The following is a 72089-nucleotide window of genomic DNA, read 5'->3' on the forward strand; positions in this document are numbered from 1 at the left end:
CTAGAGCCCTAAGACCAGGGACCCTAAGACCCCGAACCCTACCCARACGCTGAATTAGCGTTACACACATACCTAAAACTTGGTGGGTAATTTTTTCACAGCAACTTGGTTGTGTTGCGGGCTGACGCTGGCCTTTCTCGATGTCGTTCGGATCCGTTCGGCCGACTCGGACGCCGCGGGCGTGGCGGGCAGTTGATGTCGATGGACCGTGCATAACCGGGGATGGACTCAGTCCAACCTCTGGATTTTTCCTCACCCTAACCCAGCCAGTGCCTCCAGCTCTGCACCTCGCCTGCTGCGGACGGGAACGCCGGCGGATCCATCGATGTCGGGGAAATGAGTCTCCAACTCGGAGCATTTAATAAATTGATGTCAAAAAGTACACAACAAGACAATAGAAAATGTAACGCTAAGTTTATGACGCACCACAAAGTGCCGATATTCAGTTTTGGGAAACATCGAGAAAAATCGAAACATCGAGAAAGTGTGAAAACAGAGAGAGAGAGAGTGTTAGGAAGCCACGCCCACTGAGAAGTCTATATAAATGAGCTGATGTGAAGTATTCCAGCCATTCAGTTGCTCAAACTAGCCTGAGGAAGGAAAAGAAACTCCGAAACGTCGCGATCAGGTTTGAGCAGTACATTTAGGGCCTCCATTTCAAAACGCAAATGGGAGAGAGCCACATTATTTGATCTCATGGGAAAGTAAAATAAATGTATTAAGTCCACAAAGACAAAACTTTATTAATTTACAAAAATCGACCGCACTCTTCAACACATCTCTAAACCCAACCCGGGTGACCTTTCACACCTAAAACTTAACCCAAGTGCCTAGAGCCCTAAGACCAGGGACCCTAAGACCCCGAACCCTACCCARACGCTGAATTAGCGTTACACACATACCTAAAACTTGGTGGGTAATTTTTTCACAGCAACTTGGTTGTGTTGCGGGCTGACGCTGGCCTTTCTCGATGTCGTTCGGATCCGTTCGGCCGACTCGGACGCCGCGGGCGTGGCGGGCAGTTGATGTCGATGGACCGTGCATAACCGGGGATGGACTCAGTCCAACCTCTGGATTTTTCCTCACCCTAACCCAGCCAGTGCCTCCAGCTCTGCACCTCGCCTGCTGCGGACGGGAACGCCGGCGGATCCATCGATGTCGGGGAAATGAGTCTCCAACTCGGAGCATTTAATAAATTGATGTCAAAAAGTACACAACAAGACAATAGAAAATGTAACGCTAAGTTTATGACGCACCACAAAGTGCCGATATTCAGTTTTGGGAAACATCGAGAAAAATCGAAACATCGAGAAAGTGTGAAAACAGAGAGAGAGAGAGTGTTAGGAAGCCACGCCCACTGAGAAGTCTATATAAATGAGCTGATGTGAAGTATTCCAGCCATTCAGTTGCTCAAACTAGCCTGAGGAAGGAAAAGAAACTCCGAAACGTCGCGATCAGGTTTGAGCAGTACATTTAGGGCCTCCATTTCAAAACGCAAATGGGAGAGAGCCACATTATTTGATCTCATGGGAAAGTAAAATAAATGTATTAAGTCCACAAAGACAAAACTTTATTAATTTACAAAAATCGACCGCACTCTTCAACACATCTCTAAACCCAACCCGGGTGACCTTTCACACCTAAAACTTAACCCAAGTGCCTAGAGCCCTAAGACCAGGGACCCTAAGACCCCGAACCCTACCCAAACGCTGAATTAGCGTTACACACATACCTAAAACTTGGTGGGTAATTTTTTCACAGCAACTTGGTTGTGTTGCGGGCTGACGCTGGCCTTTCTCGATGTCGTTCGGATCCGTTCGGCCGACTCGGACGCCGCGGGCGTGGCGGGCAGTTGATGTCGATGGACCGTGCATAACCGGGGATGGACTCAGTCCAACCTCTGGATTTTTCCTCACCCTAACCCAGCCAGTGCCTCCAGCTCTGCACCTCGCCTGCTGCGGACGGGAACGCCGGCGGATCCATCGATGTCGGGGAAATGAGTCTCCAACTCGGAGCATTTAATAAATTGATGTCAAAAAGTACACAACAAGACAATAGAAAATGTAACGCTAAGTTTATGACGCACCACAAAGTGCCGATATTCAGTTTTGGGAAACATCGAGAAAAATCGAAACATCGAGAAAGTGTGAAAACAGAGAGAGAGAGAGTGTTAGGAAGCCACGCCCACTGAGAAGTCTATATAAATGAGCTGATGTGAAGTATTCCAGCCATTCAGTTGCTCAAACTAGCCTGAGGAAGGAAAAGAAACTCCGAAACGTCGCGATCAGGTTTGAGCAGTACATTTAGGGCCTCCATTTCAAAACGCAAATGGGAGAGAGCCACATTATTTGATCTCATGGGAAAGTAAAATAAATGTATTAAGTCCACAAAGACAAAACTTTATTAATTTACAAAAATCGACCGCACTCTTCAACACATCTCTAAACCCAACCCGGGTGACCTTTCACACCTAAAACTTAACCCAAGTGCCTAGAGCCCTAAGACCAGGGACCCTAAGACCCCGAACCCTACCCAAACGCTGAATTAGCGTTACACACATACCTAAAACTTGGTGGGTAATTTTTTCACAGCAACTTGGTTGTGTTGCGGGCTGACGCTGGCCTTTCTCGATGTCGTTCGGATCCGTTCGGCCGACTCGGACGCCGCGGGCGTGGCGGGCAGTTGATGTCGATGGACCGTGCATAACCGGGGATGGACTCAGTCCAACCTCTGGATTTTTCCTCACCCTAACCCAGCCAGTGCCTCCAGCTCTGCACCTCGCCTGCTGCGGACGGGAACGCCGGCGGATCCATCGATGTCGGGGAAATGAGTCTCCAACTCGGAGCATTTAATAAATTGATGTCAAAAAGTACACAACAAGACAATAGAAAATGTAACGCTAAGTTTATGACGCACCACAAAGTGCCGATATTCAGTTTTGGGAAACATCGAGAAAAATCGAAACATCGAGAAAGTGTGAAAACAGAGAGAGAGAGAGTGTTAGGAAGCCACGCCCACTGAGAAGTCTATATAAATGAGCTGATGTGAAGTATTCCAGCCATTCAGTTGCTCAAACTAGCCTGAGGAAGGAAAAGAAACTCCGAAACGTCGCGATCAGGTTTGAGCAGTACATTTAGGGCCTCCATTTCAAAACGCAAATGGGAGAGAGCCACATTATTTGATCTCATGGGAAAGTAAAATAAATGTATTAAGTCCACAAAGACAAAACTTTATTAATTTACAAAAATCGACCGCACTCTTCAACACATCTCTAAACCCAACCCGGGTGACCTTTCACACCTAAAACTTAACCCAAGTGCCTAGAGCCCTAAGACCAGGGACCCTAAGACCCCGAACCCTACCCAAACGCTGAATTAGCGTTACACACATACCTAAAACTTGGTGGGTAATTTTTTCACAGCAACTTGGTTGTGTTGCGGGCTGACGCTGGCCTTTCTCGATGTCGTTCGGATCCGTTCGGCCGACTCGGACGCCGCGGGCGTGGCGGGCAGTTGATGTCGATGGACCGTGCATAACCGGGGATGGACTCAGTCCAACCTCTGGATTTTTCCTCACCCTAACCCAGCCAGTGCCTCCAGCTCTGCACCTCGCCTGCTGCGGACGGGAACGCCGGCGGATCCATCGATGTCGGGGAAATGAGTCTCCAACTCGGAGCATTTAATAAATTGATGTCAAAAAGTACACAACAAGACAATAGAAAATGTAACGCTAAGTTTATGACGCACCACAAAGTGCCGATATTCAGTTTTGGGAAACATCGAGAAAAATCGAAACATCGAGAAAGTGTGAAAACAGAGAGAGAGAGAGTGTTAGGAAGCCACGCCCACTGAGAAGTCTATATAAATGAGCTGATGTGAAGTATTCCAGCCATTCAGTTGCTCAAACTAGCCTGAGGAAGGAAAAGAAACTCCGAAACGTCGCGATCAGGTTTGAGCAGTACATTTAGGGCCTCCATTTCAAAACGCAAATGGGAGAGAGCCACATTATTTGATCTCATGGGAAAGTAAAATAAATGTATTAAGTCCACAAAGACAAAACTTTATTAATTTACAAAAATCGACCGCACTCTTCAACACATCTCTAAACCCAACCCGGGTGACCTTTCACACCTAAAACTTAACCCAAGTGCCTAGAGCCCTAAGACCAGGGACCCTAAGACCCCGAACCCTACCCAAACGCTGAATTAGCGTTACACACATACCTAAAACTTGGTGGGTAATTTTTTCACAGCAACTTGGTTGTGTTGCGGGCTGACGCTGGCCTTTCTCGATGTCGTTCGGATCCGTTCGGCCGACTCGGACGCCGCGGGCGTGGCGGGCAGTTGATGTCGATGGACCGTGCATAACCGGGGATGGACTCAGTCCAACCTCTGGATTTTTCCTCACCCTAACCCAGCCAGTGCCTCCAGCTCTGCACCTCGCCTGCTGCGGACGGGAACGCCGGCGGATCCATCGATGTCGGGGAAATGAGTCTCCAACTCGGAGCATTTAATAAATTGATGTCAAAAAGTACACAACAAGACAATAGAAAATGTAACGCTAAGTTTATGACGCACCACAAAGTGCCGATATTCAGTTTTGGGAAACATCGAGAAAAATCGAAACATCGAGAAAGTGTGAAAACAGAGAGAGAGAGAGTGTTAGGAAGCCACGCCCACTGAGAAGTCTATATAAATGAGCTGATGTGAAGTATTCCAGCCATTCAGTTGCTCAAACTAGCCTGAGGAAGGAAAAGAAACTCCGAAACGTCGCGATCAGGTTTGAGCAGTACATTTAGGGCCTCCATTTCAAAACGCAAATGGGAGAGAGCCACATTATTTGATCTCATGGGAAAGTAAAATAAATGTATTAAGTCCACAAAGACAAAACTTTATTAATTTACAAAAATCGACCGCACTCTTCAACACATCTCTAAACCCAACCCGGGTGACCTTTCACACCTAAAACTTAACCCAAGTGCCTAGAGCCCTAAGACCAGGGACCCTAAGACCCCGAACCCTACCCAAACGCTGAATTAGCGTTACACACATACCTAAAACTTGGTGGGTAATTTTTTCACAGCAACTTGGTTGTGTTGCGGGCTGACGCTGGCCTTTCTCGATGTCGTTCGGATCCGTTCGGCCGACTCGGACGCCGCGGGCGTGGCGGGCAGTTGATGTCGATGGACCGTGCATAACCGGGGATGGACTCAGTCCAACCTCTGGATTTTTCCTCACCCTAACCCAGCCAGTGCCTCCAGCTCTGCACCTCGCCTGCTGCGGACGGGAACGCCGGCGGATCCATCGATGTCGGGGAAATGAGTCTCCAACTCGGAGCATTTAATAAATTGATGTCAAAAAGTACACAACAAGACAATAGAAAATGTAACGCTAAGTTTATGACGCACCACAAAGTGCCGATATTCAGTTTTGGGAAACATCGAGAAAAATCGAAACATCGAGAAAGTGTGAAAACAGAGAGAGAGAGAGTGTTAGGAAGCCACGCCCACTGAGAAGTCTATATAAATGAGCTGATGTGAAGTATTCCAGCCATTCAGTTGCTCAAACTAGCCTGAGGAAGGAAAAGAAACTCCGAAACGTCGCGATCAGGTTTGAGCAGTACATTTAGGGCCTCCATTTCAAAACGCAAATGGGAGAGAGCCACATTATTTGATCTCATGGGAAAGTAAAATAAATGTATTAAGTCCACAAAGACAAAACTTTATTAATTTACAAAAATCGACCGCACTCTTCAACACATCTCTAAACCCAACCCGGGTGACCTTTCACACCTAAAACTTAACCCAAGTGCCTAGAGCCCTAAGACCAGGGACCCTAAGACCCCGAACCCTACCCAAACGCTGAATTAGCGTTACACACATACCTAAAACTTGGTGGGTAATTTTTTCACAGCAACTTGGTTGTGTTGCGGGCTGACGCTGGCCTTTCTCGATGTCGTTCGGATCCGTTCGGCCGACTCGGACGCCGCGGGCGTGGCGGGCAGTTGATGTCGATGGACCGTGCATAACCGGGGATGGACTCAGTCCAACCTCTGGATTTTTCCTCACCCTAACCCAGCCAGTGCCTCCAGCTCTGCACCTCGCCTGCTGCGGACGGGAACGCCGGCGGATCCATCGATGTCGGGGAAATGAGTCTCCAACTCGGAGCATTTAATAAATTGATGTCAAAAAGTACACAACAAGACAATAGAAAATGTAACGCTAAGTTTATGACGCACCACAAAGTGCCGATATTCAGTTTTGGGAAACATCGAGAAAAATCGAAACATCGAGAAAGTGTGAAAACAGAGAGAGAGAGAGTGTTAGGAAGCCACGCCCACTGAGAAGTCTATATAAATGAGCTGATGTGAAGTATTCCAGCCATTCAGTTGCTCAAACTAGCCTGAGGAAGGAAAAGAAACTCCGAAACGTCGCGATCAGGTTTGAGCAGTACATTTAGGGCCTCCATTTCAAAACGCAAATGGGAGAGAGCCACATTATTTGATCTCATGGGAAAGTAAAATAAATGTATTAAGTCCACAAAGACAAAACTTTATTAATTTACAAAAATCGACCGCACTCTTCAACACATCTCTAAACCCAACCCGGGTGACCTTTCACACCTAAAACTTAACCCAAGTGCCTAGAGCCCTAAGACCAGGGACCCTAAGACCCCGAACCCTACCCAAACGCTGAATTAGCGTTACACACATACCTAAAACTTGGTGGGTAATTTTTTCACAGCAACTTGGTTGTGTTGCGGGCTGACGCTGGCCTTTCTCGATGTCGTTCGGATCCGTTCGGCCGACTCGGACGCCGCGGGCGTGGCGGGCAGTTGATGTCGATGGACCGTGCATAACCGGGGATGGACTCAGTCCAACCTCTGGATTTTTCCTCACCCTAACCCAGCCAGTGCCTCCAGCTCTGCACCTCGCCTGCTGCGGACGGGAACGCCGGCGGATCCATCGATGTCGGGGAAATGAGTCTCCAACTCGGAGCATTTAATAAATTGATGTCAAAAAGTACACAACAAGACAATAGAAAATGTAACGCTAAGTTTATGACGCACCACAAAGTGCCGATATTCAGTTTTGGGAAACATCGAGAAAAATCGAAACATCGAGAAAGTGTGAAAACAGAGAGAGAGAGAGTGTTAGGAAGCCACGCCCACTGAGAAGTCTATATAAATGAGCTGATGTGAAGTATTCCAGCCATTCAGTTGCTCAAACTAGCCTGAGGAAGGAAAAGAAACTCCGAAACGTCGCGATCAGGTTTGAGCAGTACATTTAGGGCCTCCATTTCAAAACGCAAATGGGAGAGAGCCACATTATTTGATCTCATGGGAAAGTAAAATAAATGTATTAAGTCCACAAAGACAAAACTTTATTAATTTACAAAAATCGACCGCACTCTTCAACACATCTCTAAACCCAACCCGGGTGACCTTTCACACCTAAAACTTAACCCAAGTGCCTAGAGCCCTAAGACCAGGGACCCTAAGACCCCGAACCCTACCCAAACGCTGAATTAGCGTTACACACATACCTAAAACTTGGTGGGTAATTTTTTCACAGCAACTTGGTTGTGTTGCGGGCTGACGCTGGCCTTTCTCGATGTCGTTCGGATCCGTTCGGCCGACTCGGACGCCGCGGGCGTGGCGGGCAGTTGATGTCGATGGACCGTGCATAACCGGGGATGGACTCAGTCCAACCTCTGGATTTTTCCTCACCCTAACCCAGCCAGTGCCTCCAGCTCTGCACCTCGCCTGCTGCGGACGGGAACGCCGGCGGATCCATCGATGTCGGGGAAATGAGTCTCCAACTCGGAGCATTTAATAAATTGATGTCAAAAAGTACACAACAAGACAATAGAAAATGTAACGCTAAGTTTATGACGCACCACAAAGTGCCGATATTCAGTTTTGGGAAACATCGAGAAAAATCGAAACATCGAGAAAGTGTGAAAACAGAGAGAGAGAGAGTGTTAGGAAGCCACGCCCACTGAGAAGTCTATATAAATGAGCTGATGTGAAGTATTCCAGCCATTCAGTTGCTCAAACTAGCCTGAGGAAGGAAAAGAAACTCCGAAACGTCGCGATCAGGTTTGAGCAGTACATTTAGGGCCTCCATTTCAAAACGCAAATGGGAGAGAGCCACATTATTTGATCTCATGGGAAAGTAAAATAAATGTATTAAGTCCACAAAGACAAAACTTTATTAATTTACAAAAATCGACCGCACTCTTCAACACATCTCTAAACCCAACCCGGGTGACCTTTCACACCTAAAACTTAACCCAAGTGCCTAGAGCCCTAAGACCAGGGACCCTAAGACCCCGAACCCTACCCAAACGCTGAATTAGCGTTACACACATACCTAAAACTTGGTGGGTAATTTTTTCACAGCAACTTGGTTGTGTTGCGGGCTGACGCTGGCCTTTCTCGATGTCGTTCGGATCCGTTCGGCCGACTCGGACGCCGCGGGCGTGGCGGGCAGTTGATGTCGATGGACCGTGCATAACCGGGGATGGACTCAGTCCAACCTCTGGATTTTTCCTCACCCTAACCCAGCCAGTGCCTCCAGCTCTGCACCTCGCCTGCTGCGGACGGGAACGCCGGCGGATCCATCGATGTCGGGGAAATGAGTCTCCAACTCGGAGCATTTAATAAATTGATGTCAAAAAGTACACAACAAGACAATAGAAAATGTAACGCTAAGTTTATGACGCACCACAAAGTGCCGATATTCAGTTTTGGGAAACATCGAGAAAAATCGAAACATCGAGAAAGTGTGAAAACAGAGAGAGAGAGAGTGTTAGGAAGCCACGCCCACTGAGAAGTCTATATAAATGAGCTGATGTGAAGTATTCCAGCCATTCAGTTGCTCAAACTAGCCTGAGGAAGGAAAAGAAACTCCGAAACGTCGCGATCAGGTTTGAGCAGTACATTTAGGGCCTCCATTTCAAAACGCAAATGGGAGAGAGCCACATTATTTGATCTCATGGGAAAGTAAAATAAATGTATTAAGTCCACAAAGACAAAACTTTATTAATTTACAAAAATCGACCGCACTCTTCAACACATCTCTAAACCCAACCCGGGTGACCTTTCACACCTAAAACTTAACCCAAGTGCCTAGAGCCCTAAGACCAGGGACCCTAAGACCCCGAACCCTACCCAAACGCTGAATTAGCGTTACACACATACCTAAAACTTGGTGGGTAATTTTTTCACAGCAACTTGGTTGTGTTGCGGGCTGACGCTGGCCTTTCTCGATGTCGTTCGGATCCGTTCGGCCGACTCGGACGCCGCGGGCGTGGCGGGCAGTTGATGTCGATGGACCGTGCATAACCGGGGATGGACTCAGTCCAACCTCTGGATTTTTCCTCACCCTAACCCAGCCAGTGCCTCCAGCTCTGCACCTCGCCTGCTGCGGACGGGAACGCCGGCGGATCCATCGATGTCGGGGAAATGAGTCTCCAACTCGGAGCATTTAATAAATTGATGTCAAAAAGTACACAACAAGACAATAGAAAATGTAACGCTAAGTTTATGACGCACCACAAAGTGCCGATATTCAGTTTTGGGAAACATCGAGAAAAATCGAAACATCGAGAAAGTGTGAAAACAGAGAGAGAGAGAGTGTTAGGAAGCCACGCCCACTGAGAAGTCTATATAAATGAGCTGATGTGAAGTATTCCAGCCATTCAGTTGCTCAAACTAGCCTGAGGAAGGAAAAGAAACTCCGAAACGTCGCGATCAGGTTTGAGCAGTACATTTAGGGCCTCCATTTCAAAACGCAAATGGGAGAGAGCCACATTATTTGATCTCATGGGAAAGTAAAATAAATGTATTAAGTCCACAAAGACAAAACTTTATTAATTTACAAAAATCGACCGCACTCTTCAACACATCTCTAAACCCAACCCGGGTGACCTTTCACACCTAAAACTTAACCCAAGTGCCTAGAGCCCTAAGACCAGGGACCCTAAGACCCCGAACCCTACCCAAACGCTGAATTAGCGTTACACACATACCTAAAACTTGGTGGGTAATTTTTTCACAGCAACTTGGTTGTGTTGCGGGCTGACGCTGGCCTTTCTCGATGTCGTTCGGATCCGTTCGGCCGACTCGGACGCCGCGGGCGTGGCGGGCAGTTGATGTCGATGGACCGTGCATAACCGGGGATGGACTCAGTCCAACCTCTGGATTTTTCCTCACCCTAACCCAGCCAGTGCCTCCAGCTCTGCACCTCGCCTGCTGCGGACGGGAACGCCGGCGGATCCATCGATGTCGGGGAAATGAGTCTCCAACTCGGAGCATTTAATAAATTGATGTCAAAAAGTACACAACAAGACAATAGAAAATGTAACGCTAAGTTTATGACGCACCACAAAGTGCCGATATTCAGTTTTGGGAAACATCGAGAAAAATCGAAACATCGAGAAAGTGTGAAAACAGAGAGAGAGAGAGTGTTAGGAAGCCACGCCCACTGAGAAGTCTATATAAATGAGCTGATGTGAAGTATTCCAGCCATTCAGTTGCTCAAACTAGCCTGAGGAAGGAAAAGAAACTCCGAAACGTCGCGATCAGGTTTGAGCAGTACATTTAGGGCCTCCATTTCAAAACGCAAATGGGAGAGAGCCACATTATTTGATCTCATGGGAAAGTAAAATAAATGTATTAAGTCCACAAAGACAAAACTTTATTAATTTACAAAAATCGACCGCACTCTTCAACACATCTCTAAACCCAACCCGGGTGACCTTTCACACCTAAAACTTAACCCAAGTGCCTAGAGCCCTAAGACCAGGGACCCTAAGACCCCGAACCCTACCCAAACGCTGAATTAGCGTTACACACATACCTAAAACTTGGTGGGTAATTTTTTCACAGCAACTTGGTTGTGTTGCGGGCTGACGCTGGCCTTTCTCGATGTCGTTCGGATCCGTTCGGCCGACTCGGACGCCGCGGGCGTGGCGGGCAGTTGATGTCGATGGACCGTGCATAACCGGGGATGGACTCAGTCCAACCTCTGGATTTTTCCTCACCCTAACCCAGCCAGTGCCTCCAGCTCTGCACCTCGCCTGCTGCGGACGGGAACGCCGGCGGATCCATCGATGTCGGGGAAATGAGTCTCCAACTCGGAGCATTTAATAAATTGATGTCAAAAAGTACACAACAAGACAATAGAAAATGTAACGCTAAGTTTATGACGCACCACAAAGTGCCGATATTCAGTTTTGGGAAACATCGAGAAAAATCGAAACATCGAGAAAGTGTGAAAACAGAGAGAGAGAGAGTGTTAGGAAGCCACGCCCACTGAGAAGTCTATATAAATGAGCTGATGTGAAGTATTCCAGCCATTCAGTTGCTCAAACTAGCCTGAGGAAGGAAAAGAAACTCCGAAACGTCGCGATCAGGTTTGAGCAGTACATTTAGGGCCTCCATTTCAAAACGCAAATGGGAGAGAGCCACATTATTTGATCTCATGGGAAAGTAAAATAAATGTATTAAGTCCACAAAGACAAAACTTTATTAATTTACAAAAATCGACCGCACTCTTCAACACATCTCTAAACCCAACCCGGGTGACCTTTCACACCTAAAACTTAACCCAAGTGCCTAGAGCCCTAAGACCAGGGACCCTAAGACCCCGAACCCTACCCAAACGCTGAATTAGCGTTACACACATACCTAAAACTTGGTGGGTAATTTTTTCACAGCAACTTGGTTGTGTTGCGGGCTGACGCTGGCCTTTCTCGATGTCGTTCGGATCCGTTCGGCCGACTCGGACGCCGCGGGCGTGGCGGGCAGTTGATGTCGATGGACCGTGCATAACCGGGGATGGACTCAGTCCAACCTCTGGATTTTTCCTCACCCTAACCCAGCCAGTGCCTCCAGCTCTGCACCTCGCCTGCTGCGGACGGGAACGCCGGCGGATCCATCGATGTCGGGGAAATGAGTCTCCAACTCGGAGCATTTAATAAATTGATGTCAAAAAGTACACAACAAGACAATAGAAAATGTAACGCTAAGTTTATGACGCACCACAAAGTGCCGATATTCAGTTTTGGGAAACATCGAGAAAAATCGAAACATCGAGAAAGTGTGAAAACAGAGAGAGAGAGAGTGTTAGGAAGCCACGCCCACTGAGAAGTCTATATAAATGAGCTGATGTGAAGTATTCCAGCCATTCAGTTGCTCAAACTAGCCTGAGGAAGGAAAAGAAACTCCGAAACGTCGCGATCAGGTTTGAGCAGTACATTTAGGGCCTCCATTTCAAAACGCAAATGGGAGAGAGCCACATTATTTGATCTCATGGGAAAGTAAAATAAATGTATTAAGTCCACAAAGACAAAACTTTATTAATTTACAAAAATCGACCGCACTCTTCAACACATCTCTAAACCCAACCCGGGTGACCTTTCACACCTAAAACTTAACCCAAGTGCCTAGAGCCCTAAGACCAGGGACCCTAAGACCCCGAACCCTACCCAAACGCTGAATTAGCGTTACACACATACCTAAAACTTGGTGGGTAATTTTTTCACAGCAACTTGGTTGTGTTGCGGGCTGACGCTGGCCTTTCTCGATGTCGTTCGGATCCGTTCGGCCGACTCGGACGCCGCGGGCGTGGCGGGCAGTTGATGTCGATGGACCGTGCATAACCGGGGATGGACTCAGTCCAACCTCTGGATTTTTCCTCACCCTAACCCAGCCAGTGCCTCCAGCTCTGCACCTCGCCTGCTGCGGACGGGAACGCCGGCGGATCCATCGATGTCGGGGAAATGAGTCTCCAACTCGGAGCATTTAATAAATTGATGTCAAAAAGTACACAACAAGACAATAGAAAATGTAACGCTAAGTTTATGACGCACCACAAAGTGCCGATATTCAGTTTTGGGAAACATCGAGAAAAATCGAAACATCGAGAAAGTGTGAAAACAGAGAGAGAGAGAGTGTTAGGAAGCCACGCCCACTGAGAAGTCTATATAAATGAGCTGATGTGAAGTATTCCAGCCATTCAGTTGCTCAAACTAGCCTGAGGAAGGAAAAGAAACTCCGAAACGTCGCGATCAGGTTTGAGCAGTACATTTAGGGCCTCCATTTCAAAACGCAAATGGGAGAGAGCCACATTATTTGATCTCATGGGAAAGTAAAATAAATGTATTAAGTCCACAAAGACAAAACTTTATTAATTTACAAAAATCGACCGCACTCTTCAACACATCTCTAAACCCAACCCGGGTGACCTTTCACACCTAAAACTTAACCCAAGTGCCTAGAGCCCTAAGACCAGGGACCCTAAGACCCCGAACCCTACCCAAACGCTGAATTAGCGTTACACACATACCTAAAACTTGGTGGGTAATTTTTTCACAGCAACTTGGTTGTGTTGCGGGCTGACGCTGGCCTTTCTCGATGTCGTTCGGATCCGTTCGGCCGACTCGGACGCCGCGGGCGTGGCGGGCAGTTGATGTCGATGGACCGTGCATAACCGGGGATGGACTCAGTCCAACCTCTGGATTTTTCCTCACCCTAACCCAGCCAGTGCCTCCAGCTCTGCACCTCGCCTGCTGCGGACGGGAACGCCGGCGGATCCATCGATGTCGGGGAAATGAGTCTCCAACTCGGAGCATTTAATAAATTGATGTCAAAAAGTACACAACAAGACAATAGAAAATGTAACGCTAAGTTTATGACGCACCACAAAGTGCCGATATTCAGTTTTGGGAAACATCGAGAAAAATCGAAACATCGAGAAAGTGTGAAAACAGAGAGAGAGAGAGTGTTAGGAAGCCACGCCCACTGAGAAGTCTATATAAATGAGCTGATGTGAAGTATTCCAGCCATTCAGTTGCTCAAACTAGCCTGAGGAAGGAAAAGAAACTCCGAAACGTCGCGATCAGGTTTGAGCAGTACATTTAGGGCCTCCATTTCAAAACGCAAATGGGAGAGAGCCACATTATTTGATCTCATGGGAAAGTAAAATAAATGTATTAAGTCCACAAAGACAAAACTTTATTAATTTACAAAAATCGACCGCACTCTTCAACACATCTCTAAACCCAACCCGGGTGACCTTTCACACCTAAAACTTAACCCAAGTGCCTAGAGCCCTAAGACCAGGGACCCTAAGACCCCGAACCCTACCCAAACGCTGAATTAGCGTTACACACATACCTAAAACTTGGTGGGTAATTTTTTCACAGCAACTTGGTTGTGTTGCGGGCTGACGCTGGCCTTTCTCGATGTCGTTCGGATCCGTTCGGCCGACTCGGACGCCGCGGGCGTGGCGGGCAGTTGATGTCGATGGACCGTGCATAACCGGGGATGGACTCAGTCCAACCTCTGGATTTTTCCTCACCCTAACCCAGCCAGTGCCTCCAGCTCTGCACCTCGCCTGCTGCGGACGGGAACGCCGGCGGATCCATCGATGTCGGGGAAATGAGTCTCCAACTCGGAGCATTTAATAAATTGATGTCAAAAAGTACACAACAAGACAATAGAAAATGTAACGCTAAGTTTATGACGCACCACAAAGTGCCGATATTCAGTTTTGGGAAACATCGAGAAAAATCGAAACATCGAGAAAGTGTGAAAACAGAGAGAGAGAGAGTGTTAGGAAGCCACGCCCACTGAGAAGTCTATATAAATGAGCTGATGTGAAGTATTCCAGCCATTCAGTTGCTCAAACTAGCCTGAGGAAGGAAAAGAAACTCCGAAACGTCGCGATCAGGTTTGAGCAGTACATTTAGGGCCTCCATTTCAAAACGCAAATGGGAGAGAGCCACATTATTTGATCTCATGGGAAAGTAAAATAAATGTATTAAGTCCACAAAGACAAAACTTTATTAATTTACAAAAATCGACCGCACTCTTCAACACATCTCTAAACCCAACCCGGGTGACCTTTCACACCTAAAACTTAACCCAAGTGCCTAGAGCCCTAAGACCAGGGACCCTAAGACCCCGAACCCTACCCAAACGCTGAATTAGCGTTACACACATACCTAAAACTTGGTGGGTAATTTTTTCACAGCAACTTGGTTGTGTTGCGGGCTGACGCTGGCCTTTCTCGATGTCGTTCGGATCCGTTCGGCCGACTCGGACGCCGCGGGCGTGGCGGGCAGTTGATGTCGATGGACCGTGCATAACCGGGGATGGACTCAGTCCAACCTCTGGATTTTTCCTCACCCTAACCCAGCCAGTGCCTCCAGCTCTGCACCTCGCCTGCTGCGGACGGGAACGCCGGCGGATCCATCGATGTCGGGGAAATGAGTCTCCAACTCGGAGCATTTAATAAATTGATGTCAAAAAGTACACAACAAGACAATAGAAAATGTAACGCTAAGTTTATGACGCACCACAAAGTGCCGATATTCAGTTTTGGGAAACATCGAGAAAAATCGAAACATCGAGAAAGTGTGAAAACAGAGAGAGAGAGAGTGTTAGGAAGCCACGCCCACTGAGAAGTCTATATAAATGAGCTGATGTGAAGTATTCCAGCCATTCAGTTGCTCAAACTAGCCTGAGGAAGGAAAAGAAACTCCGAAACGTCGCGATCAGGTTTGAGCAGTACATTTAGGGCCTCCATTTCAAAACGCAAATGGGAGAGAGCCACATTATTTGATCTCATGGGAAAGTAAAATAAATGTATTAAGTCCACAAAGACAAAACTTTATTAATTTACAAAAATCGACCGCACTCTTCAACACATCTCTAAACCCAACCCGGGTGACCTTTCACACCTAAAACTTAACCCAAGTGCCTAGAGCCCTAAGACCAGGGACCCTAAGACCCCGAACCCTACCCAAACGCTGAATTAGCGTTACACACATACCTAAAACTTGGTGGGTAATTTTTTCACAGCAACTTGGTTGTGTTGCGGGCTGACGCTGGCCTTTCTCGATGTCGTTCGGATCCGTTCGGCCGACTCGGACGCCGCGGGCGTGGCGGGCAGTTGATGTCGATGGACCGTGCATAACCGGGGATGGACTCAGTCCAACCTCTGGATTTTTCCTCACCCTAACCCAGCCAGTGCCTCCAGCTCTGCACCTCGCCTGCTGCGGACGGGAACGCCGGCGGATCCATCGATGTCGGGGAAATGAGTCTCCAACTCGGAGCATTTAATAAATTGATGTCAAAAAGTACACAACAAGACAATAGAAAATGTAACGCTAAGTTTATGACGCACCACAAAGTGCCGATATTCAGTTTTGGGAAACATCGAGAAAAATCGAAACATCGAGAAAGTGTGAAAACAGAGAGAGAGAGAGTGTTAGGAAGCCACGCCCACTGAGAAGTCTATATAAATGAGCTGATGTGAAGTATTCCAGCCATTCAGTTGCTCAAACTAGCCTGAGGAAGGAAAAGAAACTCCGAAACGTCGCGATCAGGTTTGAGCAGTACATTTAGGGCCTCCATTTCAAAACGCAAATGGGAGAGAGCCACATTATTTGATCTCATGGGAAAGTAAAATAAATGTATTAAGTCCACAAAGACAAAACTTTATTAATTTACAAAAATCGACCGCACTCTTCAACACATCTCTAAACCCAACCCGGGTGACCTTTCACACCTAAAACTTAACCCAAGTGCCTAGAGCCCTAAGACCAGGGACCCTAAGACCCCGAACCCTACCCAAACGCTGAATTAGCGTTACACACATACCTAAAACTTGGTGGGTAATTTTTTCACAGCAACTTGGTTGTGTTGCGGGCTGACGCTGGCCTTTCTCGATGTCGTTCGGATCCGTTCGGCCGACTCGGACGCCGCGGGCGTGGCGGGCAGTTGATGTCGATGGACCGTGCATAACCGGGGATGGACTCAGTCCAACCTCTGGATTTTTCCTCACCCTAACCCAGCCAGTGCCTCCAGCTCTGCACCTCGCCTGCTGCGGACGGGAACGCCGGCGGATCCATCGATGTCGGGGAAATGAGTCTCCAACTCGGAGCATTTAATAAATTGATGTCAAAAAGTACACAACAAGACAATAGAAAATGTAACGCTAAGTTTATGACGCACCACAAAGTGCCGATATTCAGTTTTGGGAAACATCGAGAAAAATCGAAACATCGAGAAAGTGTGAAAACAGAGAGAGAGAGAGTGTTAGGAAGCCACGCCCACTGAGAAGTCTATATAAATGAGCTGATGTGAAGTATTCCAGCCATTCAGTTGCTCAAACTAGCCTGAGGAAGGAAAAGAAACTCCGAAACGTCGCGATCAGGTTTGAGCAGTACATTTAGGGCCTCCATTTCAAAACGCAAATGGGAGAGAGCCACATTATTTGATCTCATGGGAAAGTAAAATAAATGTATTAAGTCCACAAAGACAAAACTTTATTAATTTACAAAAATCGACCGCACTCTTCAACACATCTCTAAACCCAACCCGGGTGACCTTTCACACCTAAAACTTAACCCAAGTGCCTAGAGCCCTAAGACCAGGGACCCTAAGACCCCGAACCCTACCCAAACGCTGAATTAGCGTTACACACATACCTAAAACTTGGTGGGTAATTTTTTCACAGCAACTTGGTTGTGTTGCGGGCTGACGCTGGCCTTTCTCGATGTCGTTCGGATCCGTTCGGCCGACTCGGACGCCGCGGGCGTGGCGGGCAGTTGATGTCGATGGACCGTGCATAACCGGGGATGGACTCAGTCCAACCTCTGGATTTTTCCTCACCCTAACCCAGCCAGTGCCTCCAGCTCTGCACCTCGCCTGCTGCGGACGGGAACGCCGGCGGATCCATCGATGTCGGGGAAATGAGTCTCCAACTCGGAGCATTTAATAAATTGATGTCAAAAAGTACACAACAAGACAATAGAAAATGTAACGCTAAGTTTATGACGCACCACAAAGTGCCGATATTCAGTTTTGGGAAACATCGAGAAAAATCGAAACATCGAGAAAGTGTGAAAACAGAGAGAGAGAGAGTGTTAGGAAGCCACGCCCACTGAGAAGTCTATATAAATGAGCTGATGTGAAGTATTCCAGCCATTCAGTTGCTCAAACTAGCCTGAGGAAGGAAAAGAAACTCCGAAACGTCGCGATCAGGTTTGAGCAGTACATTTAGGGCCTCCATTTCAAAACGCAAATGGGAGAGAGCCACATTATTTGATCTCATGGGAAAGTAAAATAAATGTATTAAGTCCACAAAGACAAAACTTTATTAATTTACAAAAATCGACCGCACTCTTCAACACATCTCTAAACCCAACCCGGGTGACCTTTCACACCTAAAACTTAACCCAAGTGCCTAGAGCCCTAAGACCAGGGACCCTAAGACCCCGAACCCTACCCAGACGCTGAATTAGCGTTACACACATACCTAAAACTTGGTGGGTAATTTTTTCACAGCAACTTGGTTGTGTTGCGGGCTGACGCTGGCCTTTCTCGATGTCGTTCGGATCCGTTCGGCCGACTCGGACGCCGCGGGCGTGGCGGGCAGTTGATGTCGATGGACCGTGCATAACCGGGGATGGACTCAGTCCAACCTCTGGATTTTTCCTCACCCTAACCCAGCCAGTGCCTCCAGCTCTGCACCTCGCCTGCTGCGGACGGGAACGCCGGCGGATCCATCGATGTCGGGGAAATGAGTCTCCAACTCGGAGCATTTAATAAATTGATGTCAAAAAGTACACAACAAGACAATAGAAAATGTAACGCTAAGTTTATGACGCACCACAAAGTGCCGATATTCAGTTTTGGGAAACATCGAGAAAAATCGAAACATCGAGAAAGTGTGAAAACAGAGAGAGAGAGAGTGTTAGGAAGCCACGCCCACTGAGAAGTCTATATAAATGAGCTGATGTGAAGTATTCCAGCCATTCAGTTGCTCAAACTAGCCTGAGGAAGGAAAAGAAACTCCGAAACGTCGCGATCAGGTTTGAGCAGTACATTTAGGGCCTCCATTTCAAAACGCAAATGGGAGAGAGCCACATTATTTGATCTCATGGGAAAGTAAAATAAATGTATTAAGTCCACAAAGACAAAACTTTATTAATTTACAAAAATCGACCGCACTCTTCAACACATCTCTAAACCCAACCCGGGTGACCTTTCACACCTAAAACTTAACCCAAGTGCCTAGAGCCCTAAGACCAGGGACCCTAAGACCCCGAACCCTACCCAGACGCTGAATTAGCGTTACACACATACCTAAAACTTGGTGGGTAATTTTTTCACAGCAACTTGGTTGTGTTGCGGGCTGACGCTGGCCTTTCTCGATGTCGTTCGGATCCGTTCGGCCGACTCGGACGCCGCGGGCGTGGCGGGCAGTTGATGTCGATGGACCGTGCATAACCGGGGATGGACTCAGTCCAACCTCTGGATTTTTCCTCACCCTAACCCAGCCAGTGCCTCCAGCTCTGCACCTCGCCTGCTGCGGACGGGAACGCCGGCGGATCCATCGATGTCGGGGAAATGAGTCTCCAACTCGGAGCATTTAATAAATTGATGTCAAAAAGTACACAACAAGACAATAGAAAATGTAACGCTAAGTTTATGACGCACCACAAAGTGCCGATATTCAGTTTTGGGAAACATCGAGAAAAATCGAAACATCGAGAAAGTGTGAAAACAGAGAGAGAGAGAGTGTTAGGAAGCCACGCCCACTGAGAAGTCTATATAAATGAGCTGATGTGAAGTATTCCAGCCATTCAGTTGCTCAAACTAGCCTGAGGAAGGAAAAGAAACTCCGAAACGTCGCGATCAGGTTTGAGCAGTACATTTAGGGCCTCCATTTCAAAACGCAAATGGGAGAGAGCCACATTATTTGATCTCATGGGAAAGTAAAATAAATGTATTAAGTCCACAAAGACAAAACTTTATTAATTTACAAAAATCGACCGCACTCTTCAACACATCTCTAAACCCAACCCGGGTGACCTTTCACACCTAAAACTTAACCCAAGTGCCTAGAGCCCTAAGACCAGGGACCCTAAGACCCCGAACCCTACCCAAACGCTGAATTAGCGTTACACACATACCTAAAACTTGGTGGGTAATTTTTTCACAGCAACTTGGTTGTGTTGCGGGCTGACGCTGGCCTTTCTCGATGTCGTTCGGATCCGTTCGGCCGACTCGGACGCCGCGGGCGTGGCGGGCAGTTGATGTCGATGGACCGTGCATAACCGGGGATGGACTCAGTCCAACCTCTGGATTTTTCCTCACCCTAACCCAGCCAGTGCCTCCAGCTCTGCACCTCGCCTGCTGCGGACGGGAACGCCGGCGGATCCATCGATGTCGGGGAAATGAGTCTCCAACTCGGAGCATTTAATAAATTGATGTCAAAAAGTACACAACAAGACAATAGAAAATGTAACGCTAAGTTTATGACGCACCACAAAGTGCCGATATTCAGTTTTGGGAAACATCGAGAAAAATCGAAACATCGAGAAAGTGTGAAAACAGAGAGAGAGAGAGTGTTAGGAAGCCACGCCCACTGAGAAGTCTATATAAATGAGCTGATGTGAAGTATTCCAGCCATTCAGTTGCTCAAACTAGCCTGAGGAAGGAAAAGAAACTCCGAAACGTCGCGATCAGGTTTGAGCAGTACATTTAGGGCCTCCATTTCAAAACGCAAATGGGAGAGAGCCACATTATTTGATCTCATGGGAAAGTAAAATAAATGTATTAAGTCCACAAAGACAAAACTTTATTAATTTACAAAAATCGACCGCACTCTTCAACACATCTCTAAACCCAACCCGGGTGACCTTTCACACCTAAAACTTAACCCAAGTGCCTAGAGCCCTAAGACCAGGGACCCTAAGACCCCGAACCCTACCCAAACGCTGAATTAGCGTTACACACATACCTAGAACTTGGTGGGTAATTTTTTCACAGCAACTTGGTTGTGTTGCGGGCTGACGCTGGCCTTTCTCGATGTCGTTCGGATCCGTTCGGCCGACTCGGACGCCGCGGGCGTGGCGGGCAGTTGATGTCGATGGACCGTGCATAACCGGGGATGGACTCAGTCCAACCTCTGGATTTTTCCTCACCCTAACCCAGCCAGTGCCTCCAGCTCTGCACCTCGCCTGCTGCGGACGGGAACGCCGGCGGATCCATCGATGTCGGGGAAATGAGTCTCCAACTCGGAGCATTTAATAAATTGATGTCAAAAAGTACACAACAAGACAATAGAAAATGTAACGCTAAGTTTATGACGCACCACAAAGTGCCGATATTCAGTTTTGGGAAACATCGAGAAAAATCGAAACATCGAGAAAGTGTGAAAACAGAGAGAGAGAGAGTGTTAGGAAGCCACGCCCACTGAGAAGTCTATATAAATGAGCTGATGTGAAGTATTCCAGCCATTCAGTTGCTCAAACTAGCCTGAGGAAGGAAAAGAAACTCCGAAACGTCGCGATCAGGTTTGAGCAGTACATTTAGGGCCTCCATTTCAAAACGCAAATGGGAGAGAGCCACATTATTTGATCTCATGGGAAAGTAAAATAAATGTATTAAGTCCACAAAGACAAAACTTTATTAATTTACAAAAATCGACCGCACTCTTCAACACATCTCTAAACCCAACCCGGGTGACCTTTCACACCTAAAACTTAACCCAAGTGCCTAGAGCCCTAAGACCAGGGACCCTAAGACCCCGAACCCTACCCAAACGCTGAATTAGCGTTACACACATACCTAAAACTTGGTGGGTAATTTTTTCACAGCAACTTGGTTGTGTTGCGGGCTGACGCTGGCCTTTCTCGATGTCGTTCGGATCCGTTCGGCCGACTCGGACGCCGCGGGCGTGGCGGGCAGTTGATGTCGATGGACCGTGCATAACCGGGGATGGACTCAGTCCAACCTCTGGATTTTTCCTCACCCTAACCCAGCCAGTGCCTCCAGCTCTGCACCTCGCCTGCTGCGGACGGGAACGCCGGCGGATCCATCGATGTCGGGGAAATGAGTCTCCAACTCGGAGCATTTAATAAATTGATGTCAAAAAGTACACAACAAGACAATAGAAAATGTAACGCTAAGTTTATGACGCACCACAAAGTGCCGATATTCAGTTTTGGGAAACATCGAGAAAAATCGAAACATCGAGAAAGTGTGAAAACAGAGAGAGAGAGAGTGTTAGGAAGCCACGCCCACTGAGAAGTCTATATAAATGAGCTGATGTGAAGTATTCCAGCCATTCAGTTGCTCAAACTAGCCTGAGGAAGGAAAAGAAACTCCGAAACGTCGCGATCAGGTTTGAGCAGTACATTTAGGGCCTCCATTTCAAAACGCAAATGGGAGAGAGCCACATTATTTGATCTCATGGGAAAGTAAAATAAATGTATTAAGTCCACAAAGACAAAACTTTATTAATTTACAAAAATCGACCGCACTCTTCAACACATCTCTAAACCCAACCCGGGTGACCTTTCACACCTAAAACTTAACCCAAGTGCCTAGAGCCCTAAGACCAGGGACCCTAAGACCCCGAACCCTACCCAAACGCTGAATTAGCGTTACACACATACCTAAAACTTGGTGGGTAATTTTTTCACAGCAACTTGGTTGTGTTGCGGGCTGACGCTGGCCTTTCTCGATGTCGTTCGGATCCGTTCGGCCGACTCGGACGCCGCGGGCGTGGCGGGCAGTTGATGTCGATGGACCGTGCATAACCGGGGATGGACTCAGTCCAACCTCTGGATTTTTCCTCACCCTAACCCAGCCAGTGCCTCCAGCTCTGCACCTCGCCTGCTGCGGACGGGAACGCCGGCGGATCCATCGATGTCGGGGAAATGAGTCTCCAACTCGGAGCATTTAATAAATTGATGTCAAAAAGTACACAACAAGACAATAGAAAATGTAACGCTAAGTTTATGACGCACCACAAAGTGCCGATATTCAGTTTTGGGAAACATCGAGAAAAATCGAAACATCGAGAAAGTGTGAAAACAGAGAGAGAGAGAGTGTTAGGAAGCCACGCCCACTGAGAAGTCTATATAAATGAGCTGATGTGAAGTATTCCAGCCATTCAGTTGCTCAAACTAGCCTGAGGAAGGAAAAGAAACTCCGAAACGTCGCGATCAGGTTTGAGCAGTACATTTAGGGCCTCCATTTCAAAACGCAAATGGGAGAGAGCCACATTATTTGATCTCATGGGAAAGTAAAATAAATGTATTAAGTCCACAAAGACAAAACTTTATTAATTTACAAAAATCGACCGCACTCTTCAACACATCTCTAAACCCAACCCGGGTGACCTTTCACACCTAAAACTTAACCCAAGTGCCTAGAGCCCTAAGACCAGGGACCCTAAGACCCCGAACCCTACCCAAACGCTGAATTAGCGTTACACACATACCTAAAACTTGGTGGGTAATTTTTTCACAGCAACTTGGTTGTGTTGCGGGCTGACGCTGGCCTTTCTCGATGTCGTTCGGATCCGTTCGGCCGACTCGGACGCCGCGGGCGTGGCGGGCAGTTGATGTCGATGGACCGTGCATAACCGGGGATGGACTCAGTCCAACCTCTGGATTTTTCCTCACCCTAACCCAGCCAGTGCCTCCAGCTCTGCACCTCGCCTGCTGCGGACGGGAACGCCGGCGGATCCATCGATGTCGGGGAAATGAGTCTCCAACTCGGAGCATTTAATAAATTGATGTCAAAAAGTACACAACAAGACAATAGAAAATGTAACGCTAAGTTTATGACGCACCACAAAGTGCCGATATTCAGTTTTGGGAAACATCGAGAAAAATCGAAACATCGAGAAAGTGTGAAAACAGAGAGAGAGAGAGTGTTAGGAAGCCACGCCCACTGAGAAGTCTATATAAATGAGCTGATGTGAAGTATTCCAGCCATTCAGTTGCTCAAACTAGCCTGAGGAAGGAAAAGAAACTCCGAAACGTCGCGATCAGGTTTGAGCAGTACATTTAGGGCCTCCATTTCAAAACGCAAATGGGAGAGAGCCACATTATTTGATCTCATGGGAAAGTAAAATAAATGTATTAAGTCCACAAAGACAAAACTTTATTAATTTACAAAAATCGACCGCACTCTTCAACACATCTCTAAACCCAACCCGGGTGACCTTTCACACCTAAAACTTAACCCAAGTGCCTAGAGCCCTAAGACCAGGGACCCTAAGACCCCGAACCCTACCCAAACGCTGAATTAGCGTTACACACATACCTAAAACTTGGTGGGTAATTTTTTCACAGCAACTTGGTTGTGTTGCGGGCTGACGCTGGCCTTTCTCGATGTCGTTCGGATCCGTTCGGCCGACTCGGACGCCGCGGGCGTGGCGGGCAGTTGATGTCGATGGACCGTGCATAACCGGGGATGGACTCAGTCCAACCTCTGGATTTTTCCTCACCCTAACCCAGCCAGTGCCTCCAGCTCTGCACCTCGCCTGCTGCGGACGGGAACGCCGGCGGATCCATCGATGTCGGGGAAATGAGTCTCCAACTCGGAGCATTTAATAAATTGATGTCAAAAAGTACACAACAAGACAATAGAAAATGTAACGCTAAGTTTATGACGCACCACAAAGTGCCGATATTCAGTTTTGGGAAACATCGAGAAAAATCGAAACATCGAGAAAGTGTGAAAACAGAGAGAGAGAGAGTGTTAGGAAGCCACGCCCACTGAGAAGTCTATATAAATGAGCTGATGTGAAGTATTCCAGCCATTCAGTTGCTCAAACTAGCCTGAGGAAGGAAAAGAAACTCCGAAACGTCGCGATCAGGTTTGAGCAGTACATTTAGGGCCTCCATTTCAAAACGCAAATGGGAGAGAGCCACATTATTTGATCTCATGGGAAAGTAAAATAAATGTATTAAGTCCACAAAGACAAAACTTTATTAATTTACAAAAATCGACCGCACTCTTCAACACATCTCTAAACCCAACCCGGGTGACCTTTCACACCTAAAACTTAACCCAAGTGCCTAGAGCCCTAAGACCAGGGACCCTAAGACCCCGAACCCTACCCAAACGCTGAATTAGCGTTACACACATACCTAAAACTTGGTGGGTAATTTTTTCACAGCAACTTGGTTGTGTTGCGGGCTGACGCTGGCCTTTCTCGATGTCGTTCGGATCCGTTCGGCCGACTCGGACGCCGCGGGCGTGGCGGGCAGTTGATGTCGATGGACCGTGCATAACCGGGGATGGACTCAGTCCAACCTCTGGATTTTTCCTCACCCTAACCCAGCCAGTGCCTCCAGCTCTGCACCTCGCCTGCTGCGGACGGGAACGCCGGCGGATCCATCGATGTCGGGGAAATGAGTCTCCAACTCGGAGCATTTAATAAATTGATGTCAAAAAGTACACAACAAGACAATAGAAAATGTAACGCTAAGTTTATGACGCACCACAAAGTGCCGATATTCAGTTTTGGGAAACATCGAGAAAAATCGAAACATCGAGAAAGTGTGAAAACAGAGAGAGAGAGAGTGTTAGGAAGCCACGCCCACTGAGAAGTCTATATAAATGAGCTGATGTGAAGTATTCCAGCCATTCAGTTGCTCAAACTAGCCTGAGGAAGGAAAAGAAACTCCGAAACGTCGCGATCAGGTTTGAGCAGTACATTTAGGGCCTCCATTTCAAAACGCAAATGGGAGAGAGCCACATTATTTGATCTCATGGGAAAGTAAAATAAATGTATTAAGTCCACAAAGACAAAACTTTATTAATTTACAAAAATCGACCGCACTCTTCAACACATCTCTAAACCCAACCCGGGTGACCTTTCACACCTAAAACTTAACCCAAGTGCCTAGAGCCCTAAGACCAGGGACCCTAAGACCCCGAACCCTACCCAAACGCTGAATTAGCGTTACACACATACCTAAAACTTGGTGGGTAATTTTTTCACAGCAACTTGGTTGTGTTGCGGGCTGACGCTGGCCTTTCTCGATGTCGTTCGGATCCGTTCGGCCGACTCGGACGCCGCGGGCGTGGCGGGCAGTTGATGTCGATGGACCGTGCATAACCGGGGATGGACTCAGTCCAACCTCTGGATTTTTCCTCACCCTAACCCAGCCAGTGCCTCCAGCTCTGCACCTCGCCTGCTGCGGACGGGAACGCCGGCGGATCCATCGATGTCGGGGAAATGAGTCTCCAACTCGGAGCATTTAATAAATTGATGTCAAAAAGTACACAACAAGACAATAGAAAATGTAACGCTAAGTTTATGACGCACCACAAAGTGCCGATATTCAGTTTTGGGAAACATCGAGAAAAATCGAAACATCGAGAAAGTGTGAAAACAGAGAGAGAGAGAGTGTTAGGAAGCCACGCCCACTGAGAAGTCTATATAAATGAGCTGATGTGAAGTATTCCAGCCATTCAGTTGCTCAAACTAGCCTGAGGAAGGAAAAGAAACTCCGAAACGTCGCGATCAGGTTTGAGCAGTACATTTAGGGCCTCCATTTCAAAACGCAAATGGGAGAGAGCCACATTATTTGATCTCATGGGAAAGTAAAATAAATGTATTAAGTCCACAAAGACAAAACTTTATTAATTTACAAAAATCGACCGCACTCTTCAACACATCTCTAAACCCAACCCGGGTGACCTTTCACACCTAAAACTTAACCCAAGTGCCTAGAGCCCTAAGACCAGGGACCCTAAGACCCCGAACCCTACCCAAACGCTGAATTAGCGTTACACACATACCTAAAACTTGGTGGGTAATTTTTTCACAGCAACTTGGTTGTGTTGCGGGCTGACGCTGGCCTTTCTCGATGTCGTTCGGATCCGTTCGGCCGACTCGGACGCCGCGGGCGTGGCGGGCAGTTGATGTCGATGGACCGTGCATAACCGGGGATGGACTCAGTCCAACCTCTGGATTTTTCCTCACCCTAACCCAGCCAGTGCCTCCAGCTCTGCACCTCGCCTGCTGCGGACGGGAACGCCGGCGGATCCATCGATGTCGGGGAAATGAGTCTCCAACTCGGAGCATTTAATAAATTGATGTCAAAAAGTACACAACAAGACAATAGAAAATGTAACGCTAAGTTTATGACGCACCACAAAGTGCCGATATTCAGTTTTGGGAAACATCGAGAAAAATCGAAACATCGAGAAAGTGTGAAAACAGAGAGAGAGAGAGTGTTAGGAAGCCACGCCCACTGAGAAGTCTATATAAATGAGCTGATGTGAAGTATTCCAGCCATTCAGTTGCTCAAACTAGCCTGAGGAAGGAAAAGAAACTCCGAAACGTCGCGATCAGGTTTGAGCAGTACATTTAGGGCCTCCATTTCAAAACGCAAATGGGAGAGAGCCACATTATTTGATCTCATGGGAAAGTAAAATAAATGTATTAAGTCCACAAAGACAAAACTTTATTAATTTACAAAAATCGACCGCACTCTTCAACACATCTCTAAACCCAACCCGGGTGACCTTTCACACCTAAAACTTAACCCAAGTGCCTAGAGCCCTAAGACCAGGGACCCTAAGACCCCGAACCCTACCCAAACGCTGAATTAGCGTTACACACATACCTAAAACTTGGTGGGTAATTTTTTCACAGCAACTTGGTTGTGTTGCGGGCTGACGCTGGCCTTTCTCGATGTCGTTCGGATCCGTTCGGCCGACTCGGACGCCGCGGGCGTGGCGGGCAGTTGATGTCGATGGACCGTGCATAACCGGGGATGGACTCAGTCCAACCTCTGGATTTTTCCTCACCCTAACCCAGCCAGTGCCTCCAGCTCTGCACCTCGCCTGCTGCGGACGGGAACGCCGGCGGATCCATCGATGTCGGGGAAATGAGTCTCCAACTCGGAGCATTTAATAAATTGATGTCAAAAAGTACACAACAAGACAATAGAAAATGTAACGCTAAGTTTATGACGCACCACAAAGTGCCGATATTCAGTTTTGGGAAACATCGAGAAAAATCGAAACATCGAGAAAGTGTGAAAACAGAGAGAGAGAGAGTGTTAGGAAGCCACGCCCACTGAGAAGTCTATATAAATGAGCTGATGTGAAGTATTCCAGCCATTCAGTTGCTCAAACTAGCCTGAGGAAGGAAAAGAAACTCCGAAACGTCGCGATCAGGTTTGAGCAGTACATTTAGGGCCTCCATTTCAAAACGCAAATGGGAGAGAGCCACATTATTTGATCTCATGGGAAAGTAAAATAAATGTATTAAGTCCACAAAGACAAAACTTTATTAATTTACAAAAATCGACCGCACTCTTCAACACATCTCTAAACCCAACCCGGGTGACCTTTCACACCTAAAACTTAACCCAAGTGCCTAGAGCCCTAAGACCAGGGACCCTAAGACCCCGAACCCTACCCAAACGCTGAATTAGCGTTACACACATACCTAAAACTTGGTGGGTAATTTTTTCACAGCAACTTGGTTGTGTTGCGGGCTGACGCTGGCCTTTCTCGATGTCGTTCGGATCCGTTCGGCCGACTCGGACGCCGCGGGCGTGGCGGGCAGTTGATGTCGATGGACCGTGCATAACCGGGGATGGACTCAGTCCAACCTCTGGATTTTTCCTCACCCTAACCCAGCCAGTGCCTCCAGCTCTGCACCTCGCCTGCTGCGGACGGGAACGCCGGCGGATCCATCGATGTCGGGGAAATGAGTCTCCAACTCGGAGCATTTAATAAATTGATGTCAAAAAGTACACAACAAGACAATAGAAAATGTAACGCTAAGTTTATGACGCACCACAAAGTGCCGATATTCAGTTTTGGGAAACATCGAGAAAAATCGAAACATCGAGAAAGTGTGAAAACAGAGAGAGAGAGAGTGTTAGGAAGCCACGCCCACTGAGAAGTCTATATAAATGAGCTGATGTGAAGTATTCCAGCCATTCAGTTGCTCAAACTAGCCTGAGGAAGGAAAAGAAACTCCGAAACGTCGCGATCAGGTTTGAGCAGTACATTTAGGGCCTCCATTTCAAAACGCAAATGGGAGAGAGCCACATTATTTGATCTCATGGGAAAGTAAAATAAATGTATTAAGTCCACAAAGACAAAACTTTATTAATTTACAAAAATCGACCGCACTCTTCAACACATCTCTAAACCCAACCCGGGTGACCTTTCACACCTAAAACTTAACCCAAGTGCCTAGAGCCCTAAGACCAGGGACCCTAAGACCCCGAACCCTACCCAAACGCTGAATTAGCGTTACACACATACCTAAAACTTGGTGGGTAATTTTTTCACAGCAACTTGGTTGTGTTGCGGGCTGACGCTGGCCTTTCTCGATGTCGTTCGGATCCGTTCGGCCGACTCGGACGCCGCGGGCGTGGCGGGCAGTTGATGTCGATGGACCGTGCATAACCGGGGATGGACTCAGTCCAACCTCTGGATTTTTCCTCACCCTAACCCAGCCAGTGCCTCCAGCTCTGCACCTCGCCTGCTGCGGACGGGAACGCCGGCGGATCCATCGATGTCGGGGAAATGAGTCTCCAACTCGGAGCATTTAATAAATTGATGTCAAAAAGTACACAACAAGACAATAGAAAATGTAACGCTAAGTTTATGACGCACCACAAAGTGCCGATATTCAGTTTTGGGAAACATCGAGAAAAATCGAAACATCGAGAAAGTGTGAAAACAGAGAGAGAGAGAGTGTTAGGAAGCCACGCCCACTGAGAAGTCTATATAAATGAGCTGATGTGAAGTATTCCAGCCATTCAGTTGCTCAAACTAGCCTGAGGAAGGAAAAGAAACTCCGAAACGTCGCGATCAGGTTTGAGCAGTACATTTAGGGCCTCCATTTCAAAACGCAAATGGGAGAGAGCCACATTATTTGATCTCATGGGAAAGTAAAATAAATGTATTAAGTCCACAAAGACAAAACTTTATTAATTTACAAAAATCGACCGCACTCTTCAACACATCTCTAAACCCAACCCGGGTGACCTTTCACACCTAAAACTTAACCCAAGTGCCTAGAGCCCTAAGACCAGGGACCCTAAGACCCCGAACCCTACCCAAACGCTGAATTAGCGTTACACACATACCTAAAACTTGGTGGGTAATTTTTTCACAGCAACTTGGTTGTGTTGCGGGCTGACGCTGGCCTTTCTCGATGTCGTTCGGATCCGTTCGGCCGACTCGGACGCCGCGGGCGTGGCGGGCAGTTGATGTCGATGGACCGTGCATAACCGGGGATGGACTCAGTCCAACCTCTGGATTTTTCCTCACCCTAACCCAGCCAGTGCCTCCAGCTCTGCACCTCGCCTGCTGCGGACGGGAACGCCGGCGGATCCATCGATGTCGGGGAAATGAGTCTCCAACTCGGAGCATTTAATAAATTGATGTCAAAAAGTACACAACAAGACAATAGAAAATGTAACGCTAAGTTTATGACGCACCACAAAGTGCCGATATTCAGTTTTGGGAAACATCGAGAAAAATCGAAACATCGAGAAAGTGTGAAAACAGAGAGAGAGAGAGTGTTAGGAAGCCACGCCCACTGAGAAGTCTATATAAATGAGCTGATGTGAAGTATTCCAGCCATTCAGTTGCTCAAACTAGCCTGAGGAAGGAAAAGAAACTCCGAAACGTCGCGATCAGGTTTGAGCAGTACATTTAGGGCCTCCATTTCAAAACGCAAATGGGAGAGAGCCACATTATTTGATCTCATGGGAAAGTAAAATAAATGTATTAAGTCCACAAAGACAAAACTTTATTAATTTACAAAAATCGACCGCACTCTTCAACACATCTCTAAACCCAACCCGGGTGACCTTTCACACCTAAAACTTAACCCAAGTGCCTAGAGCCCTAAGACCAGGGACCCTAAGACCCCGAACCCTACCCAAACGCTGAATTAGCGTTACACACATACCTAAAACTTGGTGGGTAATTTTTTCACAGCAACTTGGTTGTGTTGCGGGCTGACGCTGGCCTTTCTCGATGTCGTTCGGATCCGTTCGGCCGACTCGGACGCCGCGGGCGTGGCGGGCAGTTGATGTCGATGGACCGTGCATAACCGGGGATGGACTCAGTCCAACCTCTGGATTTTTCCTCACCCTAACCCAGCCAGTGCCTCCAGCTCTGCACCTCGCCTGCTGCGGACGGGAACGCCGGCGGATCCATCGATGTCGGGGAAATGAGTCTCCAACTCGGAGCATTTAATAAATTGATGTCAAAAAGTACACAACAAGACAATAGAAAATGTAACGCTAAGTTTATGACGCACCACAAAGTGCCGATATTCAGTTTTGGGAAACATCGAGAAAAATCGAAACATCGAGAAAGTGTGAAAACAGAGAGAGAGAGAGTGTTAGGAAGCCACGCCCACTGAGAAGTCTATATAAATGAGCTGATGTGAAGTATTCCAGCCATTCAGTTGCTCAAACTAGCCTGAGGAAGGAAAAGAAACTCCGAAACGTCGCGATCAGGTTTGAGCAGTACATTTAGGGCCTCCATTTCAAAACGCAAATGGGAGAGAGCCACATTATTTGATCTCATGGGAAAGTAAAATAAATGTATTAAGTCCACAAAGACAAAACTTTATTAATTTACAAAAATCGACCGCACTCTTCAACACATCTCTAAACCCAACCCGGGTGACCTTTCACACCTAAAACTTAACCCAAGTGCCTAGAGCCCTAAGACCAGGGACCCTAAGACCCCGAACCCTACCCAAACGCTGAATTAGCGTTACACACATACCTAAAACTTGGTGGGTAATTTTTTCACAGCAACTTGGTTGTGTTGCGGGCTGACGCTGGCCTTTCTCGATGTCGTTCGGATCCGTTCGGCCGACTCGGACGCCGCGGGCGTGGCGGGCAGTTGATGTCGATGGACCGTGCATAACCGGGGATGGACTCAGTCCAACCTCTGGATTTTTCCTCACCCTAACCCAGCCAGTGCCTCCAGCTCTGCACCTCGCCTGCTGCGGACGGGAACGCCGGCGGATCCATCGATGTCGGGGAAATGAGTCTCCAACTCGGAGCATTTAATAAATTGATGTCAAAAAGTACACAACAAGACAATAGAAAATGTAACGCTAAGTTTATGACGCACCACAAAGTGCCGATATTCAGTTTTGGGAAACATCGAGAAAAATCGAAACATCGAGAAAGTGTGAAAACAGAGAGAGAGAGAGTGTTAGGAAGCCACGCCCACTGAGAAGTCTATATAAATGAGCTGATGTGAAGTATTCCAGCCATTCAGTTGCTCAAACTAGCCTGAGGAAGGAAAAGAAACTCCGAAACGTCGCGATCAGGTTTGAGCAGTACATTTAGGGCCTCCATTTCAAAACGCAAATGGGAGAGAGCCACATTATTTGATCTCATGGGAAAGTAAAATAAATGTATTAAGTCCACAAAGACAAAACTTTATTAATTTACAAAAATCGACCGCACTCTTCAACACATCTCTAAACCCAACCCGGGTGACCTTTCACACCTAAAACTTAACCCAAGTGCCTAGAGCCCTAAGACCAGGGACCCTAAGACCCCGAACCCTACCCAAACGCTGAATTAGCGTTACACACATACCTAAAACTTGGTGGGTAATTTTTTCACAGCAACTTGGTTGTGTTGCGGGCTGACGCTGGCCTTTCTCGATGTCGTTCGGATCCGTTCGGCCGACTCGGACGCCGCGGGCGTGGCGGGCAGTTGATGTCGATGGACCGTGCATAACCGGGGATGGACTCAGTCCAACCTCTGGATTTTTCCTCACCCTAACCCAGCCAGTGCCTCCAGCTCTGCACCTCGCCTGCTGCGGACGGGAACGCCGGCGGATCCATCGATGTCGGGGAAATGAGTCTCCAACTCGGAGCATTTAATAAATTGATGTCAAAAAGTACACAACAAGACAATAGAAAATGTAACGCTAAGTTTATGACGCACCACAAAGTGCCGATATTCAGTTTTGGGAAACATCGAGAAAAATCGAAACATCGAGAAAGTGTGAAAACAGAGAGAGAGAGAGTGTTAGGAAGCCACGCCCACTGAGAAGTCTATATAAATGAGCTGATGTGAAGTATTCCAGCCATTCAGTTGCTCAAACTAGCCTGAGGAAGGAAAAGAAACTCCGAAACGTCGCGATCAGGTTTGAGCAGTACATTTAGGGCCTCCATTTCAAAACGCAAATGGGAGAGAGCCACATTATTTGATCTCATGGGAAAGTAAAATAAATGTATTAAGTCCACAAAGACAAAACTTTATTAATTTACAAAAATCGACCGCACTCTTCAACACATCTCTAAACCCAACCCGGGTGACCTTTCACACCTAAAACTTAACCCAAGTGCCTAGAGCCCTAAGACCAGGGACCCTAAGACCCCGAACCCTACCCAAACGCTGAATTAGCGTTACACACATACCTAAAACTTGGTGGGTAATTTTTTCACAGCAACTTGGTTGTGTTGCGGGCTGACGCTGGCCTTTCTCGATGTCGTTCGGATCCGTTCGGCCGACTCGGACGCCGCGGGCGTGGCGGGCAGTTGATGTCGATGGACCGTGCATAACCGGGGATGGACTCAGTCCAACCTCTGGATTTTTCCTCACCCTAACCCAGCCAGTGCCTCCAGCTCTGCACCTCGCCTGCTGCGGACGGGAACGCCGGCGGATCCATCGATGTCGGGGAAATGAGTCTCCAACTCGGAGCATTTAATAAATTGATGTCAAAAAGTACACAACAAGACAATAGAAAATGTAACGCTAAGTTTATGACGCACCACAAAGTGCCGATATTCAGTTTTGGGAAACATCGAGAAAAATCGAAACATCGAGAAAGTGTGAAAACAGAGAGAGAGAGAGTGTTAGGAAGCCACGCCCACTGAGAAGTCTATATAAATGAGCTGATGTGAAGTATTCCAGCCATTCAGTTGCTCAAACTAGCCTGAGGAAGGAAAAGAAACTCCGAAACGTCGCGATCAGGTTTGAGCAGTACATTTAGGGCCTCCATTTCAAAACGCAAATGGGAGAGAGCCACATTATTTGATCTCATGGGAAAGTAAAATAAATGTATTAAGTCCACAAAGACAAAACTTTATTAATTTACAAAAATCGACCGCACTCTTCAACACATCTCTAAACCCAACCCGGGTGACCTTTCACACCTAAAACTTAACCCAAGTGCCTAGAGCCCTAAGACCAGGGACCCTAAGACCCCGAACCCTACCCAAACGCTGAATTAGCGTTACACACATACCTAAAACTTGGTGGGTAATTTTTTCACAGCAACTTGGTTGTGTTGCGGGCTGACGCTGGCCTTTCTCGATGTCGTTCGGATCCGTTCGGCCGACTCGGACGCCGCGGGCGTGGCGGGCAGTTGATGTCGATGGACCGTGCATAACCGGGGATGGACTCAGTCCAACCTCTGGATTTTTCCTCACCCTAACCCAGCCAGTGCCTCCAGCTCTGCACCTCGCCTGCTGCGGACGGGAACGCCGGCGGATCCATCGATGTCGGGGAAATGAGTCTCCAACTCGGAGCATTTAATAAATTGATGTCAAAAAGTACACAACAAGACAATAGAAAATGTAACGCTAAGTTTATGACGCACCACAAAGTGCCGATATTCAGTTTTGGGAAACATCGAGAAAAATCGAAACATCGAGAAAGTGTGAAAACAGAGAGAGAGAGAGTGTTAGGAAGCCACGCCCACTGAGAAGTCTATATAAATGAGCTGATGTGAAGTATTCCAGCCATTCAGTTGCTCAAACTAGCCTGAGGAAGGAAAAGAAACTCCGAAACGTCGCGATCAGGTTTGAGCAGTACATTTAGGGCCTCCATTTCAAAACGCAAATGGGAGAGAGCCACATTATTTGATCTCATGGGAAAGTAAAATAAATGTATTAAGTCCACAAAGACAAAACTTTATTAATTTACAAAAATCGACCGCACTCTTCAACACATCTCTAAACCCAACCCGGGTGACCTTTCACACCTAAAACTTAACCCAAGTGCCTAGAGCCCTAAGACCAGGGACCCTAAGACCCCGAACCCTACCCAAACGCTGAATTAGCGTTACACACATACCTAAAACTTGGTGGGTAATTTTTTCACAGCAACTTGGTTGTGTTGCGGGCTGACGCTGGCCTTTCTCGATGTCGTTCGGATCCGTTCGGCCGACTCGGACGCCGCGGGCGTGGCGGGCAGTTGATGTCGATGGACCGTGCATAACCGGGGATGGACTCAGTCCAACCTCTGGATTTTTCCTCACCCTAACCCAGCCAGTGCCTCCAGCTCTGCACCTCGCCTGCTGCGGACGGGAACGCCGGCGGATCCATCGATGTCGGGGAAATGAGTCTCCAACTCGGAGCATTTAATAAATTGATGTCAAAAAGTACACAACAAGACAATAGAAAATGTAACGCTAAGTTTATGACGCACCACAAAGTGCCGATATTCAGTTTTGGGAAACATCGAGAAAAATCGAAACATCGAGAAAGTGTGAAAACAGAGAGAGAGAGAGTGTTAGGAAGCCACGCCCACTGAGAAGTCTATATAAATGAGCTGATGTGAAGTATTCCAGCCATTCAGTTGCTCAAACTAGCCTGAGGAAGGAAAAGAAACTCCGAAACGTCGCGATCAGGTTTGAGCAGTACATTTAGGGCCTCCATTTCAAAACGCAAATGGGAGAGAGCCACATTATTTGATCTCATGGGAAAGTAAAATAAATGTATTAAGTCCACAAAGACAAAACTTTATTAATTTACAAAAATCGACCGCACTCTTCAACACATCTCTAAACCCAACCCGGGTGACCTTTCACACCTAAAACTTAACCCAAGTGCCTAGAGCCCTAAGACCAGGGACCCTAAGACCCCGAACCCTACCCAAACGCTGAATTAGCGTTACACACATACCTAAAACTTGGTGGGTAATTTTTTCACAGCAACTTGGTTGTGTTGCGGGCTGACGCTGGCCTTTCTCGATGTCGTTCGGATCCGTTCGGCCGACTCGGACGCCGCGGGCGTGGCGGGCAGTTGATGTCGATGGACCGTGCATAACCGGGGATGGACTCAGTCCAACCTCTGGATTTTTCCTCACCCTAACCCAGCCAGTGCCTCCAGCTCTGCACCTCGCCTGCTGCGGACGGGAACGCCGGCGGATCCATCGATGTCGGGGAAATGAGTCTCCAACTCGGAGCATTTAATAAATTGATGTCAAAAAGTACACAACAAGACAATAGAAAATGTAACGCTAAGTTTATGACGCACCACAAAGTGCCGATATTCAGTTTTGGGAAACATCGAGAAAAATCGAAACATCGAGAAAGTGTGAAAACAGAGAGAGAGAGAGTGTTAGGAAGCCACGCCCACTGAGAAGTCTATATAAATGAGCTGATGTGAAGTATTCCAGCCATTCAGTTGCTCAAACTAGCCTGAGGAAGGAAAAGAAACTCCGAAACGTCGCGATCAGGTTTGAGCAGTACATTTAGGGCCTCCATTTCAAAACGCAAATGGGAGAGAGCCACATTATTTGATCTCATGGGAAAGTAAAATAAATGTATTAAGTCCACAAAGACAAAACTTTATTAATTTACAAAAATCGACCGCACTCTTCAACACATCTCTAAACCCAACCCGGGTGACCTTTCACACCTAAAACTTAACCCAAGTGCCTAGAGCCCTAAGACCAGGGACCCTAAGACCCCGAACCCTACCCAAACGCTGAATTAGCGTTACACACATACCTAAAACTTGGTGGGTAATTTTTTCACAGCAACTTGGTTGTGTTGCGGGCTGACGCTGGCCTTTCTCGATGTCGTTCGGATCCGTTCGGCCGACTCGGACGCCGCGGGCGTGGCGGGCAGTTGATGTCGATGGACCGTGCATAACCGGGGATGGACTCAGTCCAACCTCTGGATTTTTCCTCACCCTAACCCAGCCAGTGCCTCCAGCTCTGCACCTCGCCTGCTGCGGACGGGAACGCCGGCGGATCCATCGATGTCGGGGAAATGAGTCTCCAACTCGGAGCATTCAATAAATTGATGTCAAAAAGTACACAACAAGACAATAGAAAATGTAACGCTAAGTTTATGACGCACCACAAAGTGCCGATATTCAGTTTTGGGAAACATCGAGAAAAATCGAAACATCGAGAAAGTGTGAAAACAGAGAGAGAGAGAGTGTTAGGAAGCCACGCCCACTGAGAAGTCTATATAAATGAGCTGATGTGAAGTATTCCAGCCATTCAGTTGCTCAAACTAGCCTGAGGAAGGAAAAGAAACTCCGAAACGTCGCGATCAGGTTTGAGCAGTACATTTAGGGCCTCCATTTCAAAACGCAAATGGGAGAGAGCCACATTATTTGATCTCATGGGAAAGTAAAATAAATGTATTAAGTCCACAAAGACAAAACTTTATTAATTTACAAAAATCGACCGCACTCTTCAACACATCTCTAAACCCAACCCGGGTGACCTTTCACACCTAAAACTTAACCCAAGTGCCTAGAGCCCTAAGACCAGGGACCCTAAGACCCCGAACCCTACCCAAACGCTGAATTAGCGTTACACACATACCTAAAACTTGGTGGGTAATTTTTTCACAGCAACTTGGTTGTGTTGCGGGCTGACGCTGGCCTTTCTCGATGTCGTTCGGATCCGTTCGGCCGACTCGGACGCCGCGGGCGTGGCGGGCAGTTGATGTCGATGGACCGTGCATAACCGGGGATGGACTCAGTCCAACCTCTGGATTTTTCCTCACCCTAACCCAGCCAGTGCCTCCAGCTCTGCACCTCGCCTGCTGCGGACGGGAACGCCGGCGGATCCATCGATGTCGGGGAAATGAGTCTCCAACTCGGAGCATTTAATAAATTGATGTCAAAAAGTACACAACAAGACAATAGAAAATGTAACGCTAAGTTTATGACGCACCACAAAGTGCCGATATTCAGTTTTGGGAAACATCGAGAAAAATCGAAACATCGAGAAAGTGTGAAAACAGAGAGAGAGAGAGTGTTAGGAAGCCACGCCCACTGAGAAGTCTATATAAATGAGCTGATGTGAAGTATTCCAGCCATTCAGTTGCTCAAACTAGCCTGAGGAAGGAAAAGAAACTCCGAAACGTCGCGATCAGGTTTGAGCAGTACATTTAGGGCCTCCATTTCAAAACGCAAATGGGAGAGAGCCACATTATTTGATCTCATGGGAAAGTAAAATAAATGTATTAAGTCCACAAAGACAAAACTTTATTAATTTACAAAAATCGACCGCACTCTTCAACACATCTCTAAACCCAACCCGGGTGACCTTTCACACCTAAAACTTAACCCAAGTGCCTAGAGCCCTAAGACCAGGGACCCTAAGACCCCGAACCCTACCCAAACGCTGAATTAGCGTTACACACATACCTAAAACTTGGTGGGTAATTTTTTCACAGCAACTTGGTTGTGTTGCGGGCTGACGCTGGCCTTTCTCGATGTCGTTCGGATCCGTTCGGCCGACTCGGACGCCGCGGGCGTGGCGGGCAGTTGATGTCGATGGACCGTGCATAACCGGGGATGGACTCAGTCCAACCTCTGGATTTTTCCTCACCCTAACCCAGCCAGTGCCTCCAGCTCTGCACCTCGCCTGCTGCGGACGGGAACGCCGGCGGATCCATCGATGTCGGGGAAATGAGTCTCCAACTCGGAGCATTTAATAAATTGATGTCAAAAAGTACACAACAAGACAATAGAAAATGTAACGCTAAGTTTATGACGCACCACAAAGTGCCGATATTCAGTTTTGGGAAACATCGAGAAAAATCGAAACATCGAGAAAGTGTGAAAACAGAGAGAGAGAGAGTGTTAGGAAGCCACGCCCACTGAGAAGTCTATATAAATGAGCTGATGTGAAGTATTCCAGCCATTCAGTTGCTCAAACTAGCCTGAGGAAGGAAAAGAAACTCCGAAACGTCGCGATCAGGTTTGAGCAGTACATTTAGGGCCTCCATTTCAAAACGCAAATGGGAGAGAGCCACATTATTTGATCTCATGGGAAAGTAAAATAAATGTATTAAGTCCACAAAGACAAAACTTTATTAATTTACAAAAATCGACCGCACTCTTCAACACATCTCTAAACCCAACCCGGGTGACCTTTCACACCTAAAACTTAACCCAAGTGCCTAGAGCCCTAAGACCAGGGACCCTAAGACCCCGAACCCTACCCAAACGCTGAATTAGCGTTACACACATACCTAAAACTTGGTGGGTAATTTTTTCACAGCAACTTGGTTGTGTTGCGGGCTGACGCTGGCCTTTCTCGATGTCGTTCGGATCCGTTCGGCCGACTCGGACGCCGCGGGCGTGGCGGGCAGTTGATGTCGATGGACCGTGCATAACCGGGGATGGACTCAGTCCAACCTCTGGATTTTTCCTCACCCTAACCCAGCCAGTGCCTCCAGCTCTGCACCTCGCCTGCTGCGGACGGGAACGCCGGCGGATCCATCGATGTCGGGGAAATGAGTCTCCAACTCGGAGCATTTAATAAATTGATGTCAAAAAGTACACAACAAGACAATAGAAAATGTAACGCTAAGTTTATGACGCACCACAAAGTGCCGATATTCAGTTTTGGGAAACATCGAGAAAAATCGAAACATCGAGAAAGTGTGAAAACAGAGAGAGAGAGAGTGTTAGGAAGCCACGCCCACTGAGAAGTCTATATAAATGAGCTGATGTGAAGTATTCCAGCCATTCAGTTGCTCAAACTAGCCTGAGGAAGGAAAAGAAACTCCGAAACGTCGCGATCAGGTTTGAGCAGTACATTTAGGGCCTCCATTTCAAAACGCAAATGGGAGAGAGCCACATTATTTGATCTCATGGGAAAGTAAAATAAATGTATTAAGTCCACAAAGACAAAACTTTATTAATTTACAAAAATCGACCGCACTCTTCAACACATCTCTAAACCCAACCCGGGTGACCTTTCACACCTAAAACTTAACCCAAGTGCCTAGAGCCCTAAGACCAGGGACCCTAAGACCCCGAACCCTACCCAAACGCTGAATTAGCGTTACACACATACCTAAAACTTGGTGGGTAATTTTTTCACAGCAACTTGGTTGTGTTGCGGGCTGACGCTGGCCTTTCTCGATGTCGTTCGGATCCGTTCGGCCGACTCGGACGCCGCGGGCGTGGCGGGCAGTTGATGTCGATGGACCGTGCATAACCGGGGATGGACTCAGTCCAACCTCTGGATTTTTCCTCACCCTAACCCAGCCAGTGCCTCCAGCTCTGCACCTCGCCTGCTGCGGACGGGAACGCCGGCGGATCCATCGATGTCGGGGAAATGAGTCTCCAACTCGGAGCATTTAATAAATTGATGTCAAAAAGTACACAACAAGACAATAGAAAATGTAACGCTAAGTTTATGACGCACCACAAAGTGCCGATATTCAGTTTTGGGAAACATCGAGAAAAATCGAAACATCGAGAAAGTGTGAAAACAGAGAGAGAGAGAGTGTTAGGAAGCCACGCCCACTGAGAAGTCTATATAAATGAGCTGATGTGAAGTATTCCAGCCATTCAGTTGCTCAAACTAGCCTGAGGAAGGAAAAGAAACTCCGAAACGTCGCGATCAGGTTTGAGCAGTACATTTAGGGCCTCCATTTCAAAACGCAAATGGGAGAGAGCCACATTATTTGATCTCATGGGAAAGTAAAATAAATGTATTAAGTCCACAAAGACAAAACTTTATTAATTTACAAAAATCGACCGCACTCTTCAACACATCTCTAAACCCAACCCGGGTGACCTTTCACACCTAAAACTTAACCCAAGTGCCTAGAGCCCTAAGACCAGGGACCCTAAGACCCCGAACCCTACCCAAACGCTGAATTAGCGTTACACACATACCTAAAACTTGGTGGGTAATTTTTTCACAGCAACTTGGTTGTGTTGCGGGCTGACGCTGGCCTTTCTCGATGTCGTTCGGATCCGTTCGGCCGACTCGGACGCCGCGGGCGTGGCGGGCAGTTGATGTCGATGGACCGTGCATAACCGGGGATGGACTCAGTCCAACCTCTGGATTTTTCCTCACCCTAACCCAGCCAGTGCCTCCAGCTCTGCACCTCGCCTGCTGCGGACGGGAACGCCGGCGGATCCATCGATGTCGGGGAAATGAGTCTCCAACTCGGAGCATTTAATAAATTGATGTCAAAAAGTACACAACAAGACAATAGAAAATGTAACGCTAAGTTTATGACGCACCACAAAGTGCCGATATTCAGTTTTGGGAAACATCGAGAAAAATCGAAACATCGAGAAAGTGTGAAAACAGAGAGAGAGAGAGTGTTAGGAAGCCACGCCCACTGAGAAGTCTATATAAATGAGCTGATGTGAAGTATTCCAGCCATTCAGTTGCTCAAACTAGCCTGAGGAAGGAAAAGAAACTCCGAAACGTCGCGATCAGGTTTGAGCAGTACATTTAGGGCCTCCATTTCAAAACGCAAATGGGAGAGAGCCACATTATTTGATCTCATGGGAAAGTAAAATAAATGTATTAAGTCCACAAAGACAAAACTTTATTAATTTACAAAAATCGACCGCACTCTTCAACACATCTCTAAACCCAACCCGGGTGACCTTTCACACCTAAAACTTAACCCAAGTGCCTAGAGCCCTAAGACCAGGGACCCTAAGACCCCGAACCCTACCCAAACGCTGAATTAGCGTTACACACATACCTAAAACTTGGTGGGTAATTTTTTCACAGCAACTTGGTTGTGTTGCGGGCTGACGCTGGCCTTTCTCGATGTCGTTCGGATCCGTTCGGCCGACTCGGACGCCGCGGGCGTGGCGGGCAGTTGATGTCGATGGACCGTGCATAACCGGGGATGGACTCAGTCCAACCTCTGGATTTTTCCTCACCCTAACCCAGCCAGTGCCTCCAGCTCTGCACCTCGCCTGCTGCGGACGGGAACGCCGGCGGATCCATCGATGTCGGGGAAATGAGTCTCCAACTCGGAGCATTTAATAAATTGATGTCAAAAAGTACACAACAAGACAATAGAAAATGTAACGCTAAGTTTATGACGCACCACAAAGTGCCGATATTCAGTTTTGGGAAACATCGAGAAAAATCGAAACATCGAGAAAGTGTGAAAACAGAGAGAGAGAGAGTGTTAGGAAGCCACGCCCACTGAGAAGTCTATATAAATGAGCTGATGTGAAGTATTCCAGCCATTCAGTTGCTCAAACTAGCCTGAGGAAGGAAAAGAAACTCCGAAACGTCGCGATCAGGTTTGAGCAGTACATTTAGGGCCTCCATTTCAAAACGCAAATGGGAGAGAGCCACATTATTTGATCTCATGGGAAAGTAAAATAAATGTATTAAGTCCACAAAGACAAAACTTTATTAATTTACAAAAATCGACCGCACTCTTCAACACATCTCTAAACCCAACCCGGGTGACCTTTCACACCTAAAACTTAACCCAAGTGCCTAGAGCCCTAAGACCAGGGACCCTAAGACCCCGAACCCTACCCAAACGCTGAATTAGCGTTACACACATACCTAAAACTTGGTGGGTAATTTTTTCACAGCAACTTGGTTGTGTTGCGGGCTGACGCTGGCCTTTCTCGATGTCGTTCGGATCCGTTCGGCCGACTCGGACGCCGCGGGCGTGGCGGGCAGTTGATGTCGATGGACCGTGCATAACCGGGGATGGACTCAGTCCAACCTCTGGATTTTTCCTCACCCTAACCCAGCCAGTGCCTCCAGCTCTGCACCTCGCCTGCTGCGGACGGGAACGCCGGCGGATCCATCGATGTCGGGGAAATGAGTCTCCAACTCGGAGCATTTAATAAATTGATGTCAAAAAGTACACAACAAGACAATAGAAAATGTAACGCTAAGTTTATGACGCACCACAAAGTGCCGATATTCAGTTTTGGGAAACATCGAGAAAAATCGAAACATCGAGAAAGTGTGAAAACAGAGAGAGAGAGAGTGTTAGGAAGCCACGCCCACTGAGAAGTCTATATAAATGAGCTGATGTGAAGTATTCCAGCCATTCAGTTGCTCAAACTAGCCTGAGGAAGGAAAAGAAACTCCGAAACGTCGCGATCAGGTTTGAGCAGTACATTTAGGGCCTCCATTTCAAAACGCAAATGGGAGAGAGCCACATTATTTGATCTCATGGGAAAGTAAAATAAATGTATTAAGTCCACAAAGACAAAACTTTATTAATTTACAAAAATCGACCGCACTCTTCAACACATCTCTAAACCCAACCCGGGTGACCTTTCACACCTAAAACTTAACCCAAGTGCCTAGAGCCCTAAGACCAGGGACCCTAAGACCCCGAACCCTACCCAAACGCTGAATTAGCGTTACACACATACCTAAAACTTGGTGGGTAATTTTTTCACAGCAACTTGGTTGTGTTGCGGGCTGACGCTGGCCTTTCTCGATGTCGTTCGGATCCGTTCGGCCGACTCGGACGCCGCGGGCGTGGCGGGCAGTTGATGTCGATGGACCGTGCATAACCGGGGATGGACTCAGTCCAACCTCTGGATTTTTCCTCACCCTAACCCAGCCAGTGCCTCCAGCTCTGCACCTCGCCTGCTGCGGACGGGAACGCCGGCGGATCCATCGATGTCGGGGAAATGAGTCTCCAACTCGGAGCATTTAATAAATTGATGTCAAAAAGTACACAACAAGACAATAGAAAATGTAACGCTAAGTTTATGACGCACCACAAAGTGCCGATATTCAGTTTTGGGAAACATCGAGAAAAATCGAAACATCGAGAAAGTGTGAAAACAGAGAGAGAGAGAGTGTTAGGAAGCCACGCCCACTGAGAAGTCTATATAAATGAGCTGATGTGAAGTATTCCAGCCATTCAGTTGCTCAAACTAGCCTGAGGAAGGAAAAGAAACTCCGAAACGTCGCGATCAGGTTTGAGCAGTACATTTAGGGCCTCCATTTCAAAACGCAAATGGGAGAGAGCCACATTATTTGATCTCATGGGAAAGTAAAATAAATGTATTAAGTCCACAAAGACAAAACTTTATTAATTTACAAAAATCGACCGCACTCTTCAACACATCTCTAAACCCAACCCGGGTGACCTTTCACACCTAAAACTTAACCCAAGTGCCTAGAGCCCTAAGACCAGGGACCCTAAGACCCCGAACCCTACCCAAACGCTGAATTAGCGTTACACACATACCTAAAACTTGGTGGGTAATTTTTTCACAGCAACTTGGTTGTGTTGCGGGCTGACGCTGGCCTTTCTCGATGTCGTTCGGATCCGTTCGGCCGACTCGGACGCCGCGGGCGTGGCGGGCAGTTGATGTCGATGGACCGTGCATAACCGGGGATGGACTCAGTCCAACCTCTGGATTTTTCCTCACCCTAACCCAGCCAGTGCCTCCAGCTCTGCACCTCGCCTGCTGCGGACGGGAACGCCGGCGGATCCATCGATGTCGGGGAAATGAGTCTCCAACTCGGAGCATTTAATAAATTGATGTCAAAAAGTACACAACAAGACAATAGAAAATGTAACGCTAAGTTTATGACGCACCACAAAGTGCCGATATTCAGTTTTGGGAAACATCGAGAAAAATCGAAACATCGAGAAAGTGTGAAAACAGAGAGAGAGAGAGTGTTAGGAAGCCACGCCCACTGAGAAGTCTATATAAATGAGCTGATGTGAAGTATTCCAGCCATTCAGTTGCTCAAACTAGCCTGAGGAAGGAAAAGAAACTCCGAAACGTCGCGATCAGGTTTGAGCAGTACATTTAGGGCCTCCATTTCAAAACGCAAATGGGAGAGAGCCACATTATTTGATCTCATGGGAAAGTAAAATAAATGTATTAAGTCCACAAAGACAAAACTTTATTAATTTACAAAAATCGACCGCACTCTTCAACACATCTCTAAACCCAACCCGGGTGACCTTTCACACCTAAAACTTAACCCAAGTGCCTAGAGCCCTAAGACCAGGGACCCTAAGACCCCGAACCCTACCCAAACGCTGAATTAGCGTTACACACATACCTAAAACTTGGTGGGTAATTTTTTCACAGCAACTTGGTTGTGTTGCGGGCTGACGCTGGCCTTTCTCGATGTCGTTCGGATCCGTTCGGCCGACTCGGACGCCGCGGGCGTGGCGGGCAGTTGATGTCGATGGACCGTGCATAACCGGGGATGGACTCAGTCCAACCTCTGGATTTTTCCTCACCCTAACCCAGCCAGTGCCTCCAGCTCTGCACCTCGCCTGCTGCGGACGGGAACGCCGGCGGATCCATCGATGTCGGGGAAATGAGTCTCCAACTCGGAGCATTTAATAAATTGATGTCAAAAAGTACACAACAAGACAATAGAAAATGTAACGCTAAGTTTATGACGCACCACAAAGTGCCGATATTCAGTTTTGGGAAACATCGAGAAAAATCGAAACATCGAGAAAGTGTGAAAACAGAGAGAGAGAGAGTGTTAGGAAGCCACGCCCACTGAGAAGTCTATATAAATGAGCTGATGTGAAGTATTCCAGCCATTCAGTTGCTCAAACTAGCCTGAGGAAGGAAAAGAAACTCCGAAACGTCGCGATCAGGTTTGAGCAGTACATTTAGGGCCTCCATTTCAAAACGCAAATGGGAGAGAGCCACATTATTTGATCTCATGGGAAAGTAAAATAAATGTATTAAGTCCACAAAGACAAAACTTTATTAATTTACAAAAATCGACCGCACTCTTCAACACATCTCTAAACCCAACCCGGGTGACCTTTCACACCTAAAACTTAACCCAAGTGCCTAGAGCCCTAAGACCAGGGACCCTAAGACCCCGAACCCTACCCAAACGCTGAATTAGCGTTACACACATACCTAAAACTTGGTGGGTAATTTTTTCACAGCAACTTGGTTGTGTTGCGGGCTGACGCTGGCCTTTCTCGATGTCGTTCGGATCCGTTCGGCCGACTCGGACGCCGCGGGCGTGGCGGGCAGTTGATGTCGATGGACCGTGCATAACCGGGGATGGACTCAGTCCAACCTCTGGATTTTTCCTCACCCTAACCCAGCCAGTGCCTCCAGCTCTGCACCTCGCCTGCTGCGGACGGGAACGCCGGCGGATCCATCGATGTCGGGGAAATGAGTCTCCAACTCGGAGCATTTAATAAATTGATGTCAAAAAGTACACAACAAGACAATAGAAAATGTAACGCTAAGTTTATGACGCACCACAAAGTGCCGATATTCAGTTTTGGGAAACATCGAGAAAAATCGAAACATCGAGAAAGTGTGAAAACAGAGAGAGAGAGAGTGTTAGGAAGCCACGCCCACTGAGAAGTCTATATAAATGAGCTGATGTGAAGTATTCCAGCCATTCAGTTGCTCAAACTAGCCTGAGGAAGGAAAAGAAACTCCGAAACGTCGCGATCAGGTTTGAGCAGTACATTTAGGGCCTCCATTTCAAAACGCAAATGGGAGAGAGCCACATTATTTGATCTCATGGGAAAGTAAAATAAATGTATTAAGTCCACAAAGACAAAACTTTATTAATTTACAAAAATCGACCGCACTCTTCAACACATCTCTAAACCCAACCCGGGTGACCTTTCACACCTAAAACTTAACCCAAGTGCCTAGAGCCCTAAGACCAGGGACCCTAAGACCCCGAACCCTACCCAAACGCTGAATTAGCGTTACACACATACCTAAAACTTGGTGGGTAATTTTTTCACAGCAACTTGGTTGTGTTGCGGGCTGACGCTGGCCTTTCTCGATGTCGTTCGGATCCGTTCGGCCGACTCGGACGCCGCGGGCGTGGCGGGCAGTTGATGTCGATGGACCGTGCATAACCGGGGATGGACTCAGTCCAACCTCTGGATTTTTCCTCACCCTAACCCAGCCAGTGCCTCCAGCTCTGCACCTCGCCTGCTGCGGACGGGAACGCCGGCGGATCCATCGATGTCGGGGAAATGAGTCTCCAACTCGGAGCATTTAATAAATTGATGTCAAAAAGTACACAACAAGACAATAGAAAATGTAACGCTAAGTTTATGACGCACCACAAAGTGCCGATATTCAGTTTTGGGAAACATCGAGAAAAATCGAAACATCGAGAAAGTGTGAAAACAGAGAGAGAGAGAGTGTTAGGAAGCCACGCCCACTGAGAAGTCTATATAAATGAGCTGATGTGAAGTATTCCAGCCATTCAGTTGCTCAAACTAGCCTGAGGAAGGAAAAGAAACTCCGAAACGTCGCGATCAGGTTTGAGCAGTACATTTAGGGCCTCCATTTCAAAACGCAAATGGGAGAGAGCCACATTATTTGATCTCATGGGAAAGTAAAATAAATGTATTAAGTCCACAAAGACAAAACTTTATTAATTTACAAAAATCGACCGCACTCTTCAACACATCTCTAAACCCAACCCGGGTGACCTTTCACACCTAAAACTTAACCCAAGTGCCTAGAGCCCTAAGACCAGGGACCCTAAGACCCCGAACCCTACCCAAACGCTGAATTAGCGTTACACACATACCTAAAACTTGGTGGGTAATTTTTTCACAGCAACTTGGTTGTGTTGCGGGCTGACGCTGGCCTTTCTCGATGTCGTTCGGATCCGTTCGGCCGACTCGGACGCCGCGGGCGTGGCGGGCAGTTGATGTCGATGGACCGTGCATAACCGGGGATGGACTCAGTCCAACCTCTGGATTTTTCCTCACCCTAACCCAGCCAGTGCCTCCAGCTCTGCACCTCGCCTGCTGCGGACGGGAACGCCGGCGGATCCATCGATGTCGGGGAAATGAGTCTCCAACTCGGAGCATTTAATAAATTGATGTCAAAAAGTACACAACAAGACAATAGAAAATGTAACGCTAAGTTTATGACGCACCACAAAGTGCCGATATTCAGTTTTGGGAAACATCGAGAAAAATCGAAACATCGAGAAAGTGTGAAAACAGAGAGAGAGAGAGTGTTAGGAAGCCACGCCCACTGAGAAGTCTATATAAATGAGCTGATGTGAAGTATTCCAGCCATTCAGTTGCTCAAACTAGCCTGAGGAAGGAAAAGAAACTCCGAAACGTCGCGATCAGGTTTGAGCAGTACATTTAGGGCCTCCATTTCAAAACGCAAATGGGAGAGAGCCACATTATTTGATCTCATGGGAAAGTAAAATAAATGTATTAAGTCCACAAAGACAAAACTTTATTAATTTACAAAAATCGACCGCACTCTTCAACACATCTCTAAACCCAACCCGGGTGACCTTTCACACCTAAAACTTAACCCAAGTGCCTAGAGCCCTAAGACCAGGGACCCTAAGACCCCGAACCCTACCCAAACGCTGAATTAGCGTTACACACATACCTAAAACTTGGTGGGTAATTTTTTCACAGCAACTTGGTTGTGTTGCGGGCTGACGCTGGCCTTTCTCGATGTCGTTCGGATCCGTTCGGCCGACTCGGACGCCGCGGGCGTGGCGGGCAGTTGATGTCGATGGACCGTGCATAACCGGGGATGGACTCAGTCCAACCTCTGGATTTTTCCTCACCCTAACCCAGCCAGTGCCTCCAGCTCTGCACCTCGCCTGCTGCGGACGGGAACGCCGGCGGATCCATCGATGTCGGGGAAATGAGTCTCCAACTCGGAGCATTTAATAAATTGATGTCAAAAAGTACACAACAAGACAATAGAAAATGTAACGCTAAGTTTATGACGCACCACAAAGTGCCGATATTCAGTTTTGGGAAACATCGAGAAAAATCGAAACATCGAGAAAGTGTGAAAACAGAGAGAGAGAGAGTGTTAGGAAGCCACGCCCACTGAGAAGTCTATATAAATGAGCTGATGTGAAGTATTCCAGCCATTCAGTTGCTCAAACTAGCCTGAGGAAGGAAAAGAAACTCCGAAACGTCGCGATCAGGTTTGAGCAGTACATTTAGGGCCTCCATTTCAAAACGCAAATGGGAGAGAGCCACATTATTTGATCTCATGGGAAAGTAAAATAAATGTATTAAGTCCACAAAGACAAAACTTTATTAATTTACAAAAATCGACCGCACTCTTCAACACATCTCTAAACCCAACCCGGGTGACCTTTCACACCTAAAACTTAACCCAAGTGCCTAGAGCCCTAAGACCAGGGACCCTAAGACCCCGAACCCTACCCAAACGCTGAATTAGCGTTACACACATACCTAAAACTTGGTGGGTAATTTTTTCACAGCAACTTGGTTGTGTTGCGGGCTGACGCTGGCCTTTCTCGATGTCGTTCGGATCCGTTCGGCCGACTCGGACGCCGCGGGCGTGGCGGGCAGTTGATGTCGATGGACCGTGCATAACCGGGGATGGACTCAGTCCAACCTCTGGATTTTTCCTCACCCTAACCCAGCCAGTGCCTCCAGCTCTGCACCTCGCCTGCTGCGGACGGGAACGCCGGCGGATCCATCGATGTCGGGGAAATGAGTCTCCAACTCGGAGCATTTAATAAATTGATGTCAAAAAGTACACAACAAGACAATAGAAAATGTAACGCTAAGTTTATGACGCACCACAAAGTGCCGATATTCAGTTTTGGGAAACATCGAGAAAAATCGAAACATCGAGAAAGTGTGAAAACAGAGAGAGAGAGAGTGTTAGGAAGCCACGCCCACTGAGAAGTCTATATAAATGAGCTGATGTGAAGTATTCCAGCCATTCAGTTGCTCAAACTAGCCTGAGGAAGGAAAAGAAACTCCGAAACGTCGCGATCAGGTTTGAGCAGTACATTTAGGGCCTCCATTTCAAAACGCAAATGGGAGAGAGCCACATTATTTGATCTCATGGGAAAGTAAAATAAATGTATTAAGTCCACAAAGACAAAACTTTATTAATTTACAAAAATCGACCGCACTCTTCAACACATCTCTAAACCCAACCCGGGTGACCTTTCACACCTAAAACTTAACCCAAGTGCCTAGAGCCCTAAGACCAGGGACCCTAAGACCCCGAACCCTACCCAAACGCTGAATTAGCGTTACACACATACCTAAAACTTGGTGGGTAATTTTTTCACAGCAACTTGGTTGTGTTGCGGGCTGACGCTGGCCTTTCTCGATGTCGTTCGGATCCGTTCGGCCGACTCGGACGCCGCGGGCGTGGCGGGCAGTTGATGTCGATGGACCGTGCATAACCGGGGATGGACTCAGTCCAACCTCTGGATTTTTCCTCACCCTAACCCAGCCAGTGCCTCCAGCTCTGCACCTCGCCTGCTGCGGACGGGAACGCCGGCGGATCCATCGATGTCGGGGAAATGAGTCTCCAACTCGGAGCATTTAATAAATTGATGTCAAAAAGTACACAACAAGACAATAGAAAATGTAACGCTAAGTTTATGACGCACCACAAAGTGCCGATATTCAGTTTTGGGAAACATCGAGAAAAATCGAAACATCGAGAAAGTGTGAAAACAGAGAGAGAGAGAGTGTTAGGAAGCCACGCCCACTGAGAAGTCTATATAAATGAGCTGATGTGAAGTATTCCAGCCATTCAGTTGCTCAAACTAGCCTGAGGAAGGAAAAGAAACTCCGAAACGTCGCGATCAGGTTTGAGCAGTACATTTAGGGCCTCCATTTCAAAACGCAAATGGGAGAGAGCCACATTATTTGATCTCATGGGAAAGTAAAATAAATGTATTAAGTCCACAAAGACAAAACTTTATTAATTTACAAAAATCGACCGCACTCTTCAACACATCTCTAAACCCAACCCGGGTGACCTTTCACACCTAAAACTTAACCCAAGTGCCTAGAGCCCTAAGACCAGGGACCCTAAGACCCCGAACCCTACCCAAACGCTGAATTAGCGTTACACACATACCTAAAACTTGGTGGGTAATTTTTTCACAGCAACTTGGTTGTGTTGCGGGCTGACGCTGGCCTTTCTCGATGTCGTTCGGATCCGTTCGGCCGACTCGGACGCCGCGGGCGTGGCGGGCAGTTGATGTCGATGGACCGTGCATAACCGGGGATGGACTCAGTCCAACCTCTGGATTTTTCCTCACCCTAACCCAGCCAGTGCCTCCAGCTCTGCACCTCGCCTGCTGCGGACGGGAACGCCGGCGGATCCATCGATGTCGGGGAAATGAGTCTCCAACTCGGAGCATTTAATAAATTGATGTCAAAAAGTACACAACAAGACAATAGAAAATGTAACGCTAAGTTTATGACGCACCACAAAGTGCCGATATTCAGTTTTGGGAAACATCGAGAAAAATCGAAACATCGAGAAAGTGTGAAAACAGAGAGAGAGAGAGTGTTAGGAAGCCACGCCCACTGAGAAGTCTATATAAATGAGCTGATGTGAAGTATTCCAGCCATTCAGTTGCTCAAACTAGCCTGAGGAAGGAAAAGAAACTCCGAAACGTCGCGATCAGGTTTGAGCAGTACATTTAGGGCCTCCATTTCAAAACGCAAATGGGAGAGAGCCACATTATTTGATCTCATGGGAAAGTAAAATAAATGTATTAAGTCCACAAAGACAAAACTTTATTAATTTACAAAAATCGACCGCACTCTTCAACACATCTCTAAACCCAACCCGGGTGACCTTTCACACCTAAAACTTAACCCAAGTGCCTAGAGCCCTAAGACCAGGGACCCTAAGACCCCGAACCCTACCCAAACGCTGAATTAGCGTTACACACATACCTAAAACTTGGTGGGTAATTTTTTCACAGCAACTTGGTTGTGTTGCGGGCTGACGCTGGCCTTTCTCGATGTCGTTCGGATCCGTTCGGCCGACTCGGACGCCGCGGGCGTGGCGGGCAGTTGATGTCGATGGACCGTGCATAACCGGGGATGGACTCAGTCCAACCTCTGGATTTTTCCTCACCCTAACCCCCAGTGCCTCCAGCTCTGCACCTCGCCTGCTGCGGACGGGAACGCCGGCGGATCCATCGATGTCGGGGAAATGAGTCTCCAACTCGGAGCATTTAATTTGATGTCAAAAAGTACACAACAAGACAATAGAAAATGTAACGCTAAGTTTATGACGCACCACAAAGTGCCGATATTCAGTTTTGGGAAACATCGAGAAAAATCTACATCGAGAAAGTGTGAAAACAGAGAGAGAGAGAGTGTTAGGAAGCCACGCCCACTGAGTTCTATATATGAGCTAGTGAAGCTCCAGCCATTCAGTTGCTCAAACTAGCCTAGAAAAGCTCTACCCGATAGTTCGCAGTACCCCTAGTTCGCTCTACCCCTAGTTCGCTCTACCCCTAGTTCGCTCTACCCCTAGTTCGCTCTACCCCTAGTTCGCTCTACCCCTAGTTCGCTCTACCCCTAGTTCGCTCTACCCCTAGTTCGCTCTACCCCTAGTTCGCTCTACCCCTAGTTCGCTCTACCCCTAGTTCGCTCTACCCCTAGTTCGCTCTACCCCTAGTTCGCTCTACCCCTAGTTCGCTCTACCCCTAGTTCGCTCTACCCCTAGTTCGCTCTACCCCTAGTTCGCTCTACCCCTAGTTCGCTCTACCCCTAGTTCGCTCTACCCCTAGTTCGCTCTACCCCTAGTTCGCTCTACCCCTAGTTCGCTCTACCCCTAGTTCGCTCTACCCCTAGTTCGCTCTACCCCTAGTTCGCTCTACCCCTAGTTCGCTCTACCCCTAGTTCGCTCTACCCCTAGTTCGCTCTACCCCTAGTTCGCTCTACCCCTAGTTCGCTCTACCCCTAGTTCGCTCTACCCCTAGTTCGCTCTACCCCTAGTTCGCTCTACCCCTAGTTCGCTCTACCCCTAGTTCGCTCTACCCCTAGTTCGCTCTACCCCTAGTTCGCTCTACCCCTAGTTCGCTCTACCCCTAGTTCGCTCTACCCCTAGTTCGCTCTACCCCTAGTTCGCTCTACCCCTAGTTCGCTCTACCCCTAGTTCGCTCTACCCCTAGTTCGCTCTACCCCTAGTTCGCTCTACCCCTAGTTCGCTCTACCCCTAGTTCGCTCTACCCCTAGTTCGCTCTACCCCTAGTTCGCTCTACCCCTAGTTCGCTCTACCCCTAGTTCGCTCTACCCCTAGTTCGCTCTACCCCTAGTTCGCTCTACCCCTAGTTCGCTCTACCCCTAGTTCGCTCTACCCCTAGTTCGCTCTACCCCTAGTTCGCTCTACCCCTAGTTCGCTCTACCCCTAGTTCGCTCTACCCCTAGTTCGCTCTACCCCTAGTTCGCTCTACCCCTAGTTCGCTCTACCCCTAGTTCGCTCTACCCCTAGTTCGCTCTACCCCTAGTTCGCTCTACCCCTAGTTCGCTCTACCCCTAGTTCGCTCTACCCCTAGTTCGCTCTACCCCTAGTTCGCTCTACCCCTAGTTCGCTCTACCCCTAGTTCGCTCTACCCCTAGTTCGCTCTACCCCTAGTTCGCTCTACCCCTAGTTCGCTCTACCCCTAGTTCGCTCTACCCCTAGTTCGCTCTACCCCTAGTTCGCTCTACCCCTAGTTCGCTCTACCCCTAGTTCGCTCTACCCCTAGTTCGCTCTACCCCTAGTTCGCTCTACCCCTAGTTCGCTCTACCCCTAGTTCGCTCTACCCCTAGTTCGCTCTACCCCTAGTTCGCTCTACCCCTAGTTCGCTCTACCCCTAGTTCGCTCTACCCCTAGTTCGCTCTACCCCTAGTTCGCTCTACCCCTAGTTCGCTCTACCCCTAGTTCGCTCTACCCCTAGTTCGCTCTACCCCTAGTTCGCTCTACCCCTAGTTCGCTCTACCCCTAGTTCGCTCTACCCCTAGTTCGCTCTACCCCTAGTTCGCTCTACCCCTAGTTCGCTCTACCCCTAGTTCGCTCTACCCCTAGTTCGCTCTACCCCTAGTTCGCTCTACCCCTAGTTCGCTCTACCCCTAGTTCGCTCTACCCCTAGTTCGCTCTACCCCTAGTTCGCTCTACCCCTAGTTCGCTCTACCCCTAGTTCGCTCTACCCCTAGTTCGCTCTACCCCTAGTTCGCTCTACCCCTAGTTCGCTCTACCCCTAGTTCGCTCTACCCCTAGTTCGCTCTACCCCTAGTTCGCTCTACCCCTAGTTCGCTCTACCCCTAGTTCGCTCTACCCCTAGTTCGCTCTACCCCTAGTTCGCTCTACCCCTAGTTCGCTCTACCCCTAGTTCGCTCTACCCCTAGTTCGCTCTACCCCTAGTTCGCTCTACCCCTAGTTCGCTCTACCCCTAGTTCGCTCTACCCCTAGTTCGCTCTACCCCTAGTTCGCTCTACCCCTAGTTCGCTCTACCCCTAGTTCGCTCTACCCCTAGTTCGCTCTACCCCTATATATATTATAATATATTAATATATAAATAATTAACTACTAAATCAGTTTATTTGAGGTAAAGTTTAGTAGAGGTAATGTTCTCAACTTGATAATTGACCAGAATTTGTTTTAGGATGTGTTAAATTATTTAATGTTCTTCAGTTACAAAACATCTGGTTTTAGGGTTAAGTTTGAGGGAAGGTTATTATTTACAATTAGGTTTGACTTAAGGGTAGACATGGTTTAGTCAGTCAATTTTTCTTCAATGCTTTAAGAAATGATTTGTTGTTTGAGCAGTTCGGTTAGGATTGGTTAAGATACCCTTGTGGTTAGTGTTAGGTTCAAGACAGTGGTATATTCTGATCTACAAAAAAAGTAGGATGAAGTGGATTCAAAATCTGGTTAAGACAATGCAAGAAAGACCTGAATATTGAGCAATCTTTGTGAAAGATCTATGATTGGTGTGTGGATGGAAATGATGCAACTGACATAGCATCCAAGAAAATGACATTGATCCAAGATAACAGGCTGGTGTTCAAAGAGATCAGGATTGTTAAACTGATGACAGTTTTCAAAAGGTTGCACTAAGGAAATCCAGATGACCAAGATGTAGATACAGATGAAACTGACACACATAAAAGATCCAATAGATGATCTGACATTAAAATGATCCGAATAATCAGCAAACCCCTTATGGTTGGGTTAGTGCAGTTACAATAAAAAAATAAAAAATAAAAAAAAAAAAAAAAGTATGAACATGATCCAAATTTATGCCAAGCTTCCGGTTTAAGGGTGGGAGTTGGTTAGGGCCGTTTCATCCACATTAATTTAGTTACTGCTGATGGTAGGCCATATTTGCTGCTATATTTTTTCTACTTGCTTCTTAATGAGGAAACTAAGGATGTTAGACATTTTTAGGCCATGCACTCCAGCCTTTCTGGGCTTCAGGTTCACACACAAGTCTTGAGTCCATCCACACAGTCCATATGGGACAGGACACAGGTGAGCAAAGAGTTAGGTTCATTTTTAGGTTAAGATTTAATTGCCATTTCATTCTCCCCTTTATATAGATCCAAGCTTAATCTTAACTCATTTAAAAAGCAAAGAAAAAAAAAAACCATTGTGGTTACGTGTATGGGTCACGGCAATATTCCAGTACAGAAAAAGTAGATACACCATTCAAAATACTGGGTAATAAAGATGATCCAAGAATAGTTTGATGTTTAATTCATCCCTACTTTTAGAATTAGTTCCTAAAATTTATAATAGCAGTCACCAAGCCTCTTTAAAAAAAACTGCTTAATGCTAAATTTTAAAAAGCAGGTTTGAGTCTAATTTATCAAAGATACTATAAAAATGTCATCTGCTCAACTCAAAGAAATAACTGCTTTCCCACTATCATGCCAAACCTTTGTAAGAACCCTTCAGTACAGTTACAGTTGTTTCTCCACTGAGCCTGGAACCATGTAGCACGATTACAAACTGTTCTCAGCCTGGAATTGTAAGCATGGTTAGACAACCGTGCTTATCTGTGCCAATAAATTCTAGTGTTGATGTCAGGGCGGTTACCAAGCTACCACAGCTGGCTCAGAAGCATGCTAGCCAGACATCAACAAGTAAACACAATTTAATATAAGCAATTTATACAGGTCAGACAATAGTTTAAAAGGGTTTAAACCATAGAGCAGTCTCTGGAAGAGAAGTGAATAACTCATGAATAATTAAGTTATTTCATTGACTTATTTTATACATTTTTTTTTCTAACCAGTCATCTAAAATAATGAAATAGCCTATTTTTTATTAATGGCTTGCGTTTAATAATTTGATTTACATCCTGAGCAATTGAAACATTTAATTCGCCTCACTGACGCAAGTTTATTGCACGCAGCACTGTATTTTGCAGCACAAATCTTGCTCTGATCCAGGAGAGAATTAAACCAATGACTACATGTAGACTTTTTCCTGCTGCTCATTGAATAAAGCAATTAAGAAATGTTTATCATCGAAGCCTATGGTAGAAAGTCAACTTTCAATCATTTTTGACTGTTCTTAAGCTTTACAGAGTGGCACTGCTGTCCAAGGTACTGTTGTATGATTTCTTAGTCTATATGCTCTGCTAAACTAGTCACATCAATTAATTTAATAAACTAATTGTCGGTAGTGCTCTCAAAATAATCACTAGGTTTTGACATGATAGAGTAATTTTCAGCATTTCAACTGTAGGCCATTATGTGATTCAGTTATAAACAAGTTTGACATTTATGGGGCTGTGTAACGCTTGTGTTGTTTTGTTCCCTGATCTTTAATATATACTGGGTAGCTATGCAAATATTTTCTAAAAATGTCAAGCTGATAAATAGTGCTTTATATCCTGATGCATTCACATTCGTTTATTTCACTTGCTGAGTTCATTATTTAATGTTTAATACTTAGCCATTAACAGGTATCAAACTCCATTCCAAAAGGGCCACAGCTCTGCACAGTTTAGTTCCAACCCCAATTAAACACACCTGATCAAACTAGAGTCCTTTAGGCTTGTTTGAAACCTACGGGTAAGCGTGTTGGCGCAGAGTTGGAACTAAACTGTGCAGGGCTTCAGCCCTCCAGGAATTGAGGTCGACACCCCTGGTTTAAAGGGTTATATTTTACCATCAAAATGTAGCATGTTATATAATTAACTTATAGATTGTAAAAATTAAAGTTGAGTGACATTAAAGTGCCCGCTCACTTTTGACAAGGCTCAACCAAAATATATTTCTGCTATTGTAATTAAATTTAGCCAGAGGCGCGCAACATGACCTCTATATAAAAACAAAACAAAAAAAAAACAAAAAAAAAAGTGCTGTAAAAAGTTTCAGCTATTGAGTTTAATTCAACAAAGGGAGCGGTTTACATTGCATTAAAGGCAACTACTGATGGGTTGTATAATGTTTCAAAGAGCTGTTGCAGCATGAGTGGAAAAAAACGTATTAGTGCTGCCTGGCCCAGTTTGGCACAAAATGGAGCAGTTCCATTTAGAGAATGATTCAGCATGACTGAAAAAGTAGCTAAAGTTTATGAAAAATTAATCTGGATGTAGAGAATCTCATAGCACAGAAACAGCACTCCTACAGGCGTATTTATACTTCTGCATCAAACACACGAGTATGCTTCAGCACAACCTGTGCATGGTCACGTAGCCCATGCTGTGGCAGTCAGACACTGATGCACACCTCACACAAGAGCAGCTAAAGTTTATGAAAAATTAATCTGGATGTAGAGATTCTCTTAATGGTGAGTTTAATAATTTGATTGACATCCTGAGCATTTAAGACCTTTAATTTGCCTGACTGACGCAAGTTTATTCCACGCAGCACTGTATTTGGTAGCACATATCTCGCTCTGATCCAGGAGAGAATTAAACCAATGACTACATCCACTGAGACTTTCCTACTGCGCATCGAATAAAGCAAATAAGAAATGCTTATCATCGAAGCCTATGGTTGAAAAGATCCAATAGATGATCTGACATTAAAATGATCTGAATAATCACCAAACCCCTTTTGGTTGGGTTAGAGCAGTTTCAATTAATAAGTATGGATGTGATTCAAATACATGCCAAGCTTCTGTTGTTTAGGGGTGGGGGTTGGTTAGGGCTGTTTCATCCACATTAAATTTAGTTACTGCCGATGTTATGCCATATATATTTCTACTTGACAGTTCAGAATGAGGAACCTAAGGATGTTAGACCTTTTTAGGCCATGCACTCCAGCCTTTCTGGGATTCAGGTTCACACACCAGTCTTGAGTCCATCCCCACAGTCCATATGGGATAGGACAGAGACGAGCAAAGAGTTAAGGTTAATTTTTAGGTTAAGATTAAATTGCCATTTTATAATCCCCTTTCTATAGATTCAAGCTTAATCTAAGCTCATTTAAAATGAAAGAAACCCTTGTGGTTGCATGAAGGGGTCAGGGCAATATTCCATTCCAGAAAAAGTAGATGCACTATTTAAAATGCTGTGTAATAAAGATGATCCAAGAATAGTGGTTTAATTCATCCCCACTTTTACAATTAGTTCCTAAAATTTATAATAGCATTTACCAAGCCTCTTTAAAAAAATAACTGCTTAATGCTAAATTAGAAAAAAGCAGGTTAGAAATAGTCTAATTTTCTATCAAAGATACTATTTAAAAAAAAATAAATAAAGTCATCTGCTCAACTTTAAGAAATAACCGCTTTCCCACTATCGTGCCAAACTGTTAAGAACCCTTCAGTACAGTTAATTGTTTCTCCACTGAGCCTGGAACCATGTAGCACAATTACAAACCGTTCTTAGCCTGGAATTCTAAGAATGGTTAGACAACCGTGTTGAACTGTGCCAATAGATTGAGTGATGTGAGGGCTGTTACCAAGCAACCACAGCTGGCTCAGAAGCATGCAAGCCAGACATGCACAAGTAAACACTTCATTACTACAAGACAAATTATACAGGTCTAACAATGGTTTTAAAAAGGTTTAAACCATAGAGCAGTCTCTGGAAGAGAAGTGAATCTCACACTGTTTCGTTTTACACACTGTTTCGTTTTACACACTGTTTCGTTTTACACACTGTTTCGTTTTACACACTGTTTCGTTTTACACACTGTTTCGTTTTACACACTGTTTCGTTTTACACACTGTTTCGTTTTACACAACCAGTCATCTAAAATAACGAAAGCCTATTTTATTAATGGCTAGAGTTAAATAATTTGAATGACATAAGCAATTGAGACCTTTATTTCACCTGACTGATGCAAGTTTATTGCATGCAGCACTGTATTTGGTAGCACAAATCTCGCTCTGAACCAGGAGAGAACTAAACAAATGACTACATGCACAGATTTTTTTCCTGCTGCGCATCGAATAAAGCAAATAAGAAATGCTTATCATCGAAGCCTATGGTAGAAAGTCAATTTTCAATCTTTTTTGACTTTGCTCTAAAGCTTTACAGAGCAGCACTGCTGTCCAAGGTACCGTTGCATGATTTCTTAGTCTATATATGCTCTAAACTTGTCACATGAATGAATTTAATAATTGTCGGTAGTGCTCTCAAAATAATCACTATGTTTTGACATGTTAATAAATGAGCAATTTTCAGCATTTCAGCTGTAGGCCATTATACGATTCAGTACACCTACAGGTAAGTGTGATGGAGCAGGGTTGGAACTAAACTGTGCAGGGCTTCTGCCCTCCAGCAATTGAGTTTGACACCCCTGGTTTAAAGGGTTATATTTTACCATCAAAAGGTAGCATGGTATATAATCAACTTATAGATTGTAAAAATTAAAGTGTAGTGCCCGCTCACTTTTGACAAGGCCCATCCAAAATATATTTCTGCTATTGTAATACAAATGCACTGTTGCATTATCATAGTTTAATTGTCATGTTCAGAGATCTTAAATGCGTTTATTCCCCTGCAAACATTTCAATTGTTACATTAGTCATTTCCCCTCCAAATAAAATGTTGCCAGAGGCGCGCAACATATGACGTTTAAAAAAGGTGCTGTGATATGTACCTATATGCAGCACCCCAATATGATAGAACGGCATAGCAGTGTTTAGTCACTTGTTTATTTTTGTTTTTATTAACTTCAAGTTTTTCAGCTATTGAGTTTAATTGAACAAAGGGAGCAGTTTACATTGCATTAAAGGCAACTACTGATTGGTTGTGTAGTGTTTCAAGGAGCTGTTGCAACATGAGTGGAAAATAAAACCATATTAGTGCTGCCTGGCCCAGTTTGGCACAAAATGGAGCAGTTCCATTTTGAGAACGATTCAGCATGAGTGAAAAAGTAGCTAAAGTTTATGAAAAATTAATCTGGATGTAGAGAATCTCATAGCACAGAAACAGCACTCCTACAGGCGTATTTATTCTTCTGCATCAGGCACACAAGTATGCTTCAGCACAGCCTGTGCATGGTCACGTAGCCCATGCTGTGGCAGTCAGACACTGATGCACACCTCAGTGAATAGAGCAAGCTGCGATTGGTCAGCTTTGTAGAGCTGACGTGTGCCCTAACCTAGTCCTCATCTTCAGTCAGTAATTTAGGGGCCATTTCTGACAGCAACCTGTGTAAGGCCAGATTAAGCATCTGCAAACCTCAATTTTTTCATCTTAATGTTGCCAAACTTTGACAAGCGATCAATAACTGATGCAGAAAAGCTTATTCATGCTTTCATGACCTCTCGGTTAGACTTCTGTAATGAGTTGCTAGGCAGTTGCCCTGCTGGCCTCACTAACAAACTGCAGATGGTTCAAAATGCAGCTGCTAGAGTGCTTTCTAGAACTAAGAAATAACATTACTCCTGTTCTTTCAGGGCATTGACTCCCTATTAAATATTTAATTTACAATGTTATTGTTTACCTACAAAGCCCTCAATGCCTTAATACCCAGTATTAGAGGGAGCTCCTAGTGTATCAGAGCATGAGATTGATTCCTTTAAGACTCTAAAGTGACCCACGAGTCTACGTATTGATCCTGAAGGGTAAGTCTGTACACCAGCCGGTGACCTCTCCCATCTGCAGCTTCTCCACAACAGATGTCCACCATTCTCCAGCCCCCGGTGCCTAGACTGCAGCTCTGTACAGGAAGTTTGGCCAGAGGAGAAAATGCTCATGCCCAACTGAGCCTGGTTTGAGGTTATTTTTCCCCTTTACTTTGGTCGGTTGGCAAACTTGTTCGCTTGGTTTGGGGCTTGTGTAGTTGAGCATGGATGGATTTTTTCTTCATTGTTTGGACTTTCAGCAGTGAAAATTAAACACCGAAATTAATCTCTGAAAACTGAGCTGATTCAAACCTCTTGTACCTGATGTGAAAAAGCATGCACATCCTCAAAGATCCTTAGCCCGAACAGTTATAATAGATAGAAGTTTGTATGAATGTTCAAGAAACTGAAGCAGATAAGGGAGATTCCACAGAAGGAAGAATTCATTTATGCAATGAGTGAATAGGTCGTTGAGATTTCCAAGGTAACCCATAAGCCTGGAGCACTGAGCTGCCCAAAGAGCTGATTTAATGTGAATAAACCTTAAAGCAGTTGCCGGGCAAAGTATGCTCAGTTTTAAGGTTTTGAACAGATTTTAAACCAGTCATCAGAAATATCTCCCAAAGGATTAACTTTATTATGAGACCACTGCAAATGTCATAGAGTACTGTCTGACAATAAATTTTGGAAATAGGTGTACCGTCTATGCCATTGTGTAGTTGTAAACGTCTACAATCACGCTATGTGGAGAAAAAAAAATTCACAATAGAACCGAACTGATTTTCATTGCTTAAGTGAGAGCCTTAAAGTGAGCGTTTTTGTTTTTGAAAGGATTCTCACTACCAAAAGGAATTCTTGACACTTGAGATGTTTCCATTTAAATTTGAGATTTTTGAAGAGGAAACTGGAACTGGTAAAGTTGAAATATTTATAGGTGAAGAGGTTCCAATATTCCCATGAAATTGAGATTGTAAAAGAGTGAAGTGTGGTTACTTTCACTGAGAGGTTCTGGGATTAGATGTTCTAGGAGTTACAGAAGATCTTATTTTTGAAACCAGCCATGTACACTACAGATGTTCTGGAGAAGGTATGTAGGGTTTTTTTCTGAAAAGTTCTGGGTTACAAGTTATAGAAGAATAAATACTTTAAATCTTCCCATGGAAATAATGGATCTTAAAGGGAAAATCTGGTTATTCTGAAAAGTTGTAAGGTTATAATTTGAGATTTGGTGTTTTAAAGTGTCCCTATGGAAGTACTAATCTTACTCCTTAACCTTAATCCTAGTAAATTCTGGAGTTACAAATCTTCAGTAGATCTCATGTTTGAATTGACTTTTTGAAAAGTTCTCGAATGACTGGTGTAGGTGGTGTTGATGCACAATGTGCTGTTGTGTGGAGGTGCTAATCACCAGTAGAAGACTGGGCTTCATTTAAGGCCATTCACCCAAGGCCACCTTCCCTGCGTGCTGTCCAAGTGGACCCAGGGGGGCTGAATACTTACCACTCCCCCAAGTGACCTTTTGTTAACACCGCAAGGTTGCCCAGGTCACCCGAAAAGAGTCTGAAGATGTTTCTCTATGGGGCCTACTCTGGCTAATCCAGAGAGCGGGCTCCCCAGGACCCCAGATATCTCCAAGGAACAGGAGAGCCCTTGCCCAAATCAGCTGAACCTAACAGGTAGATTCAGGAGTAAAAGTTGGCCATGAACTGGTCATTGCCTTCTCCTCACTCCCTGCTGATTTGCTCCAGAATACTTCCAGTTAACATCCAAGGAATTCCATAAATCCAAGATGACCAAAGAACTCACCGAAATGTGACTAGAAGCATTCAAAGAGATAATCCTGACCTCCCACTAATTACTAGAAATGAAAAAATTTAAGAGGCCAGGTCGAGGTTCAGTCTGGCGGATATACCTCTGTAGATATATCATTCTTCTACCAGACCCTTCCCCTAAGGTAATGCAAGAACCAAACCGACATCATCCTTATCAAGGACAACCGTTGGGAGCATTACCCTAAAGAAAACGAGAGTCTGAGCCACTGACCAGGTGTTGAGACACAGCATTTCGGCAGTGGTGAGTGTTTTCATTACCATTTGTTTGTTTGTTTGTTTTTCTTTGTTCTTGTTTGCATATTTTCATTCATAATTTGATTATTTGATGTCTAGATTGTTTTCCCATACTTCTATTATCATATTTAAGCTTATAAAAACTTTAAAACTGAGTTTTATTAGAGGATAGACCATATGCATATGACTCATTAGTATTCGCGGTTTTGCACCAATCACGTTTGTTCTCTGTTGAGTGTGCTGTAGGTCAGTTTAAATAGCTTATATCTCAGTTGTTTTTAAATATTTTGTTTTCATTTTTTCAGCATTTTAACCTGTACATTATGTAGAAAAAGTGTTGAACATAAAAACTGTCATTACTAATAAAAATGTTTTTATGGGGTTACCGTTTTTGAGAAGTATAGCTGATTTAGTGGGGTCCCTTACAATCCACTCAAGGTTCAGGTTGTATATTAATTCTCTTATATCACTGGGAAAAGTGATATTGTGGTTATATCAACAATGATATGAGTCCCACTTCTCAATCACCTGAAATAACTTGCATGGATCAATTAATAACGATGGAACAGTTTTGATAAACAAATTCTGTTGTTTATATTTTTTATATTATATTATGTTAACATATTAGAATTAAACATAGAAAAAAAGAAAAATAGAAATAAAAATATTTTTTATGATGAAACATCAAGAATTAGATTAATTAGACTTAATTAGAAAGAAAAAGCATAAATTAAGATGATAAATAAATGATCATATAGATGAAGATTTTAAAAAAAAACTTGATGAAATTAACTTAACAAATAAAGCAGATCTGCAATATTGGCTAAGCGTTTGCAATAATCTTCTGGATAAATTCATTAGTAGCACAAATGTTCACTGATCACATTACAAAAGAGAGTGATTCCAAGCGATGTGCATTTGGCATTTTACCAAAACATTTACAACATATTGGCAAGGGCTTTTACAGTTTTGGAGAGCTTAGTTTCTTCCATCACTGGGGGAAATATCACAATATTCAACAGCCGTTTAAACATATTAGGGCTGTTTAGTAAAAGTAAATAAATAAAAGCATTTAGTTGGTCTCTTCCACTTCCCATGATGCACCACAGCACAGATACAGTAGATCACTCCTGATGTTGCTCTGGTTTCTCCACTGCTTCCAAAAACTGCTCAGAGGATCCTAAAGCAGACATGTAGACTGATCTGAGTAAGGTAAAACACACTGGAGCCAGCCAAAGTCTCTTTTATTATCTCTTTTATTATGTTTGGCTCTGTATATAGCAGGACTGCACATTTTAAATGTTTTATGTGGTGGAATTGAATGAGTAAATGTCAGTATAATCCATTCCTGCAGTTGTCTAATGTTTTCACTGTTATTAAATGCCCTGTTTGGTGTGAAAGTGCTTTACTAATATTACTACACCATGCCATTGAGGTAAAGTTAGTTTGTTAGTTTGTGCACATTCATTCATCCAACTTACAAATTTTCAATTTACTGAATATTTATGTTAAAAATACAGTCCACAGTGTGTATTCTTCATCAAACACATTTAACCCCTTAAATCCCAGAGCAACATCCTCACTAGTGTCCTCACTACAGAGGGTTGAACACTCAGACAGTGATGAAGTTAATCAGATAATTAAGTGTCTGATTAAAGGAGGATTGAGAATTATTGATGAACAACTGTTCACAGCAGAATCACTGAAGGAAAGAAAAACACAAATTACAGCCAAAACCACAGATGAGGTCAACCGAAAATGAAACTCTAAATTAAAAATAATTAATAAAAATAATTAGACAATACTAATGTTGTTTCTGAAGATGTCAGCAGAGATCATTAAACTCCACCAACATCAGGAGCTTCACTCATGACTGAGCTCTGACTTTATTTCTGTCATGTGGACAAGAGCTCTTCATGGAGGTGCTGTTGTGCAGTTGGTCACCATGATGGAGGACAGAGTCTGCTTTAGTTGGGCTCTTCGGCTGCTTATTTTAACACTAGGTTCATTTTGGATGCTATAATTACTTGTCTTGATCACACTATTTCTATAGCATGAAAAGCCTAAATAAAATATAAGAATCAGTCTGATGAGAATAACTGTAACAGTCAAGCCACCCTCACCGGTCTGTATTCTTTCAATGTCTTGTTAGCCCTGTATGAGAAATGAATAATATATGTAAATAAAACCACTAGATCTCCAGCAATAGATGACTGTTTAACAGACCTAAACACCATTCATATAGGAAGTGTTTAATCTCTGTCACGGCTCAGAAACACACAGACATCAACAATTAGACTTTTAATCTCAACTATGGTGACGAGGAGAAAAAAAAAAATCAGCCCAGAACAACACAAAACACTACTGAATTATTACACCCTAAAAACAACATCAAATAAAGGCAGAGAAGGAAACTGTAAGAACTTTAAGCTGCATAGTTTACTCATGCTGCAGTGCATGCTGGGAGTTTTGTACCCAGCATGCATTGCGAAATAAATGACTTGTGCAGCTTTTTACTTTTAGCAACCATGGTTGAGGTTCATATCCTGACTCTTGATGTCTGTGTGTCTTATTGTGCTGCTGGAGCGCTGGAGGTTTTGTGTATAAAAATCTAATTATTAATTTTTATGCATTCCTGCTTGTTGTCCCTCCACAGGAAGTTGTATTGTCTCAAACGACCGGCCTGTTTCAGAAAGGAGGTTAAGTGAAAACTCAGAGTATTTTAACCCTGAAATGAAAGAAACTCTGGGTTTTCCGTTTCAAAATGGCAGGTTTGTTAAGCTCAAGAAATCAGGGTAAGTCAAGCCGGTTTCTGAAAGAAAGGTAACTTTAACTCAAAGTCAGTTACCGTGGTAACTTACTCTGTGAATCTAACCTGGTCCAGAGCAGGGGGGTATTCCAGAAAGCTGGGTAAACTTACCATCTGCTAAACTCTAAACTCTCGGTTGATTTACCCAAAACCTGCTTACCGCGAGTATGTTGGTTCCATAACAGGTGATAAGAGTTAGTTAAATCAACCTCCTGAAGATAACCGCGGGTTAATGCGCGTGCACGACACACACCTGAAGGCATTTTCAGTAGATCGCCGAATTCACGAGTCACCATAGAAAGTCACGGTGAGAAAAAAAGGCAACGCACTTTATAGAGGCGAAGCTGGAGGTTTTAATCACAGAGATTACACATCTGCTTCAACGAAGAAAAGAAATATAAGATAATAAATAGATAAAAGAAAAAATAAATAATAAGAAAATTTGTTAGTTAATTAAATTACACATGCCACCCTCCATTTATTGTAATGAAAAATTTAATTGCTCTATAACATTCTTTTTGAGCATGTTGTGTAACCATTCATGCATTTATTTTTCTTGCCATTAATTTCTTAAGACCACAATACAAATGTGTATTGACTAATAAGGCTTATAGAAATTTTAATCTTTCTGGAGCTAGAACTCTGTCTAAAGTCATTAAACACAGAAACATTCTCCTAAAAGATAATATTTAATTACTGGAGCTCTGTATTTAACACTCTAGAATATTCTTTCTGTCATGCAAAGAGGCCTGTCTAACTGCTGTGGGCCACCAGGAGCTGCTGTGTCCTATAATAAAGGCTCATCAGTGGTTGAGTTTTTGACTTAAACCACACAATCTGTCACTGCTGTAAGTGATTGTTGTCAGGTAGCTTTAGGTTCTTTTTATGCTTTTTAATTTGCATACAGATGAAGTTCCTTCTGCCTCAACTAACAAGCAGTGTTAGAATTTGTCTGCACTTCTCCATATTTGAATATTACTCTTGGATCACAAAATATGATATCTATATATTTAAATTGTAAAGTAGCTGTACAAGTCCATCTTCAAAGATAAATAAAGTCACATGAGCATCACTTTAAGGTGAGAAATGTATATATTAAAAATATGTTACCTGTTGAAAGGTACGTGTATAAAGCAATGTAAAAAATCATTCATTTTATTTCAGGAAATGAAGAAATGAACAGACCAAACTATTTGCTTAAAAATAAATTTTTTTGTGATAAATTATAATTTTTAGCACTCTTCCATCTCTTTTGTCAGCTTGGGTAACTGAGATTTCCTCCGGGTCAGGCTGCAGGGTGTCATCGTATAAGGCAGAAAAGGGTATCTTTTGTCCTCCAGCAAGTAACAATGTAGTGCCCAGTAATGATTCTATTGTATAATACAAATATAATAAAAATAAACGTTTTGTAAAGCAACATTTGCTTTCCAGTTTTTTTTTTCTTTTTACTATATTTGTATTATACACTTGAATTATTACATCCTGAAAATCAGCCATTAACCTCAACATAGTGATGAGGTGGGGTCATCCCATATGAGCTGGTTAGTGAAAGCAGTAATGTGTTTAATAGTTAAAAACACCAAAAGATTAAGGACAGAAAATTAAGTTGTACCTGCACATTTATACTATGGACAGATTTCATATTATCAGTGTCCTTTAGTGACCGATGGAGCTTTAAAACTTTCTGCAATTATTGCACACAATAGCATTTGGAAACCCTGAAAAAAATATTATATTAAAAATGTAGGTGTGTGTGCGTGAATGTATATATATGAACAACGTCCTACATGTTAAATTATGAATATATTTTCCTACAAAAGACAAAGCTTCCACTTATAAAATTATACAGAAAAATGTGAGGGTGCAGAAGGAGAGAAAAAACACAAGATCTGTAAGTTAAACTCGCTCCGCTGTGCCCTGCGTTGCTTTTTAAAAACGCACTGTCCACTACGCTATTGCCGTGCTCTGAATCAGCTGTGTCCTAATACGTAGTGATTTACGACCAAGGAACTGTACAAAAGCGTATAAAACAGTTCAGTGCCAGGCATGCAGTACAGTACAGATGGTCCTACACGCTATTGCCACATTGTACAGTTGCCTAAAATGCCCTGACGCAAATACAGAGCTGCACTGAATGTTTTCTATGGTGAGCGCAGACCCGCGGTTTGTCACATTTGATTTGAAAAGGTTTGTTGAATACATTAACAATTATTTTGAGAATATACGTTATATATTTGGTTATGAAAATGACTATGCACTTATAACCCTCTCACAACGAAAAAACTTGTATCTGTGCGTCCACATACATAAATATTCTCATCAAAAGAGCACGCAATGCTCAGTAAACTCTCTGAAGCAGAAAAACTCGGGAACATAGCAACTTACTCTATGAACATAATCTGCTCCGGAGCAGCTCATCTTCAGAGAGTAAGTTGCTATGGCTACTTAACATACCCATAAGTTACCTCCGATTTTGGAACCAAAGCTGAGGTTATCCACCTACTTACTCTCAAACTTACCCGGGTATGTCACATAACCTGCTTTTTGGAACAGCCCCCTGATCTACAGCAGCTGTTCATCAGTGTCTGCATTCAGTCAGAACTGTGCTCATCCACTCTGTCTAGTGCACTGAGCTAATCAGCTGATTAAGGGACTAGTGAATGAGGGTGTATGGTGAGATTTCAGACACTCTGATTACTTTCTGGAAAACAAAGGTTAGATCTGATGCAGTATTGTGTGTGTTTTGTACAGAAATGACCTGTTCATGTTTTACAGTGAACTTTCAAATCAAATTTGTAGCATTCAAATGTTGAAAATCCTTTGCTAAATGCTGACTGAATAATAACAAACACTACACTTTCAAACTCCTTAACTGATGAGGAAGGAAGGTTTTATGTATATTATATTAAGGAGTTTAATGTGTATAGCCGTACACCCATGGTGCAAGATCAGAGAAGTTTGAGATCTGAAAAGCGTACACAGCGCCTTAATGTTAAATATCCAGAATCTTAACATAAAAGGTAGATGTGATGTGATTTAAGATATTTACATTTATTTTAAGATATAGATCAGATTCTTTGTTTTAACCGCAGCCGTTTCTTTTTTCTACATGTACCTCAGTGTGTCTTTTAGCTTTATACCTTTCATTTACAGAGCTCACCATAAATTATTTTAATCTATTTTCTCAGTAAAGTAGAGCCATCTGACCAATCAGAGGAAAGTAGAGCCATCTGACCAATAAGAGGTAAGTAGAGCCATCTGACCAATAAGAGGTAAGTAGACCCATCTGACCAATCCGAGAAAATTGTTTATTTTTGATAAAAGTAATCTTTTAGCATCAATCAGTGCATGTATACTGAGTTAATGATGGCAGTTAGAGATATTAGTTCTGTCATAGTTATTATCTAATTAATCAGGCATTATTCATACACTTCAACAGGAATAGATTTACACCGCACATTTCATATCCAGTTCCACTGAAGTTGCAGGCGCAAACATTTTGCTACAGCTCCTTTCTAAAAGTATTGAATCTAAAAATAAGCTTTGTGATTGAGTAGGATGTGATTCAGTGTTTTCACTAGATCAGACTTTAAGAAATTTGAAAACCACCTCTTACATTCTAAAGTGCATTTCAGCAACATGTGGTCACTCTCTCTGTGTATTGTATGACTGCATTCATGTAATATGTTACAATCTCCACATTGCTCAGCGAGGGGATGCTATGAGTTCATAGAGTCGAGGCATGTTGCCAAAGCTGCTGAGTTCAGGACTGGGGTCTATACTGTCTGGACCATTAGGACTACTGAAGCTGAACTTCTGAAGCAGAGACACGATAAACAGAAAGATCTCCATACGAGCCAGAGACTCACCGACACACACACGTTTACCTGTAGAGACAAAATAAAAGACCCTGATCAGTAATGCTGTTTATTTAAAATTTGATAAGTACATTTTAGCCAACTCTGCATGGAGCTCTACTCTTATATTATCAATTGCCCTGGTCTTATGGTATACTGCGAATATATTGTTTATATATACAGTGTTTCCCTTTAATGGCAGAGACCTTAACCATAAAAGACTGTCTACATCTTCACATCCTCAAACTTATTTCTTTTCAGAGGCTTACGTGGCATGATGCATGTTTGTATGCTACATTTCAGTGCTACATGTCAATTGTGAGTCTACTACAAATGAGGAATTAGCATATTTGAGAAGTAAAATGTTGGACATAGTAAGTTAAACTAAAAGAAGAAGGGAAGAATCCAAGAGTCAATGGCCTCTAGTAGCTCACCCTGGCTCTTTTCAGCTGCATACAGAGCAGCAGAAGCTCAGTGTTATTGATCGAGCCTCCACTCTTAGGGCCAGGAGACACCAAGCCAACACCAAATAACTAAAGTTGACAAAAACCAACTGTGTTGCTGCCTTGCATTGACCACATCTAGTCCCATCTGAATCTAATCTGCATCTAAAAGGCAACACATGATCAAACTAAAGTAATTGCAACAGACTAAAATGTGTGTTTAATCTGTGTCTGTATGAGAGGACTTGTGTCTTCATACCACCAGGGGGAAGTGTAGTCTGTTTTCCTATTTAACAAATAAAATCTGACACATGAGACCCACGCAGACAATGTGTAAACAAAGCACCATTATCACAGAACTCTCACTCACCATGGAGTGTTCTCTAGTGCAAATATGACTGATTCTGCAGTGGCACCTCGGGCACAGTAATGTTCCCCTCTTTTCCTAACCCTTCACCCTAAAGTTTAACACCTTTTTCAGAATAATTGAGAATCTGGCAAGTACTAGCAGTTTAGAAAATGTGAGTTCTGTGGACTAAATAAACATGTTTTATGACAGAGTTTAGGAGTTGAGCACAGAGGTCCAGCTGTTCTTTCTACATTCAATAAGCCCCAGTTTTAATAAAAGAAATGCAATCTCTTCTGGACTATGAGGGTCAAATTAACTATTTATTATTCATAAAGAGAGGTTTTTTTTTGTTTTGTTTTTTGTTTTTTTGAAGAGGATTCACAATGCTCTTAGTACTCAATACCACTTAACTGCATTCATATTGGTATTAATATTATTATTAGTAGTAGTAGTAGTAGTAGTATTTGTTGATGTTGCAAGGAAGATGACTTTGACTTACTCTGGATTAACATGCAAGATCTTCAAGAATTTACCTGCAGAAAAGGGCATAAAGGCTGGATTCTTCTTAAAGTTGCCATTGGAGTCCAGAAAGTGCTCTGGGTTAAATGTCCAAGGGGTTTCCCAATGTCCCTCATCCCTTAGGACAGAGTGCAGCATGGGAATAATTACTGTGTCCTGGGGAAATACAATCCATTTACAATTACACACAATATCCCGGCCAGCTAGATTACTACAGTAAATTTTGTGCAGTTTCTACAATCTTGTGTTGTTCAAGACAAACTGAGCTGACCCATTCATTGTTACCTTGGGGATTTTATAGCCTCTGAAAGTGATGTCTTTCAGGGCATAATGGGGAACGTTCAGTGGTGCAATGTCCAGACAGCGCTGCACTTCATGAATCACAGCATCAGTGAAGGGAAGAGACTTTCTGTCCTCCATTGTTGGAATTCTGTTCTGTCCAATAACGCAATCTATTTCCTTCTGCATTTGCTCTGGATCAGAGAAAACTATATTAATTTTATTTAGTAATTGTGGAAAAATCCAGACGTAAGTGCAGTATGGCAGAGAAGCACACAAGACACTTACAAAGTTATGTTTAAATGTGTTACTTTTTTCAGTTCTTTCCAGAACATAAGTTTAAAACAAAGAAGCTACGAAATGTTTCAGACTTGTTTAAAATAACATGTTTAAAATATGTTGGAGTCTTCATGTGTGCACCCTGTACAAACAATAAAGAGCAGTGAAATACAGTCACCACAGAACTGACGTGTGTGAGTAGAGCTAGATGAGCTTAACACAACATCAATCATACACCCAACAAATGTTTTGGACCTACCCTGAATGTGAGGGTGCTTGATCAGGAGCATTAGAGCGTATCTTAAAGTTGTGCTGGTGGTCTCTGTACCAGCTGTAAACAGATTTAAAGAGGTGGCAAACATGTTTTCCTTGTGGAATTCTGTATCAGGATTATGTTTCTCCTGTTGTAGAGAACAGAAAAGGAGAAAAGGCATATGTGTATATGGCAATTGACCTGCAGATAGACTAGAACAATAATTGTGTATTTTTCTTTGCTTTCTATACCTGATTGAGCCTGATAAGAAAGCAGTCAATAAAGTCCTTTGGGTCACTGGGATCCAAATTCTCCTCATGCTCCTTGATAATTGTCATTATGGAGGATTTGAGATCATCAATCTCTCCAAACATGGTATGATGTCTACCTGGTAAGATCTCCATGACTTTAGGGAAGATGTTGTAGAGCTGTCAGGAATGACAAGATAGTTCCAGAGATATCAGTAATAATAACTGCAGTTTGTTATTGTTATAGTATTTTTTTCCCATGTGATTTCCTATTCAGGCACTAACCAGACTCAACTGTGCTTAGCTTCAGTGAGGAAGAATGTGAGATTTAAAGAGAGATAGCTGCATGCTGCCTTCTACAGAATACATGATTTAATCC

At 45.0% G+C, this 72089-nt stretch overlaps 3 protein-coding genes across 3 annotated transcripts; all 3 read right to left on the reverse strand.

Annotated features, from left to right (window-relative positions):
* Positions 1–1732: 1732 nt before the first annotated feature.
* Positions 1733–8754, reverse strand: LOC141377975 (uncharacterized; the record flags this gene model as incomplete). Its single annotated transcript, XM_073924209.1, has 8 exons — positions 7543–8754; positions 6713–6988; positions 5883–6158; positions 5053–5328; positions 4223–4498; positions 3393–3668; positions 2563–2838; positions 1733–2008 (listed from the first exon to the last, which is right to left on the reverse strand). Coding segments are annotated over exons 1-8 (2218 nt in total), but the record flags the coding sequence as incomplete, so codon positions are not given.
* On the reverse strand, positions 7806–17884 carry LOC141377962 (uncharacterized). Its single transcript, XM_073924197.1, has 10 exons — positions 15843–17884; positions 15013–15288; positions 14183–14458; positions 13353–13628; positions 12523–12798; positions 11693–11968; positions 10863–11138; positions 10033–10308; positions 9203–9478; positions 7806–8648 (listed from the first exon to the last, which is right to left on the reverse strand). Exons 1-10 carry the CDS (start codon positions 16126–16128, stop codon positions 8281–8283), a joined length of 2862 nt encoding a protein of 953 aa, XP_073780298.1. The 5' UTR covers positions 16129–17884; the 3' UTR covers positions 7806–8280.
* A 3888-nt stretch (positions 17885–21772) lies between these two features.
* LOC141377963 (uncharacterized) lies at positions 21773–45921 on the reverse strand. Its single transcript, XM_073924198.1, has 12 exons — positions 39913–45921; positions 39083–39358; positions 38253–38528; positions 37423–37698; positions 36593–36868; positions 35763–36038; positions 34933–35208; positions 34103–34378; positions 33273–33548; positions 32443–32718; positions 31613–31888; positions 21773–31058 (listed from the first exon to the last, which is right to left on the reverse strand). The coding sequence occupies exons 1-12, from the start codon at positions 40196–40198 to the stop codon at positions 30691–30693; spliced, it is 3414 nt and encodes a 1137-aa protein (XP_073780299.1). The 5' UTR covers positions 40199–45921; the 3' UTR covers positions 21773–30690.
* Between the last annotated feature and the right edge of the window lie 26168 nt (positions 45922–72089).

Source organism: Danio rerio, chromosome 15 (assembly GCF_049306965.1).
Source record: "Danio rerio strain Tuebingen ecotype United States chromosome 15, GRCz12tu, whole genome shotgun sequence".
Taxonomy (NCBI): Eukaryota; Metazoa; Chordata; class Actinopteri; order Cypriniformes; family Danionidae; genus Danio; species Danio rerio.

Bases quoted from the DNA above. Each gene is read 5' to 3' on its own strand.
- LOC141377962 (XM_073924197.1), bottom strand. From the start codon at position 16,128: ATGCTCCGAGTTGGAGACTCATTTCCCCGACATCGATGGATCCGCCGG. The intron at 12,799-13,352 runs GTATGTGTGTAA...AAATGCTCCGAG, and splicing joins AATTACCCACCAAGTTTTAG to TTGGAGACTCATTTCCCCGA. The intron at 8,649-9,202 runs GTATGTGTGTAA...AAATGCTCCGAG, and splicing joins AATTACCCACCAAGTTTTAG to TTGGAGACTCATTTCCCCGA.
- LOC141377963 (XM_073924198.1), bottom strand. From the start codon at position 40,198: ATGCTCCGAGTTGGAGACTCATTTCCCCGACATCGATGGATCCGCCGG. The intron at 35,209-35,762 runs GTATGTGTGTAA...AAATGCTCCGAG, and splicing joins AATTACCCACCAAGTTTTAG to TTGGAGACTCATTTCCCCGA. The intron at 34,379-34,932 runs GTATGTGTGTAA...AAATGCTCCGAG, and splicing joins AATTACCCACCAAGTTTTAG to TTGGAGACTCATTTCCCCGA.